Genomic DNA, 72,089 nt, shown 5'->3' with positions numbered 1-72,089 from the left:
TGTTTATGCTTATGTGTCTGTATCGGAACATGACATCCGGAGGTTTTATTATTAAATAAAAATACATTATCTTTGAGAAATGTTTTGATAAGTTATTATCATATCTTACTTTGGGAACAAATTCCGCAACCGTTTTCTTTAAACGATCACTCTGATTTATAAAACAAAGCATAAACAAATCGGTCTTTTCTGGCCGTGAAATTGGGGATGTCACAGTTGGTATCAGAGCATTAGTTTAAGCGAACTAGGAATTTGTAGGATTTCTAGACTTAAACTTAGAATTCTAAGAGATGATTGTGAGATGAGTGTCTACCATATTTTAAGACACGAGCACTAGTATATTTTAGGAATGATGCCTAAAATGCTTTTACGTGCTAAATGTTATATGTTTGCCATATATGCTATTATTTGTTCGGATCTATGGTCTGTTGCCGACCGGACCTGGAGACCTTATCTGTTTAGGATTCTAAGCGTTTGATACGATATTAGAACTAGCATGTAAACGTTTCAGAGTGATAAGGAGATTTATACGTCTATCGTAAATAAAGCTTTCTTATCTTAAATTCTCGCCCGGTACACCGAACGTCTGCTTGGGTGTACAAAACGTTATGGTGAAGACTTGTAGAGAATTGAGTAAATGGAGGAAATGAAAGGCTTATGATAGTGAATGAAACCTATCGGAAGATATCGTAAGAGTGGTGTCTTGCCTTTAGTTTATGTCTGATAAAATAACGGAACGTTTAGAGGAGTATGGTACGTCTGAAGTACACCTTTGATTGGCAGGATGATGGAACGATTGGTATAATTCTTCAAGTTGTCCCATAATCTGGAATTTCCATCACCAACCAAGTTGAAGTATAATTGATGAGTGAAGATGCGCATGGAAGAAGTCCTAGTAGAGTCTAGGAAATTTTTTTTGATTAATTGGACACATTAGTATGTGTTAAATTGTTTGGTGATTTTAGGACTTGGGGACTGCGAGACAATACTTGGGACGAGTATGAGTAGGTGTGAATAGTAGTAGAGATCTATACTACTGGAAGCACAGGACTCACACTTGGATCAGGAAAAGTCACAAGGTTACCAAGAAGCTAGTGATTGATTCTGTTTTTATTCAAGTATGTTGTTACCATTGTTTCGGTAATGACTAATGAGGTAATTGATATTCTGACCCTAGTGGTAATATCAAATTGAGTCCGACTACGATGAGTTTGTTAAATGGTTCAGAGGACCAAGTTCGATGTAGCATTTGACTAAAGTCAAAAGATTGAAATCAATGCGGTCATTGGTAACGCGCTCGGTGTTAAAGAAGTTAGTAGCTAGAAATGCTACATGCTAAAATGTGATTATAGCACATTAGAATATGAAGGAAGGTATATTCCATTCTGGAATTTGACTCTAAGAGACGTGAGTCTAAACGTTGCATCATACGATGGGAGGTCATTAGAACATGACCCATCGATCTGTTACAATAGATAAAGGAAAGTACTTATCCTAAGAAGAATAAGGAGTCCTCAATAAGGATTTCTTTTGTAACTCGTTGGTTACGATTGAAATTCTAACATAGTACAAAGGGCAGGTGCAAGATTGAGCATCGCCTGCGGTCAAGAAGTCCAATAGTTAGATACTCATTCGAAGAAACATAGAAGTTACGATTATTACCTAGGATGAAAAGATAACGTATGGAATCATCATACAAGTCCTATTTTCGTTGATGATTCTGGGACGTAATCATCCTAAGGGGGAGATAATTGTAACGCCCGTAGATCCGGGCTAGTCAATTTAGAGACGATAAGCATCAAAAATGACTTTTTGATGGAAGATTATTTAGAAGGATTAATCTTAACTAAATTGTAGTATATGTTACAAGGATTTCGTACATATAAAGAACGCCGAAATCTGACTTCGTATGAGGAAGTTATGATTTTTCGAAGTTTCGGCTTAGCAGTGTACAGCCCGAAGTTCGAATATGAGATCAAACGATATTTAGCCGAAACAATCTAAACGAGAATTGAAGATCTCGCCGATAGTAGTCCAACAACGGAAAGACAGACGAAAACGGACGTCAGACGAAGGAGTTATGAGTTTATAACGGAGTTTTCCTGTCCCGGCCTACTAAAAATAATATAATAAAAATAAAGTCAAATATAGCCGACAAAGTCTAAATGAAAGTTGTAGATCTTGTTTTTACCTACGCGTCGATATAAAGAACGTCGAAAACGGAGTTCGTATGCGAAAGTTATGGATTTCTGAAGTTCGGGGCGCGAAACCCCAAAACTGTCAGAGACCACGACGTGAAATCAGTGGTCACGACGTGGCATATCTTCTGACGCCTCCTGGATTCTGCCAGACCCAACTTGCGATAACGCATGCAGTGACGATCAAGCCCACGACGTGAAAGTACTGTTCACGACGTGGAAAATGAGAAATTTGCCCTATAAATAGAAATCAAGGGCCAGCCGATTGTGGTTGCTCCATCTCTTCTCTCCCACTCCCGATACACTCTCTAAGCCCTATTTTAACCCCCCGAAACCCCGATATCAACCCCGAGACCCGAAGCAAGTCCCGAAGCCCGAAGATCCCGAGGAGAAAAGAGTTTCCGAGCCGAAGCTCTGCCTGCGAGAAGCCCGGTGTGTGAAGATCTTCTAGTTTCACCGAAGAAATACTACTTCTACAAGCCGTAGTGCTGTCCGGTCATCTTCTGATCAAGTGAGTGTATAGTCACTTTCTTCTATCACATAATTATGAAGTATTTGATATAAAATACGTGTTATGTGTACATATTGTTGTTTATATGTGAGAATGCATATTCACTTTCTTCTAACTCATAGATATGATTTATTCTCTATGAGATACGTGCTAGGTGTTATTTATTGTTTGTCTATTTGAGATGGGCGTGGAAATTGATGTTTTATATAAGTGTTAAATGATTTAAACTGTGTAAGCATTTAAATCTACGAAAATGTTGGGTAGAACATGGGTAGATGGGATAGTTGGTGTGTGATGGAAGATGGTATGAGTAAACCTTGGTGACTATGCAGTTAGTGACTATTGTATAAACCTTGGTGACTATGGAGTTAGCGCCTACTGTTAAGTAAACCTTGGTGACTATGGAGTTAGCGCCTATTGTATAAACCTTGGTGACTATGGAGTTAGCGCCTACTGTTAAGTAAACCTTGGTGACTATGGAGTTAGCGCCTACTGTTAAGTAAACCTTGGTGACTATGGAGTTAGCGCCTATTGTATAAACCTTGGTGACTATGGGGTTAGCGCCTACTGTTAAGTAAACCTTGGTGACTATGGAGTTAGCGCCTATTGTATAAACCTTGGTGACTATGGAGTTAGTGCCTACTGTTAAGTGAACCTTGGTGACTATGGAGTTAGTGCCTGATAGCTATGGATTTAGTACCTGAGAGATAAATGTTGGTAACTATAGACTTAGTACCTGATAGATAAACTTTGGCAGCAATGGACTTCGTGCCAATTCCTTAGATAAATCCTTAGGAATGAATGGATGAAGGATAGTTGATTCTTAGGGTAAACCCTTAAGAAATAAAGGAGATATGGGGATGGGTGTTTGGGTTGATTGTTTGATGATTGAATATAATAAATGTATTATTGTGGGTTGAAAACCCTATATGCTCACCAGGCTCCCAAGCCTGACCCACTCAGTTTTCTTTGTATCACAGGTATCGATGCGAAGACCCATTTCACTGAGAGATTAAAAGAGATGTAAATCACTAGTGTAAATGAATGTATGATATGTTTATGCTTATGTGTCTGTATCGGAACATGACATCCGGAGGTTTTATTATTAAATACAAATACATTATCTTTGAGAAATGTTTTGATAAGTTATTATCATATCTTACTTTGGGAACAAATTCCGCAACCGTTTTCTTTAAACGATCACTCTGATTTATAAAACAAAGCATAAACGAATCGGTCTTTTCTGGCCGTGAAATTGGGGATGTCACATAGGGAACCTCCCTAGCATTAGAAGGAAGCCCGGGAGCGCCCCACAGCTCCGAAAAGAGGAGCCTGTGGCTCAGAAACTCTGCTTCGGCGGAGTCCGGTTTTGAGAAAAACCCGTTGTAAGTCAGCTACGTCTACCCTATTTTTAATATAGCTTTTATTTAAACATAGTAATGTTATTAGGACCTTATAATGAGTATTTGGGCTATTATTATGTGTTATATAAGTGTCGTTATAATATATTTTTAACCACTCGCGGTACGGGGAATCCGGTTTGAAGGTCCGCTTGGGTTGCTGGATTCAGAAGTGTTATATGTCAAAATGATTTTGCCCTCCGGTGTTTCATGTCTGGCCCTTGTCTGTACATAGTGGGTGAAGAGTATTGTTTAACGCTGGTGTAAAAGTAATAATAGTTAGACTATTAATTAGTCTCGTTGAACATTAGAATAAACTCTAGTGGTAATGATACCAGGTTTCGTCGAAGGAAAATTGTTTTGACTAAACGAAGCGCTGTCCGAGTACAGAGTCGCCACCTTAACAGGTGAGTGCATAGTTACTTTCATCTTACACATAGATATGAAGTATTTTATATAAATTACGTGCTACGTGTGCATATAATCTGAATACTTGCTGTCTATGCCGGATGAATGATTTTATACATGTTTTAAATGATGTAAACTGTATATATATTTTATATCTACTATATGTTGGGTAAAACATGTGTAGATGAAATATGAGTTGGATGATGAGATGAGGGATGATATAGACCATGAGATAAGGGTGAGAGGTGGACGATATGAGAAGCCTTTTTCCCAAACGATGGCCCCGTCATCCAGCAGAGTATGGATGACAACCACGGACTATTATAGACAGTCCAGTGGAACACTAGTAGGCTCGCAACCTGTAGGTGTTGTGAACGATGTGTTCACCCGGTGTACTCTAAACCATGGTGACCATGCAGACTTGGTGCCTAAACCTTTGTGATCATGCAGACTTGATGCCTAAACCTTGGCGATCATGCAAACTTGATGCCTAAACCCTGGCGATCATGCAGACTTGGTGCCTAAACCCTGGCGACTATGCAGACTTAGTGCCCGTTATGTAAACCATGGCAACGATGGACTTCGTACCGATTCCTTAGGATGATCCTTAGGAATGAATGAACGAGGAATAGCTGATTCTTAGGGGAGATCCTTAAGAGTAAAGAAGATAATGGGGATGGGTAATTGGGTTGATTGTTTGATTGTTTAAACATAATAATTATATTATTGTGGGTTGAAAACCCTATGTACTCACCAGGTTTCCCAACCTGACCCACTCAGTTTATTTATATAACAGGTGTTGATATGAAGTCACATTACACTGAGAGATTAAGGAGATATAAATCACTAGTGATAATGAATGTAAGTTCTGTTTATGCTTATGTTTCTGTATTGACGATGACATCCCAAATGTTTTAAAAGGAATAAAAATATTTTTCTTCGGAAATGCCTTGATAACGTATCTATCATGTTTTACTGGGAACAAATTCTGCAACATTTTTATTAAAAGAGGTACTCTGATTTTTATAAAGCATAAACAAAATCGGTCTTTTCTGGCCGAGAAAATGGGGATGTCACACCTACCCGTTCGGATAATGACCCTCCACCAATCAAGGAAGCGGTGGGTGAGAGTGGACACCCATTAAACGACCATTTTATAGGCCATAACCTTATACCCCCTTATAGATCGGCTTCGTGAATGAGGCCTACTAACGGTAAGACTAGCATTTAAGTTATACATATATAATAATTATTCTTATAATATTATAAAGTATAAGGTTGACTTTTAAACTTGTAAAATTCTAGGGTTTGAAATTTAAATAATTCAAATTAAACTTTTAATTAAAAATTTAAATTTCAAAACTTAAGGGAAAGTTTTGAAGTTTTCAAAACACATAGGATAAAATAGAAAATAATTTAAATTAAACATTTAATTTAATGATTATCTAAATTTGACCTATTCCTTTTATTCACAATATAATTCACCAAATAACTCAAATAATCAAATTTTATCATATAAGAAATTTATTATTCAATTAATTGGTAATTATCTTTTGTTTTGGTAAGGATAATCACATAATTATAATAAAAATCGGATTTTATTAGTCAAAAACATTTTTGGTAATTATCCTTCAGCAAAACAGCAAGAAATCCCGAGATATCCTCTTTCTGACAGCCTAACTCGCCGAGTTCCCAATGTGGACTCGTCGAGTTCACATTGGGACTTGACGAGTTCGTTAGTCAGAGGGCCAAAAAACGAATTTTAAAGCATGAATGAACATACAATGCATCAATACAATAGAAACCAATCAAGGCTCTGATACCACTGATGAGTTTTATACAAAAGAACATCTTATATGCTCATGTAAACCCTAAAGCTTGGATCTAGGTTTCTCTATTGTACATGCAATTCATCCAAGACTTATGAACCCTAGATCTAGCATACATATTTCGAAATTATCATATAAAAACAGATCTAGATGATTACCTCTTCAACAATGGCTTGAATCTTCTTGTCTTGGAGCTTAGAGTCACAAATGTCACTCCTCTAATGGCTTACTGTAACGCCCGTAGATCATGGCTAGAAATATTGAGATAATAGGGCTCGAAAACGACTTTTCGACAAAAGATTATTTAGAATAAATAATCTTAACCGAGTTGTAGAATATGTCTCAAGGGTTCCGTACATAAAAAGAATGCCGAAATCCGAGTTATAACGAAGAAGTTATGGCCCGTCGAAGTTTTTCGGCAAAACCGTGTAACGCCCGGGTTTCGGGGCTAAGCATTTTTAGACGATGTAATAGTCTATGTCAACTATTGTAACTCTTTTGAAATAATAAAAATGAAATATTTGAATACTATGTGAATTATGTGTATTTGTGTGCTTATTACTTATTTATAAATGAATAATAAATAAAAAATAAAAATAAACGTCAAAATTAATGTGTGAGATAAGCCCTATGTCTTTACATAAAGTTGTAGTGATCGAAACAAGGATTCCGGGGATATAAAGAACGCCGAAATCCGAGTTATAACGAATAAGTTATGACCCGTCGAAGTTTCGCGACGGAACCGGCACGACACCGGGAAGCGTAAATAGTGAATTTACGATAGAGCGACTTTTAGCCTTAGCGATCTAAACGAAAGTCGTAGAATATGTTAAACCAAGAGCGTCCATAAAAAGAACGCCCAAATATGACTTCGTATGAGAAAGTTATGATTTTTTGAAGTTTCGGCTTAGCAGTGTACAGCCCGAAGTTCAAATATTAGATCGATAGATTTTTGGCCAACACAACCTAAACGAGAATCGAAGATCTCGTTAATAGTAGCATAACGTTAAAAAGACAGACGAAAATGGACGTCGGATGAAGAAGTTATGAATTTTTAACGGACCAATCCTGTCCCGGCCTGTTAAAAATATAACTTTTAAAATAAATTCAAAATTAGCCAATGATGTCTAAACGAAAGTTGTAGAGTACGTTCCCGCCTACGCATGGATATAAAGAACGTCGAAAACGGAGCTTGTATGCAAAAGATACGAATTTTTGAAGTTGAGGGTGCAATTTGTGAAACCTGTTGCGATAAGTGATGACGTGGCTCGATCTCGGCCGTCCGATGAAGATCAGCCTCGCATCCGATGAACGACGCGTCAGCCTTCGCTACGCCCCGCGTCCGAGGTTGGGTACGCCCAGCGTACCTCGGCCTTATCCCTTCCGAGTCCGGGTGCGAGCCAGCTGTATGCGAGTTGGACCCTTATCCGAAGCTACGCGCAGCGTAGGTCCGAAGTCCAGCGCCTATAAATAGGCTGCGAATCCTTCCGAGTTTTTTCACACCAATTCTCTTTCTCTCTCTAATTTCTTTCTCTCTCTAGGGTTTCTAATCCTCCCTAAAGCCTAGGTGAAAACCCTAGCACCCGAAGGAAGCCCCGAGGCTCCCGGAGTCCCGAGAAAAAGGGTCTTTCGGTTCGGAAACGCTGCTCCGAGCAAAGCCCGGTTTTTTAAGAAAACCCGCTGTAAGTGAGCTACGCCTACGCAATTTTTAATATAGCTTCTAATTAATTATACTAACATTATTAGGACCTTAAAATAATTATTTGGGCTATTATTATGAGTTATATAGAGTGTTGTTTAACGCTTATATAATAATAATAATAGCTAGACTATTAATTAGTCGCAGTTAACGTTAGACTAAACCCGAGTGGTATTGATACTAGGTTTTGTCGAGGGAAACTTATTTTGAGATAACGAAGCGCTGTTCGAGTGCAGAGTCACCACCTTTCAGGTGAGTGCATAGTTACTTTCAGCTTACACATAGATATGAAGTATTTTATATAAATTACGTGATGTGTGTGCATATTATCTGTATACTTGCTATCTATGTTGGATGAACGATTTTATACATGTTTTAAATGATTTAAATTGTATATGTATTTTATATCTACAAAATGTGTTGGGTAAAACATGGGTAGATGTAATAGTTGATGTGTGACAAAATAAAATAATGAGAGGCCTCGTTATAGATGTTATTGATGATCCAGTCATCTAGCGGAGTATAGATGACGACCACGAATTATTCTAGACAGTCTAGTGGAACGCTAGCAGGCTCGCAGCCTGTAGGTGTTTATTTGAATTGTGTGTTTACCAGCAGTACTCCATCCCCCACATGGTTGCCTTATTTGACATGAATTGCTGAGGAATCCCCGAAGCATGTGTTGTCACCCCGATGAAAGTCCTTAGACTAGCTCCTTGTGTTACATGTTTTAGGGACGTAAAGTGAGGATAACGGGAACGGGTAATCGGGTTTGTTTGGTTTGATAAAGTTAATAAACTTATTTATTGTGGGTTGAAAACCCTATGTGCTCACCAGGCTCCCAAGTCTGACCCACTCAGTTTCTTGTATTACAGGTAGTGGCGCATGAGCATAGATGTTTGGATGAGAGATAAGAGATTATAAGCCTGTAAATACGAAATAATGTAGTAAGGCTTATGTTGTACTGTTTATGCTTTTGATCTGTATCGAACATGACATCCCGAGTCTTTTAATGAAATACATTTCTTTGGAAATGCTTTTGATAAATCTTTATCATATTTTGTTTTGGGACAAATTCTGCAACACTTTTATTTAAAATGTTACTCTGATTTTCAAACAAGCATAAACAAAATCGGTCTTTTCTGGCCGTGAAAATGGGGATGTCACAAACCGGCACGTCACCGGGAGACGTAAATAGTGAATTTACGATAGAGGACATTTTAGCCTTAGTGATCTAAACAAAAGTTGTAGTATACGTTAAACCAAGAACATACAAAAAAAAAGAACGCCCAAATCTGACTTTGTATGAGGAAGTTATGAATTTTCTAAGATTTGGCAAAACAGTGCACGGCCCGAAACTCGAATTTTAGTTCGAGCGGTTTTTGGCCTACGCAACCTAAATGAGAGTTGAAAATCTCATTAATAGGAACTCAACGATAAAAAGACAGACGAAAACGGAGTTCGTATGAAGGAGTTACGAATTCTTCACGGTCATTTAACAGTCTAATCTCCTCCTACTGTTAAATTTAAGATCGGTCGAGAATTAGCCGACGGAGTCAAAATGAAAGTTGTAGATCTTGTTTTTACCTACGCGTGGATATAAAGAACGTCGAAAACGGAGCTCGTATGCGAAAGTTACGGGGTTTAGAAGTCAGCAGGGTGTTGTGCGAAATCAGGTGACGTGGCTGAATATGGGTCAAGGCTTTCTCCCCAAGGCAAGCCACCAGGTGGTGACACCTGGCCATGGACTCGACGAGTAGGACCTCCTACTCGACGAGTAGAGCAGGATTCCAGCCTATAAATAGAGGTGTCGGGTTCCCTCATTCTTCACACTTTCCCAACTTCACTTTCTCTCTCTACTTTCTCTCTCTAATCCCCTAAAACCCCCCCTAAGCCTAGGTAAACCCCCTAGCACCCGAAGGAAGCCCCGAGAAAAGATCCTTTCGGCTCGGGAATGCTGCTCCAGCGAAGCCCGGTTTTCGAGAAAACCCGCTGTAAGTGAGCTACGCCTAACCTATCTGTAGTATAGCTTATGTTTCAATATAGTAATGTTATTAGGAACTTATAATGAGTATTTGGGCTATTATAATGAGTTATATAAGTGTCGTTATAATACCTTTTTAACCACTCGCGGTACGGGGAATCTGGTTTGGAGGGCCGCTTGGGTTGCTGGATTCAGAAGTGCTATATGCCAAAATGATCCTACCCTCCGGTGTTTCATGTCTGGCCCCTGTGTGTACATAGTGGGTGAAGAGTATTGTTTAAAGCTTATATAATAGTAATAATAGCAAGACTATTAATTAGTCTCGTCAAACATTAGACTAAACTCTAGTGGTAATGATACTAGGTTTTGTCCGAGGGAAATTGTTTTAAGATTAACGAAGCGCTGTCCGAGTACCGAGTGACCACCTTATCAGGTGAGTGCATAGTTACTTTCATCTTACACATCGATATGAAGTATTTAATATAAATTATGTGCTATGTGTGAATATTATCTGTATACTTGCTATCTATGTTGGATGAACAATTTTATACATGTTTTAAATGATTTAAACTTTATATATATTTTATATCTACATAATATGTTGGGTAAAACATGGGTAGATGAAATATGAGTTGGATGATGAGTTGAGAGGTGATATAGACCATGAGGTAAGGGTGAGAGGTGGACGATGTGAGAAGCCTTGTTCCCAAATGCTGGCCCCGTCATCTAGCAGAGTATGGATGACAACCACGGACTATTCTAGACAGTCCAGTGGAACACTAGCAGACTCGCAACCTGTAGGTGTTGTGAACGATGTGTTCACCGGTGTACTCTAAAAACCCATTGACATGTATTGCGAGTGGACTCTCGAAAACGATACTGTCAATAAACGAGATAAACCTCGGCGACTATGGAGTTAGCGCCTGTTAAGTAAACCCCGACGACTATGGAGTTAGCGCCTGTTGAGCAAACCTTGGTAACTATGGATTTAGTGCCCGTTGAGAAAACCCTGGCAACGATGGATTTCGTGCCGATTCCTTAGGATAATCCTTAGGAATAAATGAACGAGGAATAGCTGATTCTTAGGGTAGATCCTTAAGAGTAAAGAAGATAATGGGGATGGGTAATTGGGTTGATTGTTTGATGTTTAAACATAATAATTATATTATTATGGGTTGAAACCCCTATGTACTCACCAGATTTCCCAACCTGACCCACTCAGTTTATTTGTATCACAGGTGTCAATATGAAGCTACTTTACACTGAGGGATTTAAAAGAGATATAGATCACTAGTGTAAATGAATGTAAGTTCTGTTTATGCTTATGTTTCTGTATTGACGATGTCATCCCAAATGTTTTAAAATGGATAAAAATACATTTCTTCGGAAATTCTTTGATAACGTATTTATCATGTTTTTCTGGGAACAAATTCCACTACATTTTTATTAAAAGAGGTACTCTGATTTTTATAAAGCATAAACAAAATCGGTCTTTTCTGGCCGTGAAAATTGGGATGGCACACTTACAAACACCACAAGAAAGAGAATGATCTTGGAGAGAGGGGAGGAGGCACAATTTCGGCTATGAACTCTTCTAGGGTTTTCAGTGGTCGAAATCTGATGCCCTAGGGGTTCTATTTATACTTGAGCTGCTAGGGTTTCAGTCAAAACCCTAATGGACAACTTAGGCCTTAAGCAATCCAATGAACCTTCTGGAATAGGGCCCTTATGGCCGAAATTAAGATGGACACATCCTTAATTTCATCCATGCCTAGTCCATAAGGCTTCTCAGCCCAATATTCAACTATCACACAATTGACAGTTCTAGTCCCCTTTATTTAATTAATCTCTTTTAGCCTCGGAATTAATTCTTAGTTAATTCTTGTCTAATATTAATTAAACTATATGATATCTCCTTTAATATATTATTCATATAATATATTAATAAATCATAATAACCTCTCTTTCTCCTTGAATCATCCTATAAAGTTGCTTTGGTGAAGGCAACCCAAAAGGACCATGCACAACCGGGTCAAATACTTACCAAATATAGTTACAAGCTTAGACACTAATCCAACACTATTACCCCAGTGAGGACTTATGGTTAAGTTATGAGAATCCCGAACTTAACTAGTTTATATGATGATTAGTAGCTCGGGGAGTCGAGAGATCAGCAGTTCGGGGATCTACCAGCTAGCAGCCAGAGGATTATTCGTGAGATCCAGCTTTAGGAGGTTAGTTCCCTCCTGTGTGAACGGGTCGAAGGCACCAATGTTGGCCCGTATTTATGTTATGTGTTTCCAGATTACGATCCGATGTCGGGCGGTGCCCGAGGAATGTTGGTATGCTTGATGTCTTCGTGATTCTTACATGTGTTTGTATTTGTATGTTTCCAGATTACGGTCCGATGTCGGGCGATGCCCGAGGAATGTCTGTATGCTTTCCGGATTACAGTCTGATGTCGGGCGGGGCCCGAGGAATGTTTATATGTATGATTCCGGACTATGGCTCGATGTTGGGTGGTACCCGATGAATGTATGCATGTTTAGTTATACTTGTTGTCTCTGTGATACTTGTATGTGTCTGGTAGGGAAGTGAGTGTGGGCAGGGTCCCGTATCTCATCACTAGCTGAGTGTGGACGGGGTTCCATATCTCATTATTAGCAGAGTAGGGCGCGGGGTCCATGATAGGCGAGACCTTAGGACTGGAACATATAGTACTGTGTATGATTCTTTATGTGCTAGCATGATTATGTGATATTCTTTGTTTGTGTATAGCGGGCGGGGCCCAGTGACAAGCGGGGCCTGAGAGAAACAGATATGTATACCGAGCGGTGCTCGATGCCAGGCGGGGCCTGATGCCAGACATTGTCTGATGTCGGGCGGGGCCCAATGAAGGGGCGGGGGCCCAGTATATTTGATTATGTGTATGGTATGTGGTAGTATGGGGAACTCACTAAGCTTCGTGCTTACGATTTTTAGTTTTGGTTTCAGGTACTTCCAGGTGCAAAGAGAAGAGCTCGGGATGACTGCATTGCACACACCATGATGTTTAGCCTGGGATGTTTACTCTGATGTTTTGATTTGGAAACTCTGATAATAATGTTTTGAAATACTTTGACTCGTGTTTTGATGGAATGGTTGAATAATTATGGTTTTATTTAATAATTAAAAATGAAAATCTTGGACCGTATTTTTGGGAAGTTACAGATAAAGGAAGAGAAGATGCACAAGGGGGAGGAAAAGAGAGATAGAGAGAGAAGTTTTCTCTCTTTAATTTGTAACCTGGCTTCAATCTATTCACACCATTACACACTTACTCCCTACATGAAATGGTGTTCCAACAATGTGACAACCCGAAATTTCTATCTTGTAAAGTCAGACTTGTATTAGTTACCTTTTAGCCTTGCTAAGGGTTATTCCATGAGTTTTTAAGCCTTGTACACTTAGGATTTAATACTATGAAGTGTGAGTAATGAATATGTGAAATACAATTGAGCCAAGAACATTCATCAAGGGATGTTCACGGCCCAAACTAGGTTCACGGCCGTGAACCCATGTTTGGCCGTGAACCCCTCTCTACACATGAAAATTCCTTCACTTTTCTTCATTTCTCACATCTTTCAACCAAGAACACTCAAACTCTCTCAAGTATCATCAAGGGAAACCTTCCTTTCTCTTCAAAAACGTAAGTGATACTCTCCTATTTACTAGTTGATCTTCATATACAAGTGAAACCCTTTGATAACATCCTTGAATTCATCACTTTTCCTTCAAGATCTTCAAATCACCATCTTCTTCACCAAGAACACACACTTGTATTTGGGCCGTGAACACCTTAAAGACTTCCAATAAGTAAGTATCCTAATCATCTACTTGTTGTCCATTAGAAGCACTTGAATCCCCATGAAACAACACCTCTTTGGCATGATTCTTCAAGAGAGTTCACGGCCATGAACCCTTCATTGGGCCGTGAACCCTTCTTAAGATCATTATATGGCCGTGAACCCTTCATTGGGCTGTGAACCCTTCATAGGATCATAATGGTTGTGAACCCTTCATGTATTCTTGGCCGTGAACACTTCCTAGTGTGGCCGTGAACTCCATTCAATCAATCATATGTGATTGTGACACTTCATTTAAAGTGTTTCCTAGTTCCTAAGGTTGTTTACCTTAGCTTGTTAGTTGTTATATACACTAATTGGATACATATATGTGTCATTATATGCTTAATAGGATCCGTTTGTGCTCGAGACTTCACTTGGCATACTTAGCATCCTATATCGATCTTTCATTCGAATCACTCACTACAGGTGAGTTCATACCCCTACAACTACACTTTTAAATGCTTTTAAACGATTTTAGGGGGGAATACAAGTATAACACAATGAAATTGTGTTAATCATTTACATATGAAAACAACATTCACAAGGATTTCTTATACTCAAACTTGTTGAAAACTCTTTCAAAGCTTTTATAAATTTCTTTTATATCAAATCATATTCGTCTATCTATTTACGTATAAGTATGCTTTAATAAACTTAGGACTATTGCTAGATACCTTGACTCCTATTCCTTGTTTGGTTGTGGGCTCGGGGTAGGATCACTAGTCCGAATGTCGGTTAAATCATAGTTATACTTATTGAATAGATATGTGAATATTAAACCCATTTTAAGGATTATAGTTGCTTGGTAAGTAATTGAGTCTTTTCTATACATCAATAACAGTCAAACAACAGTACTAGTAAACTATAATAGGTATAGTTTAGTGGATTACTACTTACTATTTCTAGAACAATGAAACCTACAAGAGTCAGTTCAAACATACTATAACAAGAACAGAAGGAACATACTATAACTAGAACAAGAAGGAACATACTATAACAAGAACAGAAGGAACATACTATAACAAGAACAGAAGGAACATACTATAACTAGAACAGGAAGGAACATTCATACTAATACAAGAACAAGATAACATTAGTGTGAGCCACTACTTCATGTCATGGCAATATACTGTTGTGTCGCGTTTTGTAACCAGAGTCTCCTGGAGGGAGAGTGTGAGTTTGTGTATAGATCTATACGGGATTGACCATCCCACACCTTGCTGCTAGCTACAGTGGGACCTGCAGGTCTACGGGTGACAAATATCATACCATTTCGATGTCTTTGGAACGTCGTGTTTTATACTAGTCAATCAAGTATGGTTATAACCTCATCACATTTTACCTTAATTAAACAAGTTGGTTTTAAGGTAGTTAGTACTTCAGCAGTTACTTTATACAATACTACTGTACATCTTCATTTTCCCATTACATTCATATAGTGATCTTCTCACATAAAAGGTAATGTAAACTATTTTCTGGTAATGATAGTCATATACTTGGGAAAACACTCATTTTTACAAAAGAACAAACATACAAAACAGTCGGGTCTTGGTAGAAGACTACTTTCCATTTTAGTAGAAAATATAGGATTTTCTAGGAAGTATACAAAAATTTACATCAAACACTTACAATCATTTACATCAAAACACTTACAAACCTTTTCATCAAACTAATGCAAACATTTGACACTAAAATACTTATGAACTCACCAGCTTAAATGTTAATCTACTCTTTCAAAATAACTTGTATTCTCAGGTCAGCAGTAGACACGTACAATGGACCAGGTTTTGAGAAGACGGAGCATGTTCAAGACTCGTCTTTTATTTTGATATATATATTTTTGGTGTCTTACAAATACATTCAGAACACACTTGTATTAACAATATTATTAATGCAATGGATGATGTTGTTGCTTGTTTTACTATTGTGCATTGTTATGATACTGAACATGACGTCCTCCGCCCCCGAACATTTCCGCCGTTCTGGTTTGGGGGTGCGACAAATAGTGAATTGGTTGCCACATTATCTTACGGATGCCACTCATTTCGTATAGCCTTAGCTAAATGGAGGTGGGATTTTTCACTAATCTCGAGTCATTTTAGGTTATGGTGTGGTTTTATTAGAAACACGGATAAACCTGAATAGTGGTCGAGTCGAGTAAGAGCAATAGCCATCCTCGGTGAACACAATTTTAACATAAAATAACACATGGTTAAAAGGTTGCTTACAATAAAAAAGAAAATGTTTGATGTGTCATCTTTAGTACCATGTGGTCGATATGTTTATTCCGGGATAAGAAGATTATTAAAGGGGAAATTAATCCACAATGACTATTATAGTGATTAAGGGCGTGTTTGGCAAAAGTAGTTGTTACCTGGAAGCTAGTAGCTGTTAGTGGATAACTGGAAGTTGGAAGTTGTAACATTTATTTGTTATATGATTGTTTGGCAAAAGTAGCTAGAAACTTTCAAAATATGTAAAATTACATAAAAAGACGATTGTCTAAGAAAAATAAATATATAAATATATATTTTAAAGGCAATTTTTGAAATTGATTTTAAAAGCTCGATAGCGTTTTGTTAAGCACTACATGAAGTATCTTTTAGATTTTGAACGTTTTTTTTAAACTAAAAGTTAAACGCTCGTATTGTCAAACGAAGTTTTTTGTTTAAACTGGAGCGTTTTGTCAAAAGCTAAAAGTTAGAAGCTCTCAGACACTCTCAAACGCTTTGTGTTAAACACGCCCTAAGTCATTAAGATTGTATAAATCATTAGGAGGTAGCTAGTATTCTAAAATGAGATTAATCATGGACCCTAAATTATAAAATAATTTATTTAAAACAAATAAAATATTATCAATATCCTAACAAAATAAGTTAATAACCATAAAAAAAAAAATTATAATCTAGTGTTTAAAAATTGAAGTCACGAGTCATTATACTATAAGTATATAATAAGTTTAGCAAGTTCAAAACTAAAAACGGATGTTCAAATATTTAATTATTCGTCTTCTTCTCCTCTTATTTGCGTTCTTCTGTTATTGAACTTCATCAAACTAAAAACGCATGTAATTGATTATAAACATGATTGTTCAATTTGTTTGCATCCAATCTATTTTATTTGTTTGCATGTACCTAAAAAGTTAACGCTTCAAAGGATTTAAAATATATACAATAAATCAATATATAGTTATATTCTAAATATTGTTTATTTTGACAGTCCTCCTAATCGACCGAGTAACATTATTTGTTGCAGGAGAGGACTACCAAGATGTCTAGAACAATCATGATATTTGATGTCAAAACCAATTGCAGTTAATTTCCATATACCTATATTTATAGGTTTACAGTTTTGCAAAAAAATCATTATTTCTTTACTTTTTTTGTGAATGTTCGTGTCTCGTAAAACATAGAACAATTCATGTTTTTATTTTGGGTTTGTTCGCATATTATGCCTGAATATGATGACAGCAGTTTCTTCGATTATCTCAAATTAGATTTCGTGTAAGACAAAAACTTATTCAAAATTACGGATTTTGGAAAGCATTGAATACATAATCAGAAAAATATCCAAGTTCCTATTCATATTCATTACCCCTTTTTTTAACAAAGGACTCGATTTTTATTCTATATTCACTACTGCGTTTTCTTGGTTATTGGCTATATTTTGAAATTTTATATTCCTGATAAGATTTGATCAAAAATCTACTAATAACCTGATGTTTTATTATTATTTTTGGCTAACTTCTGGTTAATTGTTTATATTAGAACCGATTTGTTGTTCTAAAAAGATCTTATTGTAAATAATATATCTTTTTTTTATGTAAAGTAATAACATATTCTAGTTTTTGTTTATTTTATAATTAGATTTACCTCAAAACCTAGTAAAAGATAAAACAGTTGATTATAATAAAATTAAAGCATAAAAACAGTAGCACAGTTTCACATGTGGCTACATTGTATGAAACAGATACAATTTTGTCCTGTAATTACTAACTATTAAAATGTGCTCTTGTTATATATATATATATATATATATATATATATATATATATATATATATATATATATATATATATATATATATATATATTAAATTAAAAAATGAACTTAGGCTATCCGGTATCAAGCCAGGAAGGCTACGCATGTTGCCTACGTGGCAGCCCTAGCCATGCGTGAACACCGCCCCAATGGGGGTAGGTGTCTTGTGACGTGAAGCTGGCTACGGAGGAAGACGACGAATGCGATTGGTGGACCATTTTTTTGACCGTTTCTTTTTTTTTTCTTTTCTTTAAGCTAATATTGTCAAAAAAATATAAAAAAGAAAAATAAAAATGATGTTGAGTAGTAACCATTTCCAAGGATTAGTGGGTTAATAGTGGGTTTGTAGTGGAGGTGATGTGGTGCTGATGTGGCGTGACTTTTTGAGTAGGCTGGTGGTAACCATACCCCTTAGCCTTATGTTGTTATTTACTTGGATTTTAACTTTTCTATTGAATCGTTGCATGTCAATTTTGTATTAAAGTTGGCAATATTCTTGGAAAAATTCATTCGTACAAATTGCCACTTTTGATCCAAAATTGCTAAGTTAAGTCCAACATAGGAAAAAACTACCTTACTTTAAATTTTGGCCCACAACGCCAGATTGAATTACTTTAAATTTCTTCTTCCAAAAACCATTTTGTTTGTAAGATTATAGCATTGACTACATTATGGCTTATATTTTATATCTAATTTATGGCTTATATTTTACATCTAGTTTAACAAAAAATTATTCAAGATTTTGAATAATATGGTAGGAACAAATCATGCTTAAAATAAATATATTATAAACAAAACTGTATTTTGCTGGTTTTAGTTTCAAAAACAATATATATTGGTTTATCGTCTTGTTTGCTATCGTTTTGTTTGATTTGTATAAGCTAATGTGGTTTTTTCATAAGTTTTATAAATATACCTTTGTATTCTCATTTTCCAATATATCATTATATTATCATTTTTTATTTAGACTCGTCGTTCACAATCCAACCCAACCCAACTAAACACAAACTTTCACTCACATTAAAAACCTAACCTAAATCATTTTTTTATTGAACAATTATAAAAACCAAATATCCTTCCCTCTATGTTCTTGATACTAGGAAAAAATGCATTGTGGCTGATAGATTTTAGGAAGGTTCTTTTACAAGTCATTGTTGATCTTGTCTTCACGAATCAGATCTAACTTCAGAGCTCAACAACCTCCGGAATGACTTGTCTTCAGTACAGCTGGTCAACGGTGTTAATACTTTGGTGTCCTCCTTAGATAAAGATGGGTTATTCAAAGTATGTGACCTTAGAAGGAAAATTAATTGACATTCTGACGAAAATCAAAACATTCCCACAGTCAAATGGAGCAAGGAAGTACCAATCAAAGTCAACTGTTTCATATGGCTTGCAATTCAAAACAAGATAGCTTCGATGGTGGGACTTAGATCTAGAGGAACTGAGACTCAAACTATCACTTGTGACGCATGTATCAATGAGGAAGAAGATGTTGATCATTTTTTGGTAAAATGTTTGTTTGCCAAAGTGGTGAGAAATAAAATCTTCAACTGGTGCGGCATACAAAATCAATCGTTCAATAGCATTGATGAATTGCTTGGGTTTGCTACAAACTGGGGGAGAAGTTTGAAGATGAAAGACCTCAGACCATATGTTATGGTCTTTTTTGGAATCTATAGAAATATCGTAATGACCGGATGTTCAGAAAGATGTTCATTAAACCTACGTATGGTGTATAGCATATCAAAGCAACACTATTTATGTGGGTTAAATGCACGGGTAATGGCGGAACCTCTATGGAAAGAGTGGTCATCATCTCCTTTTTGTATCTGATACTTTTTGTACTTTGTGCTTTGTTGCTACCTTTAACCCCTCGATAGTTACTTAGTCGTGGGTGTTTATTATTAAAATTAATAATATTTGTTGTATAAAAAAACAATTATAATTTATTATTCTTTTTTTATATAATAAAAATTATTAAATTTATTTTAAAAAATCCAAAACAACTTAATTATTTATTTAAAATATAAAAATATACGTATAATATATATATATATATATATATATATATAGCTACGTTCAGGTGTTTAAACTAATTATTGTGTTATTGTATGCTTAAATGTGGACCAATCAAAATTATATAAATAATTAAATAAATAAATAAGGGTAATTTAGTAATTTGTTTAGTAACTTCCAAAAATAATCCATATAATTATGGTACTGACTTTTAACCTAAATAAATAAGCGTGTCTTCCTCAATCTCCCACCCGGCGCTAACCTAACCTAACTCATCATCTATCTATCGTCGTTCCTTGCTTCAAATCCATCTCCATTCATTTGCCTCCTTCCATCGTCGATGCTGCTCCATCTCAGGCGAGGCAAGCTTTCGCCGTCGCTGCTCCATCTGTGGCGGAGAACCTTCTACCGGCGCTCCTCCTCTCCATCGCCGATCCATCTGTGCTTCATCGATCATCGCCTGACCAGTCGACCACCGATAGTCATTAGCGGTTTGAGCCTTTGAGGCTTGACTCGAGCCATCCAAAAGCCAACCCATTTTACTTCAGCCCGCAGATAAGGAAGTTAAGCTGTCGTATTGTCAAACTGTGTACTGTATTGTATATTGACATTTTGACAAAATCGGAAAGAATAACGAGAGAGATGAGTGGGAGAGAAGTTCCTCGGAGGGAGAGTCCGTGGGGATTACCCGACGGAGACACCCGACAACCCAAGGCTCACAGATGCAACGATCGCATTGAAGATGTTGTCCAAGTTAGTTTCTAATTTTCCTCACTTCTCCTTTCTTTGATTTGCTTGCAAATCTGTCATTGATGTTGCCTCGATGGATTTGTGAATTTTCTCCTTACTTTTTAGGGTTTATTGATGTTCTTCAAGTGATTTGTGGACTGCGGTGTTTCTTTTTTGGTTCATTGAGAAAGTTGGGGTTTCGTTCTATTTGAAACTGTGGTTTCACTCTATGATTTTAGTATAAACGAACTTGTCGAATAAGAAATGTCTCAGATTCCTTTATTGCAGTTTGATAGATCTATAGGAACACTAGGTGCAATCTGTAATTATATATTAATCAATTCTTTGTAGTGTAAGAAATCTATACGAAAACTAGGTGCAATTTGTAATAATCAATTCATTGTAGTGTAAGAGATCTAAAGGAAACTAGGAGCAATTTTATAAACAGTGTTATCATTTCATTTGTAATCTGCGTAGCCTTTGAGTCATTCCATGACCTTCCAGAGCTTAATTATTACATTGTGTATACATATGAGAACTAAAGCTTTGATGCTACTTTAACTCCTATACTATTACTTTTCTAAATGACTATTTACATTGTCCCATTGATACGATCACTGATTGACGAACACTTCTTTCTCATGGGTTTTTCTATATATTTTGGTACCTGAATTACTTTAATTTGTTTGGCATGTAGGCTTGTTTTGAAGGTAACCCTTTTAAGACAGTTCCTGGCCCTTTTAAGCTTTTCTGGCGTTGCATGCAATCCAAACCCGGGTAGGGAGGGTGTTTGTATTCATTTTTTTTGATCGGCTGTTTTCTTTTCTCCTTTTTTGGCTAAATATATATGTTATATCTATTTGCAGCGAAGAGCCTACTGAACCATTTTACTATTTGCAATTAGCACCACAAACTAGAGAAGTCAAGCTCGAGTAATCGCAACAAGGTTGAATTCTGAAAAGGTATCAAGTATGTTTATGTAGATGATTCAATGGATGATATTGGTGAGATTCCAATTCTATTGGAATGGAATCACGAATTCCAATTCTGTTGGAATCACAGAAGTTGATGCTTGAAGAACGGACCACAAAATTAAAACGGACCACATTATTCTTTTAGAATGTATTAGTCGTTGTTAGATTTTGATGTTTTCTTTCCCGTTTTCAAAGTTTTTTTAGTTTTATTCTTTAACAATAAATGTAATTCTTAACAATTGTTACCCGTATTCTATAAGAAATAATGTATTTTTTGTTTTTATTCTTCAGTTGATTGTTCAAGAATTTGCTATTTTACAAGAAGTTTTAAATTCATGATCAAGAAATAGGTTCAAGAATATTTTTATTATTTATGGTTCAAGAATATTTTTATTATTTATGGTTCAATAATATTTTTATTTTTGAATATACTCATAAACATATATGTCAGAATGTCCGAATAAAAAGAATTATAATTTGTAAAATCGGATTTTTAAAATTAATAGAATCTATGATCCATTAAAAAATGCAATTTTCCTTTATTATATCTACATTAATTGACTAAATTACCCTTGTAATTAATTAAGATGATATTTTTCAATTATATTTAATTTAATAATATATATTAATCACTTTCTTAAAATAAGTAAATTTGATTTGCCCACATTTATGCATACAATAACATAATAATTACTTTGAATAGAAAAACCTAAGCCTATATATATATATATATATATATATATATATATATATATATATATATATATATATATATATATATATATATATAAAAGAGATTTTGTCAAAAATAACTAAATTGTTTTAAATCTACTATAATAAATGAAGATCAATTTTGCCACATGTCAATCTCTCATAAGTTTTGACACTTTTCATTTTGTGATATTCTTAAAATAAAATAATATCCACATGTCAATTTGTAGATTTTTTCAATTTTTAAAATTAAAGTCACATAATACTTATATTTATATATGTAAATTATTAAATATATTAAATGAGATAATAAATTACAGTTAATATGTTTTTCATTCCTTATTTTAAAAATATTTGTTGTTTACACTTTAATATATAATTTTTTTAATCAATCCATGTATTACACGGGTTTTACACCTAGTAAAATAATAAAATAGTAACCACTCTAAAAAATTTTGTGGAGAAGGGTACGTGAGCCTCATTTCTATTTTTCAATTATTTTAATAATAAAATGTTAACCGAACTTTGCATTTATCACCGAGGGCAGTAATCTTATGATGTGGCTCACCTATTTTTAGTAAACGCTATTAACTTATTAGACAAAATTTAATTTTCCAATGAGCATGTCAAAGAGAGTCTTTAACCTTACCTTGCATCTCTTGCTATTTCTTAAAAGCTAAAGATCATTGTAGAATTTATTTTCAGAATCTTAGATTTAAATTCATATTGCTAAAATACATTTATGGCTTTTATTAGAACATCTTAGTGGGTTTTTCCTTATATATTTATATCCTAATTATTTTATATTTATAATTTTTTCCTTATATAACTATACCCTAATTATTTCATATTTATAAGTTTTCCTTTTCCTTTCATTGTAAAAGAACCATTTACATAATAAATTTTGGTGATTTTTTTCAAATCTATTTAGTTTTCTCTAAATAAAAACATATGACAAATGTTATAAAGTTTTTTTATGTGTTTATATTCATCTAAAACTATATTTTGTTTCGGTATTATACTTTATTTTTCTTTTTAACGTATATGGATTAATGTAAAACACTAAAACTTATGATTATGTGTTATTTTAGTGTATTTGGATTCATCTACAATTTATTTTTCTAAATTAATGATTTATATATGTATGTATGTGTAGGAAAATAGAAAAAAAAAATTAAAATTATTAAAAATATAAAAACCGGTTCGCCCGGCGGTCGAACCGGTTGAACCGGTCACCGGTCACCATACCAGTTCAACTAAAAAACCGGTTTTTAAAACATTGTTGTAAATACGATTTTCTTTGATCAATAAAACTCTACCTATCTTTTGGTGTTAATCTTTCATGACACCTTGAACTCGGTGGATTGTGACATTATGTTATTCTATTATAATAAAAGGTTAATCTCATAAGACATAATTTGCTCTTTAGATCATTTATTTTTCAATTGTATGCCCAGTTAACAAACTCATGGACCAAATAGTAATTCGAAACATCATTATCAATTAAACATAAAAAAATAAAAATAAATAAATAAATAAAATCTTTACTCCATTGAAAATGGGATTGTTATGTTCATTAACTTCAGGCGATTATCATTGTCATTATTTTCAGCAATCTCCTTCAAACTAGTCCAAGATTTTCTTCTTTTTCTATTAGTAGATGCATTCTCTGATTTTTTTGCATTTTGATCATTTGCCACTTTCTTCTTATCCCCTGACCTGTTCCTCTTCTTCTTGGACTCCAACAATGTCAATGTTGGAGTTGCTGGATCAGAGTCGTTTTTTACTAAAATACCCATTTTACCTTTGTCAGGGTCGTTTATTGTAGACCCAAGGGGAGCCAGTATAGTGTTTGGTTTCGGATGTGATTTGGGCTTTGGTGGCTTTGTGTTTCTTGGAGTGCCTCTTTTCATATTTTTGTGCATACAAAAATGACAAGTGTAGACAATGTTGTTTTGAGGATAATGAGAAGCTTTCTTGCCTTTGTGTCGAGCTTTTTGCTTGTTTTTTTCAATTCGGATTGTACAATTGTAGCCAGGATGAAGTATAGTTTCACATCTACACAAGAATCAAATGGTTTTATCAGGTTCCATTAAGAACACAAGATATGACCAAATTGCCCTTCATAGTATTGTGTGTGTAGAGAGAAAAAGAGAGTACCTTTGACAAGTAAACAGGGATGGATCAACTGGTGTTGCCAAAGCCTCGGAAGAAGCAGCAAAATGGTGACTAAAAAAGGCACCCAATGAAGGTATAGATGCATCACGAGTGGCCCACATTGCAAGATTCTTTATATGTTGTAGTTTTAATGAAGATTTAGCATTTGTCTGTTTCTTCCCTGTTGAAGCTTCTCTGATTGTGACTGACATTTGAGGTCCAGAAATTGCAGTGGAGGATCCTTTCTTGCCCATGTCTCTATAGTTTTCTGTAACTATGGTGGACTGGATCCTAATGAGCACAATGAAATAGTTGGAAACTAGATTGTTACTTTTGAATCTTGAAAGCAGTAAGTGAACAAGGCATGAATTGTCTTGTTTACTATACGTATCTTTTCAATAAACCCTAACAGTTGAATTTAGAAACATTTAAGGGTGTTTGGCCAACACATATTAACATATCCATTAGCAATTTGGAGGTTTTTTAGCTTTTAGCATAACTATTTTAAAGCATTTTAGCATAGTAAGTAAGTCGCTAATGAAATTTCAACCATGTACAATTGCTAGCCTGTTATCAACTCAAAATCAGAAATCACACAGCTTATTAACACACAATCAGAAATCAGAAAATCAGAATGTATTACCGGAGATGAAATCAGGTCGTCGGAGATGATGAAGACAGTCTACGGCGGCAGGCGGCAGCGATTGTCGATGGAGGCAGGGCGAAGGCTTCAACGGTTGTCGATTTCACCGGAGTCTGAACGAGAGAGAGAGAGAGAGAGAGAGAGAGAGAGAGAGAGTTGTGAACTTGTGTCGGCGTCGTCTCTCAAAGTCTCAGTAGCGACTGTGCGGCCAAACCCAAAAAGTTTAGTAAACTACCAAAACTGGTCCTTGTAGTTTGTAAACCACTATAAATATGTCCAAAAAAAATTCAACTTTGCATTATTGGTCTAAAAGACCAAAACAAAAAACATATAAAAACATATTGTTGATTTGGTCCCTACATTTAATTGCCGTTTATTTATTCCGTTAAGACATGCTAAATTGAAAAGATTTCCCACCCTGGTATATTTTCTTTTAATTATTATTATCATAATTATGATAGAAATATGTGGGTCATGCATATATATTCTTTACTTCATCGTTTAATGTCTCATTCCTTACATCATTGTTTAAAATCACTCGTTACCCACCACAGACATTGCCTCCACCTACCGCTAGTCATCTTCTCCAACCTCAACCAAAAGCCTCTAGTTCTATCCATCGTCCTTATCTTCGGCCCCTACACAACACCCGCACTCTATCGTCCATCTTTTGACCCACCCCATCCCCAACCACAAGCAACATCCTCTATATCTTCGGTCCCCATACAAGGAAACAACCTAAGGTAAATAGCACAAAAGACATTATGTTTACATGAAAATTCTAATTTGACACTGTGTTATTTTTTGTCTCAAATTTGACACTGTGTTTTTTAATTTGTTACAATTCTGACCACTTGACCGTTCAACCCGGTTACTGTAACGCCCGTAGATCCGGACTAGTCAATTTAGAGACAATGAGCATAAAAAATGAGTTTTGATGGAATATTATTTATAAGGATTAATCTTAACCATTTTATAATATATGTTACAAGGGTTTCGTACATATAAAGAACGCCGAAATCTGAGTTATAACGAAGAAGTTATGGCCCGTCGAAGTTTTACGGCAAAACCGGCACGACACGGCGCGACGTAAATAGTGAATTTACGATACAAGACTTTTTGGCCTTAGTGATCTAAACAAAAGTCGTAGTATACGTTAAACCGAGAGTGTGCATAAAAAGAACGCCCAAATCTGACTTCGTATGAGGAAGTTATAATTTTCTAAGATTTGGCATAGCAGTGCACAGCCCGGAATTCGAGTTTTAGATCGAGCGGTTTTTGGCCAACGCACAGTGTAATCACCTCCTACTGTTAAATTTAAGATCGGTCGAGAATTAGCCGACGGAGTAAAAAGGAAAGTTGTAGATTTTATTTTTACCTACGCGTGGATATAAATAACGATAAAAACGAAGCTCGTATGCGAAAGTTATGGACGAAGCTTAGTCTCTACTTTTCGAGCGCGACGAATTCGATACAGTTTTATAAATCCGAGATAGAATGAGAATTAGCCAACGGGGTCTAAATGAAAGTTTTAGTACTCGTAAATACCAACGCATGGATATAAATAACGTCAGAAACGGAGCTCGTATGCGAAAGATATGGACGAAGCTTAGTCGCTACTCTTCGAGCGCGATAAATACGATACAGTTTTTGTAAATCTGAGATAGAAGGAGAATTAGCCGACGGGGTCTAAATGAAAGTTGTAGTACTCGTAAATACCAACGTGTGGATATAAAGAACGTAGAAAAGGGAGCTCGTACGCGGAAGATACAGACGAAACTTAGGGGCTACTTTACTATAAAATCCCTATAAATAAATGGTGAACTCTTCATATTCTCTTCACACCATAAACCTTTCTTTCTCTCTCTAACTTCTCTCTAGCCTCCCTAAACCCCTCTCAAGTCTAGGGAACCTCCCTAGCACGAGAAGGAAGCCACAGAGCGCCCGATGGCTCCGAGAAGAAAAGCTTTCGGCTCGGAAACGCTGCTCCAACGAAGCCCAGTTTTTAATAAAAATCCGTTGTAAGTGAGCTACGCCTATACTATATTTAATATAACTTTTATTTAAATATAGTAATGTTATTAAGATCTTATAAGAATTATTTGGGCTATTATTATGGGTTATATAAGTGTCGTTATAATATCTTTTTAACCACTCGCGGTACGGGGAATCTGGTTTGGAGGGCCGCTTGGGTTGCTGGATTCAGAAGTGCTATATGCCAAAATGATCCTGCCCTCCGGTGTTCCATGTCTGACCCCTGTCTGTACATAGTGGGTGAAGAGTATTGTTTAACGTTTATATAATAGTAATAATAGCTAGACTATTAATTAGTCTCGGTGAATATTAGACTAAACTCTAGTGGTAATGATACTAGGTTTTGTCAAAGGAAAATTGTTTTAAGAGTAACGAAGCGTTGTCCGAGTACCGAGTCACCACCTTATCAGGTGAGTGCATAGTTACTTTCATCTTACACATAGATATGAAGTATTTTATATAAATTACGTGCTATGTGTGCATATTATCTGTATACTTGCTATCTATGATGGATGAACGATTTTATACATGTTTTAAATGATTTAAACTGTATATGTATTTTATATCTACAAAATATGTTGGGTAAAACATGGGTAGATGAATTATGAGTTGGATGATGAGATGAGATTTGATATAGACCACTAGATAAGGGTGAGAGGTGAACAATGAGGGAAGCCTTTTACCCAAGCGTTGGACCCGTCATCTAGCAGAGTATGGATGACAACCATAAACTATTCTAGACAGTCCAGTGGACCACTAGCAGGCTCGCAACCTGTAGGTGTTGTGAACGATGTGTTCACCCGATGTACTCTAAACCCGGGCGACTATGCAGACTTAGTGCCCGAATCCTGGCGATCATGCAGACTTGGTGCCTAAACCCTGGCGATCATGCAGACTTAGTGCCTAAACCCTGGCGATCATGCAGACTTGGTGCCTAAACCCTGGCGACTATGCAGACTTAGTGCCCGTTGTGTAAACTATGGCAACGATGGACGTCGTGATGATTCCTTAGGATGATCCTTAGGAATGAATGAACGAGGAATAGCTGATTCTTAGGGTACATCCTTAAGAATAAGGAAGATAATGGGGATGGGTAATTGGGTTAATTGTTTGATGATTAAATATAATATAGTTATATTATTGTGGGTTGAAAACCTTATGTACTCACCAGGTTTCCCAACCTGGCCCACTCAAGCTTATTTGCATCACAGGTCTCGATACGAAGCTGCTTTACACTAAGAGATTAAAGAGATGTAGATCACTAGTGTAAATGATTGTAAGTTATGTTTATGCTTATGTTTCTGTATTGACGATGACATCACAAATGTTTTAAAATAAATAAAAATACATTTCTTCGGAAATTCTTTGATAAACAAATTCCGCAACATTTTTATTAAAAGAGTTACTCTGATTTTTATAAAGCATAAACAAAATCGGTCTTTTCTAGCCGTGAAAATGGGGATGTCACAGTTGGTATCAGAGCATTAGTTTAAGCGAACTAGGAATATGGATTTATTTCTAGACTTAAACTTAGAATGTTAAGCAATGATTTGTGAGGAGTGTGTCTTAGGTAATACACCTGAATAGACACAAGCACTAGCTTATTTGTGGAAAATGTCTAACATGCTTTTATGTGCTAAATGATTTATGATGCTAAATGTCTGAACGGATCTATGGTCTGTTGCCGACCGGATCTGGAAACTTTATGTGTTCAGGTTTCTAAACGTTTAATTACGGTATTAGAACTGGCATGTAACTTTTCGGAGTAATAAGGAGATTTACACGTCGAACGTAAATAAAATCTTTCCTATCTTAATTCTCGTCATTACACACCGAACATATATAGATCGAATGGATAGAACCCGAAGCGGAGTCGGGAACGCAAATGGAAACAGGAATCAACCTCTAGTGGTTGAGCAAATACCTGTTGTGGTAGCCGCTCCTGAGCCAATCACGATGGCCGGAGTACATGTAACGCCCGTAGATCCGGGCTAGTCAATTTAGAGACGATAAGCGGCAAAAATGACTTTTTGATGGAAGATTATTTAGAAGGAGTAATCTTAACTAAGTTGTAGTATATGTTACAAGGATTCTGTACATATAAAGAACGCCGAAATCCGAGTTATAACGAAGAAGTTATGACCTGTCGAAGTTTCGCGACAGAACCGGCACGACACAACGCGACGTAAATAGTGAATTTACGTTAGACCAATATTTAGCCTTAGTGGTCTAAATGGAAGTCGTAGAGTTCGTTAAACCGTGAGCGTGCATAAAAATAAGGTCCAAATCTGACTTCGTATGAGGAAGTTATGATTTTCCGAAGTTTCAGCTCAGTGGTATGCAGCCCGAAACTCGAATTTGAGATCGAGTGATTTTTGGTTGAAGCAATCTAAACGAGAATCGAAGATCTCGTTATTAGTAGTGCAACAATAAAAAGACAGACAAAAACGGACGTCGGATGAAGAAGTTATGAAATTCTAACGGAGTTTTCCTGTCCCGGCCTACTAAAAATAATATAATAAAAATAAAGTCAAAATTAGCCGACAAAGTCTAAATGAAAGTTGTAGAGCATAGTCTCACCTACGCGTGGATATAAAGAACGTCGAAAACGGAGCTCGTATGCGAAAGTTATGAATTTTTGAAGATCGTGGCACGCATACCAAAGCTTATCCGAAGAGAGCCTGGGGATGCGAGGTACGCCCAACGTACAAGGAGGTACGCCCCGCGTACATGTCGACACCGAAGTACGCCCTATGTACAAGATGGGTACGCGCAGCGTACTACTGCTTTCCTCGGTCCAGAAGAGGCCACGTTCCTCCACCGAGACTTCGCCACGTGGAAGCCTTATCCGGAGTACGCCCAACGTAGGGCCTCGGTACGCCCAGCATAGTCTGAGGTCTCGCTGCTATAAAAGGGCATGCGAGGCTGCCGATTTTTTTGCCAAATTTCTTCCTTTCTCTCTCTCTCGTTTTTGCATCGTTTTGCGTGCAAGAAATACCCCGAAGCCCCGATATCATTCCCGAGACCCGAAGCAAGTCCCGAAGCCCCGAGGATCCCGAGAAGTAAAGTTTTCGAGCCGAAACTCTGCCCGCGTGAAGCCCGGTTTTGGAGAAAACGTCCCGGTTTCATCGGAAAAGATTATTTTAAGAGACGAGGTGTTGTCCGAACATCGTCTTATCAAGTGAGTGCATAGTTACTTTCATCTTACACATAGATATGAAGTATTTTATATAAATTACGTGCTATGTGTGCATATTATCTGTATACTTGCTATCTATGCTGGATGAACGATTTTATACGAGTTTTATATGATTTAAACTGTATATGTATTTTATATCTACAAAATGTGTTGGGTAAAACATGGGTAGATGAAATAGTTGCTGTGTGACAAAAACAAAATGATGAGAGGTGATATAGACCATCAGATAAGGGTGAGAGGTAAACCCTGAGAGAATCCTTTTACCCATGTGTTGGCCCCGTTATTCAGCAGAGTATGGATGACAACCACGAACTATTCTAGACAGTCCAGTGGAACACTAGCAGGCTCGCAACCTGTAGGTGTATTTGAACTGTGTATTCACCAGCTGTACTCTAAAAACCCATTGACACGTATTGCGAGTGGATTCTCAGAAACTATACTGTCGATAAACGAGATAACCATGGCGACTATGAGACTTACTGCCTAAACCCTGGCGACTATGTGACGTAGTGCTTGTTGTATAAACCCTGGCGACTATGAGACTTAGTGCCTAAACCCTGGCGACTATGCGACTTAGTGCCTATCGAGTAAACCTTGGCAACGATGGATTTCGTGCCGATTCCTTAGGATGATCCTTAGGAATGAATGAACGAGGTATAGCTAATTCTTAGGGTAGATCCTTAAGAGTAAAGAAGATAATGGGGATGGGTAATTGGGTTGATTGTTTGATGTTTAAACATAATAATTATATTATTGTGGGTTGAAAACCCTATATGCTCACCAGGCTCCCAAGATTGACCCACTCAGTTTTCTTTGCATTACAGGTAATGACACAAGAGTATAAGTTGGTGGACTTGACGAGAGATTTTGGATTATAGATCAGTAGTTTCAAATAACTGATGTAAGGTCTATTTTATATTGTTTATGCTTTTGGTCTGTATCGGAACATGACATCCCGAGATTTTGTTATTTAATGAAAATACATTTCTTTAAACAAATGCTTTGATAAATTCTTATCACATTTTGTTTTGGGAACAAATTCCGCAACTGTTTTCTTTAAACGGTTACTCTGATTTTAAAACAAAGCATAAACAAATCGGTCTTTTCTGGCCGTGAAATTAGGGATGTCACAGTACAAGCAATGATCCAGATGATGTTGGATCGTCAAATGGAGGAAACAAGGCGTTTACTTCAATGGAACCAAGAAGAACTTACGGTACCTATTGAACAACCCAAAATGAATGACGGGCAGGCTGAGGAAGGGAACTACACCAGGACCATTGGTCAAGCTGATCCGCTGGTGATTAGGAGAAACAATCAAGATGGAGGAAATAACGGACGTGGGTGCAAGTACAAGGATTTCATGGCATCCAAACCCCCGAGTCTTTCTGGAAGCCCAACGCCGGTGGAAGTTATGGACTGGATCTCCGAGATGGAGACAATGTTTGAGAGTTGCGAGTGTAGCAACAGACGGAAGACCGCTCTCGCGATTCCTCTGTTAAAGTCTGGAGTACTGAGCTGGTGGAAGCTACTAGCTGACACGATGCCCAAGGGAGAAGCAAGCAAGATGTCTTGGGAAGATTTCCTGGTGCAACTGAAAATGCAGTACTGCTCTGAGCAGGATCTTCTGGAGATCAACGATGAGTTCCAAAATCTGAAGAATGGAAGGATGAGTGTCACTGAGTATGCTACAAGTTTTACGGAGAAGATGAAGCTTGTTCCCTACCTAGTTCCAACTGAACTCTCCAAGGTCAACAAGTTTGCCCATGGATTACCAGCAGACTTTGGTCCAATGGTCAAGCAAGCAACCACTTTGAAAACCGCTATCTGGGCAGCCAAGAATCTTGAGACACAGATTAGGGAAAAGGGTCTGGAGAGAGCTGAAGTTGACGAGAAAAGGATGTATGAAGGATCTTCAAAGTCCAACAAGGAAAGAAAATTCTCAAAGTCTGAAGGAGGAGGAGGAGGAGGTGAAGCCAAGTGGTCCGAGAAGTGTAAAAAGAAACACTTCGGGAAGTGTAGCGAGGAAGTGACTTGCTACAAATGTGGAAAGACATGGTACTACGCCAGCAAGTGCGCATCCAACAAGAGGGTGTGCTACGGATGTAATAAAGAAGGACATATTTCTAAAGACTGCCCAAAGAAAAACGAGGCAGCAAGGCCAGATACGCCACCAAGGCCAAGGGCATTCCACATGATCCTCAACGAAGCAGAAAACAACGCGAGGAATCGAGGATGAGGACTTCATATCCGAAGATCGAGTTATGAAGTAGCCATGCAGATAGTATCATATGATGTAGCCTATTAGAGGCATAGTCTAGGGTGAACTTGAACACCTATATAATCGTTTCAAGGAATAATAAAAAAACATTCGTTTTGCTATCTGATGTGTTAAGCTGTTGTGTGGTTTTCTTGTATGGTGACTTGGAAAACTGCGAGACAATACTTGGGACGAGTATGAGTAGGTGTGAATGGTAGTAGAGGCCTATACTACCGGAAGCACAGGACTCACACTTGGATCAGGGAAAGTCACAAGGTTACCAAGGAGCTAGTAATTGATTTCGTTTTATTCAAGTATGTCGTTACCATTGTTTCGGTAAAGATTAAGAAGATGATTGTTATTCCGACCCTAGTGGTCATACCAAATTGAGTCCGACTACGACGAGTATGTTACGTGGTTCCGAGAACCAAGTTCGATGTAGCACCTGACTTAAGCCGGAAGAATTAATCAAAGCGATCAATAGAGGTATCGCGACAATTGCTTGTAGCTAGAAATGCTACCTTTTAAGATGTGGTTAGAACATGAAGGAAGGTATAGCCTGTTATGGAATTTGACTCTAAGAGACCTGAGTCTGAGCGTTGCAACATACGATGATAGGTCATTAGAATATGACACATAGGCCCATTGTAGTAATAAAAGAACTTATATTAAGTTTGTTAAGAAGAAGAAGCAGTCTCCAGTAAGGATCGATATTGTGATTTGAAGGTCATAATTTGAAGTCTGACGTGAGATAGGGAGCTGATGCAAGATCAAGCACTGCCTGCAGTCAAGGAGTCCAAGATACTCGTTCGAAGCAACATAGAAGTTACGGTTATTACATAGGATGCAGAGATAAAGTATGGAGTCATTATACAAGCCCTATTTTGTTGATGATTCCGGGACGTAATCATCCTAAGGGGGGATAATTGTAACGACCGTAGATCCGGGCTAGTCAATTTAGAGACAATGAGCATCAAAAAATGAGTTTTGATGGAAGATTATTTAGAAGGATTAATCTTAACCATTTTATAGTATATGTTACAAGGGTTCCGTACATATAAAGAACGCCGAAATCTGAGTTATAACGAAGAAGTTATGACCCGTCGAAGTTTTACGGCAAAACCGGCACGACACGGCGCGACGTAAATAGTGAATTTACGATACAAGACTTTTTAGCCTTAGTTATCTAAACAAAAGTCGTAGTATACGTTAAACCGAGAGCGTTCATAAAAAGAACGCCCAAATCTGACTTCGTATGAGGAAGTTATAATTTTTCTAAGGTTTGGCATAGCAGTGCACAGCCCAGAATTCGAGTTTTAGATCGAGCGGTTTTTGGCCAACGCGACCTAAATGAGAATTTAAGATCTCATTAATAGGAACTTAGCGACAAAAAGACAGACGAAAACGGAGTCCGTATGTAAAAGTTATGAATTTTACGCGGACATTTAACAGTGTAATCACCTCCTACTGTTAAATTTAAGATCGGTCGAGAATTAGCCGACGGAGTAAAAAGGAAAGTTGTAGATTTTATTTTTACCTACGCGTGGATATAAATAACGATAAAAACGAAGCTCGTATGCGAAAGTTATGGACGAAGCTTAGTCTCTACTTTTCGAGCGCGACGAATTCGATACAGTTTTATAAATCCGAGATAGAATGAGAATTAGCCAACGGGGTCTAAATGAAAGTTTTAGTACTCGTAAATACCAACGCATGGATATAAATAACGTCAGAAACGGAGCTCGTATGCGAAAGATATGGACGAAGCTTAGTCGCTACTCTTCGAGCGCGATAAATACGATACAGTTTTTGTAAATTTGAGATAGAAGGAGAATTAGCCGACGGGGTCTAAATGAAAGTTGTAGTACTCGTAAATACCAACGTGTGGATATAAAGAACGTAGAAAAGGGAGCTCGTACGCGGAAGATACAGACGAAACTTAGGGGCTACTTTACTATAAAATCCCTATAAATAAATGGTGAACTCTTCATATTCTCTTCACACCATAAACCTTTCTTTCTCTCTCTAACTTCTCTCTAGCCTCCCTAAACCCCTCTCAAGTCTAGGGAACCTCCCTAGCACGAGAAGGAAGCCACAGAGCGCCCGACGGCTCCGAGAAGAAAAGCTTTCGGCTCGGAAACGCTGCTCCAACGAAGCCCAGTTTTTAATAAAAATCCGTTGTAAGTGAGCTACGCCTATACTATATTTAATATAACTTTTATTTAAATATAGTAATGTTATTAAGATTTTATAAGAATTAGTTGGGATGGGTAATTGGGTTAATTGTTTGATGATTAAATATAATATAGTTATATTATTGTGGGTTGAAAACCCTATGTACTCACCAGGTTTCCCAACCTGGCCCACTCAAGCTTATTTGCATCACAGGTGTTGATACGAAGCTGCTTTACACTGAGAGATTAAAGAGATGTAGATCACTAGTGTAAATGATTGTAAGTTCTGTTTATGCTTATGTTTCTGTATTGACGATGACATCCCAAATGTTTTAAAATTAATAAAAATACATTTCTTCGGAAATGCTTTGATAACGTATTTATCATGTTTTTTTTTTTGGAACAAATTCCGCAACATTTTTATTAAAAGAGTTACTCTGATTTTTATAAAGTATAAACAAAATCGGTCTTTTCTGGCCGTGAAAATGGGGATATCACAGTTACTTGCTGACGTGGCATGATGACGTGTCAGTTTTGATGACGTAAGATGCTGACATGACATGCTGACGTGTCAAAATTGAATTTTTTTTTCCACAAAAGACACTACGTTTTCATTTTTTTTTTGATTTTGACATTAAGTTTTTTTTTTTTTTTTTTTTTAATTTTGACACTATATTTTTTTGTTCCAAATCGAAAATCATTTTTTCCAATTTTTTGTGCTATTACAAAATCAAAAGAAGCTTCACATAAATGATGAGAGACGAAGCATTAGAACAGACAAGTTGAAGGATATGTACAAAAACTAAACATAACCAACACTTAATCCCTAAACTGAATATGATTGTTTTTGTTATTTCTCTGATAATTGTTACCTCTGATGTTGTTCTTGTTCCAATCATACACTTCTTATTCTTTCTTTTCTTGCTAAAAGACAACCTAGCAAGTTATAAGAGAGAGTGCAAGCGGTGATTGTGTATAAGATGTGACAACATCTGATTGCTCGTTTTATACTTCGAATGGTTGAATATTGCTTAAATCTTTGATGTTTTTATTTAAATCTTATTAACTATTTGTAAAATGAGGAATTGAAATTAATTTAAATCTTAGGTATTTGTAAATTGATTGGACTCGGTTATTTTGGATTGAACAGTTATAGAATATTTTTTACAATATAAAATTGCATTATATTGATGTGTTCGTACTTAATAACTAGATTATTTTCAATTAAATAATTTTTTATTATTTTTAGTATATTACTTTGTTCTTAAAGCAATTCCAACTGAATATACAAGTTATGATGAGTTTGGTGACACTTTAATTTTCTCCAAGTGATATTTGGATATTGGATTTATAAATTAACGAAACTAACCTTTTATATCGCATGATTGCATGAACCACAAGGGTAATTGTTATTTTAACAAGTTTTACGGTCCTAAAATCCTAGCATCGGAGCAAAAAAGCAACTTTGCAATTGAAAATTTTAAACTTGCCTCCATTGTTTATTTTCATATTCAACCATCTAGGTATAAAGATTGTCAGTTTACTTCCCAGAGTTTAAAAATGTTTGTTTTTGAAGGTGATTATTATTCAACAAATTGAACTCATTTTATAGCATTTTAATCTCAATACTTTATTATACTTTTATCTTTTTTACAAATAGATCTTACTTTATTATACCAGCAGCTGCATCTGGCGCTGTCCTGGCCTCCTCTGCTATAAGCTGGAAGGCACGTCCCTGAGCCCTCGGGGCTCTGCTCTACCCTGACCCCAGTAATCCTCAATGTAGCCGACGCTGGAGCCTGCACCGGTCTAGCAACCAGCTGTGGACAGTTGGTCTTCACGTGACCAACCTGATGGCAGTGATAGCAAATCCTCATGTCCTGAACCGGGGCCACCTGGCGACAATCCCTCGCATAGTGCCCCTCCTTTCCGCACTTGCGGCACGCACCCCCGGACCCACAAACTTCGGAATGACCCTTCCCACACTTCTCACAAGTGCGGTCGCTCTATCCTCCAACCCTGGAATCAACGTTCTTGGACCGCTTTGGCGCCGACTGCGATTGCACCGAGGTCTGCCTCTGTTCTCGCAACTGTAACTCAGTCTCTAACTCACGCCGCCTGGCAGCCTCCTGTAGCTCCAGCAATGTATCACACCGCTGGGTAGCAACGAACTGTCTAATGGCAGTCTTGAGCATGCTCAGATAACGTGTCATCTGAGTCTGCTCGGAAGCAAACTCCGGGCAAAACATCGCCCTCTCAGTGAACATACGGGTGATCTCCGTCACCGACTCTGCATCCTGTCTCAACTCCAAAAACTCCTGAGCTAGCCGCTCACGCTCGACCCGTGGAATGTAGCGGGAGCGGAACATCTCCCTAAATTGATCCCAAGAGACTGCAGCTCTCTGCTCATCCGAATAAGACCCTGTCATCAACCTCCACCAGTCCTTCGCCCCGGACCTCAACATGTTCAGGGCACACCTGACCTTCTGGTCAGTCGGGCAGGAACATGTGAAAAAGCATCCCTCGATGTCCGATAGCCACCTCATGGCTATGATAGGGTCCTGAATCCCATCGAAAGTCGGGGGCTTCATGTTATTGAAGTCCCGGTACTGAAAAGCCCGACTGGCTCCTACCCCTGCCGCTGTTACAGCTGCAGTAGCTGCCGCGACAGCCACCTCCGCGAGGGCTGCATAGCGCTCGTCAAAGTATTCGACCATGGCGGTCTTGATAGACCCAAACATCTCCGGCAACTGAGCTCGGAACATAGCAACAACCTCATCATGCAGGATCTCCCTTATCATGTCATCCATCTCGTCTGGCCTCATTTGGCCGATAGTCTCGGGCGCTGCCGGCGCCTCCTGTCCATCCTCTACTGATCCCGACCCGGATCCAGCGACGAATCGCCGTGTAACCACTATACTGAAAACATACCCAAAGGATATTAGATACTCCTCATAACAACCCGAGAACCATCTCCCAACTAAAAAACCCTAGGGGTTTTGACTTCCTTGCTACGCGTATGGGTCCTGTGCTTTCAGTAGTACGGGCCCATACTACCTTCCACACCTACCCATATTTATATCAAGTATCATCACAACGCCCTAACAATATACATAATCATAGCGAGCGCTCAATCCTCACTCCTAGAGGAATGCTAAATATCTCATAACTGACCTACCGGCCTCTCTCAACCCAACCATCCATGAAACTTCCACCAACCCTGCAGCACTAGTGTATGCTAGCCATACATAACGCTGGACCCTATAGACTTTCAAATATCCAATCCAACCCTAAACTCTAATCAATAAGAACAGAACATAAGGCTAAATCAAGCATTCTCAGGCTATAAGATCTTAATTATGTACGACCGTGATGCATACACTAAACAACTACAGTAATGATGTCAATTTCATATAAGAAAAACCCTAGGCTATCAGGCATCATACAATCAGACAATTATATCATGAAATTCCTGAAGATCCCTAGCCTAGTACTAGCATGCTGTTCTAACACATTGCAATATCAAATAACTGTATGGTATTTTGGGATCTACTTACTGGCTCCGGCTGATCGTACACTTCACATCCTCCTTTCTTATTTTGAAAACATTTTAAGAAATCATTTTGAAAATCTTTTCCTTGGTTTGAGACTGGATTCACTCGCATGTTCCTCCAATTCACTCAAACCAAGGCTCTGATACCAACTTGTAACACCCATAAAATTCAAGCCAAATTTAAAATTTTAAAACATTCAAAATACCAAAAGTTATTACAAAAAGGTTTTCCAAAATAGTTTAATACCAGAGTTCCCAGAAATCATAATCATAAACCGAGGAAGTGTACGGTCACGCCTTCGCCTTCCCGCGGTCAACCGCTGTACCTGAAACAATAATCGATAAATGTAAGCTCGAAGGCTTAGTGAGTTACCCCCAAAAATACCAACCTCATATAACCATAATCATATCATATCAACAAATACAGAACAACCATGCATATCGAGTCTACCGTGTGACTCGTCCGCCCGCACCGGGCCTTCAGTCCACCTGGTCCACTCTCTGAGTGTACAATATGAGTGGTTTGCCCGCACCGAGCCTTCAGTCTATCTGGCCCACTCTCCGAGCCTCGGCACGTCTGGACCGCCCTCTCAGGGCCTTCAGCCTATCCGGACCGCTCGCCGGGCCTTCGGCCTGACTATGTGCCCTCCCGGGTATGCAGTCTATCCGGTCCGCCCTGGGTATGTTGGCCTACAGCACGAAGCAGGACCCGCCTCAACCCAACCCCCAATTAAACAACCATGTGCACATATAACAAATAATCACATAACAGTCCATAGGCAAACAAACCGATCTAATAGATCATATAACATAGCAACATCCTATAACCAGGATACCGACCTAACCGATCACTAACATAGCATCATCCTATATACCAGGATACCGACCTACCAGGTCACTAACATAGCATCATCCTATATACCAGGATACCGACCTAAACCAGGTCACTAAACACAATACCGTCCTAACTACCAGGACGCAGATCTAACAGATCAATAAACATATCATGCAATATACCCGGATATAAATCCGATAAAGGGCCGACCTTGGTGCCGTAGACCCTGTTGATAAAGTGAGGATAACTCACCTCGCAAGTAGCTCGGAAGGTAGTGTCAAACTCCTCCAAATGTAGCTCCAACTCCAACACCTATATTCACCAATGTCCTTTGCTATAAATATCCAATTTATCAAAATACGCTCAGAAGTCAACTGGTCAACCCTTGGTCAAAGTCAAAGTCAAATGTCAAGGTCAACAGTCCATGTTGACCTTAACTCGTCGAGTACCCTTAGCTACTCGCCGAGTTCCTTGCATAACTTGCCAACACGCCGAGTCACTCGTGTGACTCGTCGAGTTCCTAGGGTCAGTGGTCGTAACTCCTTGGCCATCTCGCCGAGTTTTCCCTTTATAACTCGTCGCGTTCATACGTGTCCAAAGGTTAGGAAAACCCTCGCCGACTTGCCGAGTCACTCGACTGACTCGCCGAGCCCACGACAACCTTCATCGGACTCGCCGAGTCGTTCATACAACTCGCCGAGTCTACGATAATCTTCATTGGACTCATCGAGTCGTTCATACAACTCGCCGAGTCTCTTCAGTCCTTTATTCATACAGACGATTTTTAAGCCATGCTAAGGCTCCAAATTGTAGATCCAACTTCCCAATGCACGTTTATCACGTAAAGTTGCAAACTTTACGTGCATGCAAGACTCTAATGACTCATAATGCCAAAACTAAACTTGAAATGGAGTTTAACTCAAAAGGAAGGGTTCATGCTTGCTAAAGCTGGAGACTTTATGGCTCTAGAGTCCAAGATGAGCTCAGATCTGAAGTGGCAACTTTAGATCCTATCCCATACCCGAAAATGGTTATCACCCATGCTATAAAAACCCTAATCTTCAACATGAAGAGATCTAGGAAGAACAAGGTCAAGGTAACAACTTGTTACCTTCAAATGATGCTAAACTGAGGTAGACTTCAGATCCCTAAACGTTCTTGCCTCCAACTTCTTGATCTTCAAGCTTCTAGCAACAAAATCTTCTTTCCAAGCTTGAAATTCACACTAATATGGAGCACACACACGAATTAGGGTTTCTGGACTCTCAAGAGGCTGTAAAGGGAGGCTAAGGGGCAAATGATCCTTTAAATAGGGTGCAAAACCCCGAGATTTAGGGTTTCATCCTCCAGCTCCTACTCGTCGAGTCTCTTCTTGGACTCGGCGAGTAGATCACTTAAGTGTGCTGCCTAACCCGCTGCTACTCGACGAGTCAGACAACCAACTCGTCAAGTAGACCTTGAATTCATGAGAATTTATCACCATAAATTGATATTCGAGAATCGGGGCGATACAGTCACTCATGTGTAACATGCAAAAGCAATTAGTAATAATGGTAATATATATATATATATATATATATATATATATATATATATATATATATATATATATATATATATATATATATATATATATATTTGTTTTATATGCCTAATCAATTATTTTGTTCTAGAAAGATGTTTGTGGACTTATTTGAAAAAAAAATGATGATTTTATTAACAATGTCCTAAATCTATATTTTGTATTTCTTTCGTTATTTTAGTCTAGACAAATTATCTTGTAAAAAAAAAAATTAGATTATAGTTCAACAATATAAAATACAATAGCTTGCTTTTATATATGTCATTTATATATATATATATATATATATATATATATATATATATATATATATTGTTCACATGTATGAAACATATTGGAAGAAAATAATACGTGTCTTGTATATATGAGAAAAAGTATGAAAGATAAAATCACTTTTTTCTAATAAAACAAAAAAGTTATTTATTTTTTATTTTTATTTTTTTTAATGGCAAAACAAAAAAGTTATGGATTCTTAAATTTGCTAAATATATAGTTTTTTTTTCCGAACAACAAAAAATTTATTAAGAAAACGTTAGCAACGAATAAACAAAAACAAACGAAACAAAGTCAGAAAAACAAAGGATCAAAAAACTAAAATAAGCTTATAAAACGATCCACCCAACTAATTTCTCTACCCTTGAATATATTACTACTCTATAAAAAAGATTGAGTAACCAAAATATCTCAAAAGTCCTTAAATGAAAAGGAACCAAAAACAATCGAATTCTTGAATAACAGACCAACCATCACATTGTGAAAAATATAGTCTTAAAAGACATTTTAGTAGTATCATTTAACCGCAACGAGCCAAACCCTTTTTAATTGGGATACAACACGAGGACTTCCTAGTTGATAATTAATTGTGGGGAAGAAAAGAATTAAATGTTTTTGTATCTTAAATTTTTTCTTTTTAAGTTTGTTAATCAATAAGCATGAAGCAGGGGTTCATTTTCATATTTCAGAATTTATAGGGGATAGAATTGAGCATTTACCCAAACTTATAAAGGGGCAAAATGATGAATCTTGGGTCAAAGGAAACAAGATGCTTTTGGGTTTTGGCGGACATAACCACAAAGCATGGCGTCTCACTCTCACTCTTATTATTCATTTCACAGAAATATGAAAAACTGTGAATCTGTGATACGCACACATGTGCGTGTATAATACAATAAACTTATATAAAAAGAGAGAGGGGGAGAGAGAAGGGGTAAAATTAACAGTAAGCAATAGCAGCCCTCTCACTGCAACTCCTTTCTCTCTCTCTCCAATTCTCTTTTTGTGCTTTTCTGTTGCTTGAATAATTGCAAGCCATTGTTGTTTTCTCGTTGTTTTACCCACTACCCAGTTCTATTTTTGCATAATGTACTCGCGCTTCTGGGATCTTATCTAAGTTTCTGAAAATGGGTATGCTTCAAATTTCAAAGCTTGATAATTTGAAGAGTGACCGAAGTTATCGCCATTTAATTTGTTGGGTTTGAGATAACAATGTCTAATTTGCGAAGAAGATTGAGCTCAAGAGATTGAAAGATATGGTTTTTAGTTTGTTTAAGGGGTTTTTGTGTTTTGAATGCTTTGGAATCACGTCATTGAGATCCGTTCACTGGTGGGGCTCTACCTTTTCCCTCAACAATCATTTGTGCTTCGTCTGGGTTCAAATGCAAGAGTAAGTATAAAGATATCTACTTTTTTTTATCATATTTTTATCATCCATGCTTGTTTATTTTTACTGTTATTATTATCATTATTATGTCTACCACCTGTTTGATAATTTGTCTGAGAAAGAGTTGTTAATCTGGGTTTTGAATTTTGATGTGGGGTTTCTGTTTCTTGGAATTGAAATTAGGGTTCTTAATCTTTTTCTTTTTCTTTTTTTCTAATTGCTAAAGCCACATGCATTGCTTATCATATGTTGCTCTGCCAATGTAAGTTCTTTACGCTTTTGCTTTGAGTGTAGATAAATCAAAACATTAATTACTGCTTTGAAACTTGAGAAAGTACCAATTCATCCTTAATGTTAGCAAAATGTGTAAGTACTTTTCATGATTTTGCTCTTTTTTCTTCATCTTTTTTTTTTCACCACATGGAATTGTTATTTGAGTTCTGTTCTTTTTTTTACTTATCTTTCTTACAACTGCTTGTAGATAATGAATTAATGGTGATTTGAAGTTTTAAACATGAACATGGACATAGATTTCCTTAAAATTACAGTTTTCTAAATAATATTCTATTTGTTCTTCTTTTCTAGATCATAAATCAATAGATGGCTCAAGATTTAGAGCTGGATTTTGAGAAGTATTGTGTGGTAGATGGAAGTCCTAAAACTGTTCTTTTATCTCCCAATCATTCAAAAACCGAAAAGAAAAGAGTTAGAAAGAAAGTAATTATAACTCAAAACAAGGAATTTACAGAGATAAATTTACATCGGTACCGAAGTCAATCATGTCGTGATGCTCGGTCAACACGGTCAACGGGGGTCAATGCAACATTCAAGAGGGGTTCTGTATATCAAAGTTCAAAAGAAGTAAGTAAAATAAGTGAGAAAGAAACTGAAGGTAGAAAAAAGATTGAATTTTCAAGAAATTCCACTCCTTTACCCTTCGAATTATTCGGTTCCTTATGTGATTCAGAAGAAGATGATGCCTTGTTAGGCTCTCTTTCGAGGTCATTTTTGGAAAATTCTATAAATCCAATCAATAAACAAGAAGATCAACAACAACAACATCCTTTATGTACCCCTTTGAACAAATCTTTATCTTCAAGATTGGAATTACAATTACCCCATTCACCTTCTAAAAATCCCAAGAATCGTTTCAGTCCGTTAAAAAAGATGTTTGACCCATTTGTGAAGTCAAAATCCCAGAAAAGTCCTTTAGGATTTAGCACCAAAGAACATGATGAAGCCACATCAGCTGGATCAAAGAACACTACTTCACAAAAATCATTAATACATGATTTTTCATATGCTGATTGTGATTCTTGTGGCTTGATTGTATCATCTTCTTGTTTGAATGGGGTTTTGAAGGTGGAAAACAAGAATCAAATGCCTTATTTTGAGTTTTCATTAAAGAATTCAAACGATGTTTTGGTGGGAAAAACATCAAAAGTGGGAAATGGTTGTGATTGGGTATACACCTTTCACACTGCTCAAAATAGACGAAAAATCAATGAATTTAAAGATAATAAAAATCAAGATTTAACAAAAACAGTTGGCAAGATGCGGGTTTCGTGTTATTTATGTACAGAATTAGTTAACACAGGAGCTTTTGATAACTCCATGATCAACGAATTTGTATTGTATGATCTTGAGGGAATAACTTGCAAGTCAACAAATGAAAATTTTGTTGGTGATTTGCATTTGGATCTTGAAACAGCAGCCATTGTTGTACAATTTCCATCTGAGAATAGAGAAAGCTTGAAATGTGATATGAATAAGAATGAATTTGCAAAAGTGAGTGTTGTGATCCCTTCAGCCAATCATGGGTTGCCAAGTGGCGAAAGTCGTGGGCCCTCTCCGTTGCTTGACAGGTGGCGATTAGGTGGAGGGTGTGAGTGTGGAGGGTGGGATATGGGGTGCCCTCTTGTTGTTCTTAGCAACTTTAGTATTCAGAAAGAGGAAGCTTGTAAACAGCCAGTCAAACTTTTTATAAAGGTAATTTTTTTTTTTTCAAATTCATATTGTTGACTTTTATTACCGAATGATTTTAAATTGATTGAAGAGGATAAATCACATTGAAGGTCGAAAAAGATTGTTAATTTTAGAATCTTGAAAGGTGAAAGTTTGACTTCAAAAGTCAACCTTTGGACTGTATCTCTTTTCTTGAATCTTGATTGGTGAAAAAAGGGTGCTTTTAATTTTCTATATGGCTTTCTCACTTTCTCACTATGTTAAATGATCGTAAATGGAAGAATTTTGTGAATGAGTCACATTAAAGATTAAAAAAGATTGTTAATTTTGAATCTTGAAAACAGGAAGTTTGACCTCAAAAGTCAAGCTGTAGACTATCTCTTTTCTTGATTGAAAAAAGGGACTATTTTTAACTATCTTTTTTGGGATCATATTATGACACAGGGAAGTAAAGAGAACACACCAGCATTGACCATGAAGTTGACTGAAGAAGGGCAGTATGCAGTTGACTTTCATGAACAGTTGACCTCACTACAAGCATTTTCGATTTGTGTTGCTATCTTGCACACTACAGAAACATTGATTCTTGTTGATCATGATAAAAATCGAGAAATGTTGCAATGTGATTCTTTAAGAGTCTTTGTTGAAGATGAAGTCAAACATTTGATTGAGGCTGTGGTAGAGGAGGACAAAAGAAAACCAGTCAAAAACGAATTCCCACCTTCTTTTTTGGTCAACCCTCCGTTTTCTCCAATGTCACGTGCATGATTTTCAAAAGGGTGTCTTGGTTTCTCTAAAAAGATTAAAAATTTCCGCGATTTTTAATGATCTTGAGAAGTTAAGATAGAGAAAAGTCAAAGATGTTTATGTTAGTAAGTTGTAGTTGTAGTGGATTTTCTTTCTTTTTTGTGTAATTTATATGAGAGGTTAGAATTGGCAACTAGGATTTGAATAGCTTTAGAAGAAATTTTTGTATCTCTAGAGTAATAATATTCATCCATTCACTTTTGGATTTTTAGTGTTTGTAATATTTAGTAAAATCAGGTTATTTTCTTTGTATTATAGAAATTATCGATTTGGCAATCAGTTTCATGCAATGTTAATGTGTTTTCTATAGTTCCATTCGTAACATTGTGATCTTGATTGACTTTTGAGAGTTAGAAAACCATATTTTCAATTGGGACACTAAACTTTATTTAATCGAAGTTTTACCCCAAAGGCTAAATGTTTTAACTCTTCACTCCTCAATTAGAATTGTTTAGTAGAGGTGTAAACGAGCCGAGCCGAGCTCGAGCTCGATTCGAACCTTAAAATGAAGCTCGAACTCAGCTCGTGAACAATTTAGTGGGTTTGCGAGCCAAATCGAGCCTAAACGAGCCTATATATATATATATATATATATATATATATATATATATATATATATATGCTTGTTTAAGCTCGTTTAGGCTCGCGATACCATTAATTGAAGCTCGACTCGAGCTCGTTTAATAAACAAGCCTCATATTTAGGCTTGAGCTCGGCTTAGGCTCGTTTAATTCGATTTCAAGTCGATCTTTTAACGAGTCGATCCCGAGTAGCTCGGCTCACTTACACCCCTATTGTTTAGTAACAATCCCACTCTTCACTCCTCATTTACCTTAAATTTCATTTCGGGATAATTTATCCCCTTATTAGTTTCCTTAATACATGGTTTTATACTTTTATATGATGTGATATATTGAGTAATGACGTAAATAGATATTACTTTGATTCAGAAAGGCAACACAAACACCTTTTGTTCTTATTTAATTTTTATAAATATTTAATATATTTTCACAGTAATAACCTATTTGGGACAGAATGATAAAATACCATCAAATATTAAAATAGAATTATGATAAAGAAAATGTTATAGCGAATTTGTAAAAACTATAATTAAAATGATGTTTTAATTTTTTTTTTAATGACAGTATTATTGAAAATTATATAAATAAAAATAAATTTATAGTTCTAAATGATATTATATCATCCATACCTTTTTAAAGACGAAAAGTTTCTAGAATAAAATTAAGCCCAATATAATAGGGTAAATTACAAGAATGGTCCCTGTGGTTTGGGGTAATCTGCATAGTTAGTCCCTAAGAAGAATTTTTAACGCGGACAATCCCTATTGTTCGGTTTTGTCGTTAGTCCCTATTTGACCTAAAATGACTTTTTTACCCTTATTAATTTCTTTTTTAATTTGTTTATTTATAATTTATAATTCTAAAAACAAAAATACCCACTCACCACAACTTCACTGGTTCATTCCTATCCCATTGCTCTCTCTCTCTCTCTCTCTCTCTCTCTCTCTCGCTCTCTCTTAAATCAATGAAAACGTAGAAGTCCTAGACCAAGCTTCCGACAACCTCCACAGCCCCTCCGGTAGCCTCCACAGTCCTCTGCCACCTGAAAAAAAAAGGCAGGTAATAGACCAATACAACCAACTCGTCTTCTTCCCCCTATGCTAAAAGATCCAGTGACAATCAAAACAAAATCAAACCTGTTAGTAATGAAAACCAAACTCGAAGGAAATTGAAACCAAAATCGATGTTAATCAAAACTAGATTTGGTGATAATCAAAACAAAATCAAACGAACAAGATGAAAATCAAAATCAGAATCTGATTCATGAGGTTGCTGAAACGAGTTTCAAACAAGGTGTAAAAATCAAAGTAAGCTCCGATTCACATGGTTTCTAATACAAATGCCAATGGTTGGGGTGGCTCTAGTTCACTTCAGACACCGACGATTTCAATCGGGAGTTTCAACGGTGCCTTCACCCTATGAATCACCAGTTTCAATGGGAGGAGAAGGATGTTAGGGTTTTTGATATAAGGTGTCGACAGTAAGGGATAAATGGGTGGGGTGAGCGACGGGGTGGGGTTAAATAGAAGGACAACCCGTCAGACTCTCTGTTTTCTCCGGCTTCCTCCACCTTCTCCGACGATCTGGTTTCTGTAAGCTTGCTTTTCCTGATCTGATTTCTCCGACGATTTTCTTCCGGTTTGATTTCCACATTGCTTTAGATTTGTCAGTTTCTATTCCTGGTTTCTTCGACGTTTTTTTTTTGGTGGAGGTTTTACGACAGCCTTGCTGAAGAAGAAAGAAAGGTTGATGGTGGTTGGGTGGAGGATTACCGGAAGAAGATGATGAACGGCAGGAGGAGTGAAGGGGTGGGTTGGATTAAAGGAGGAGGTAATCTAATTATGTTTTTCAATAATGATAATAATAATATAAATAGTGAAAATAAGAAATAATTATTAAAATGAATTTTAAATATAAAAATAACAGTAAGGGCAAAACAATCTTTTTTAAGAGTGGTAGGGACCAAAAACGCAACAAAACCAAATAATAGGGACCGTCCGAGCTAAAAATTCTTCTTAGGGACCAACTACACAGATTACCCCAAACCACAGGAACCATTCATGTAATTTACCCAATATAATAAATCACCTTAGATTTGGCCCATTTAACCCATGTAGCTAGAGGTTTTTTAATTCAATTTTTACACTTATTTATAAGTTAAATTAACATATTCATAAATAATCGAAATTGTCACATATAATCTTTTACATTAAATAATTCTTAAATGTTCAAATGTATCGGTAACATTGGCTTGGACTATTACTATATGAAAAAAAACATGGTAAACCTCGTTTATTGGATAGTTCACATCAAACATATTTCATGATTACTAATCATGTATGAAGTAAATAGTAAAATGCCAGCAATATTTTGAATATACTAGATTTTGCACTCTATATTAATTAATATTATGTAATGTTTTTAGCAAAACTAAAAAGATCATACTCTGACGTGTTTCATATGTATTAATCAAAATTTACAAAATTGTTGGTGATTACCATATCAATTCCTAACATATATACACAATCAATCATCGATTCTCTTTAGCTGTATATATCTAAACAAAATCGGAAAGTATATAATTTATCACCTTGTTTACTTCTACAAGCAAATAAGACAAGGGTAAAGTTCGAAACAACTATTAGAAAAAGCATATTAAACATATATTATGTTGAAAAATAGTCACACAACTTCTGGCTGAAATCTCAAATCTATATATTTTAAAATATCTTGTATATGATATAATTATGTTTTGCATGATTAAAATTACTAGACTAAGATTAATATTGTGTTAGCATTAACATAATCTATATATTGTATTTTTCTGTAGAATATGGTCACAAGAGGATGGTTTATCTTGCATGAAGAAAGTGAAAGATATCTACTTTCATTAAACCGACATTTATTATAATAATTTATAAAAAAAAAACATGTTAGTGATAAAACCTTATTAGCTAAAAGAAAGAACTTTCTTGTAATCAAAATCAAGAAAATTATTTAATAACATTTAATGGAATTCCACTTCAGGAAACATATTCACTCCCCTTCGTGTTTACTTTCTGCTCTCTTTCCCTCGTTTCGTATTATATACTATATAGACCACTGGACAACACAAACCCTAGAAACCAAATGTTTTCAAGGAAATTGATGCAGAGAGCGAAAGATGAAATTCTGTTTCTTGAATAAAGATTGATCCTTTTTTCATCTTCTTTGTTATGAAGGTATGATGATATCTTGCATTGTTACTCATTTTTAAGAGGGGTTTGTAGGTTTTAATGCAATATGAATCTTGTATATTTTGTTTGTTATGATTTTACGCAATTTGGGCTTGATTGCTCATAGGGTTCATAATCAAAACAATTACATTGACATTTTGATAAATCTTTAGGGTTTGATGTTGGGTATTTGGGTCCTTCTCTTTTTGATTGATTGTTCTGTTTTATATGCCCACAGAGCTCCTTTTTTAGCAATAGTTTGACTTAAAACTGGTCAACTAGCCGAATCTTTATGGCATGAAAATGAAATATGAATTAGAGTGTTCTACTTCACAATGTTGAAAATTTTCAAACTTGTGTCTTGTTTCTTCAAATTCCATGTAAAAAGTCCGTAATTCAGTGTTAAATGATCTTAATTGTAACATATAAAAATTTATTTGAAGACAAACATTGATAACTAGATCAGCATATCAAATATCTGGGGTTGCAAACAAAGAATATTGTGTCATATTATGATTTTCTAGAATATTAGGGGTGGAGGTGAATTTTTGTTTTAATTTTTTTGTGAGAATTTTTTTTGTTTGTTAATGGTTCTTTGATTGAAGGTTGATTCAAGCTCTCATGGAGGTTCTTTAATGGTGTAAGAAACATCTGTTGCACGAAAATCTATTTAAAAAGTTAAATTTACACAAGTTGGATCAAGATTCGCATAAAAAGATCGATTTCTAAAGTACCCAGATCAAGAAAATGGATGAAAATCAGAAATTTGAACAAATTTGGGGATTTAGAAGGAACGTTGATTCCTCTAGCGATGATTCAAAATCAAATTCTGATGTGGGTCATACTCAAGAAAAACTTCTATTGGTTCCTAATTTGGTTTCTCCTGAAATCGATCGAGTGAGTGAAACTGTTCAAGTTGAAAAAAAGCCGAAAAGAATCCGTAACACACCAAAAAAGGAAAAGAAAAACAAAAGAGAAGTGAAGACAAAATCAAAGAAAGATTCTTGTGCATCTTCTAACATAAAGAAGAAAGACAATAGTAGTAGAAAGAACAAGAGTAAGTTTTTAAGCCAAATGACAGTTTCAGATGATTTTAGGATCTTTACGGAATCAATCTTGGATGATCTTAGAGTTGCAAGAGAGACCATGTTTGATAAAATGAGGAAAGAAATGAATCAAATCATGAAATCGAAATCATCTTCAAGATCAAGAAAGAAAAAGGAAAGTGGAAAGAACCAGAATCAAAACCAGAACCAGAACCAGAACCAGAAACCTCGGTCAAGAAAAAGGAAGACCACTCAAGAAAAACCGAAGAAGGGTATAGAATACCCTCAAGAACATGTTAACAATGAAGAAATAAAGGAACCCATTTTAAAAAATCCAATCTTGATAGATTCTTGTGGTAAAAAACCGATCTTTACCAACACCCCAGATCATATTGTTACTTCTTCTTATTTGACTTTACCAATGGTTTTACCAAACTCAAGATCAAATGACACAAGTTTGAAACTTGAAAGAGGCAACTATCATGGGCATCAAGGGGAAGAACGAATTCAATGCTTCGGGTATAGCAATAATGAATCTTTGTGTGTAGGAAATGGGTATCCGGTTGGATTAAACCATAATCAAAGATTTGATAATTTGAATAGTTTTGGGATCCCGAATCGAGTTTCTCAAGGGTTTTCACATGATGGGAATCTTTTAGGCTCAAAGATGATAAATGGAGGAATAAGATACACTGCTGGATTAGGTCATACAATACCAAATCATCTTGCTTCAAATGGCATTCGTAGTCTTTACCCGAACTAGTGTGGAAAAATGTGTTTATAAAGAGGGTTTTTGAGATTGAAAACCATGGTTTTTTTGGTTGTTTTGATGGTGAATGTAGAAAAAAGGATTTGGGGTTTGATAGTTTTGGTATGTTTTTGTAGTGTTAATGGTGTTTTTATGATCTTGAAAGGTGCTATGGTTGACATTGGACATATTTTGTCCTGTTTTTTTCATTAGAATAAATAAATGATAATGAAAAGGTAGTTGAAAAATTGACCATAGTAATAGAAGAAAATAGATAAATGATGATAAGTTTGTAAAAAGTTATGATTTAATTAATGCCCAAGTCATTTTTGGTGTAAAGTGTAGAAAAAAAAACATTTATAGATTGCTTAGAAATTATATATATATATATATATATATATATATATATATATATATATATATATATATATATATATATATATTAAATCCAAGGGACCTTATGAATAGTAATCTTTTTAGCTTTAGGTTTTTGCCACAAATGTTTGATGAATTTGACATTTTTAGTCCTCGAAGTAAAAACTTTTACATTTTTAAGTTTTGATTAAGTTTTTGTGCCTTTAGATTTTTGCCACAAATCTTTAGTGATTTTGACACTTTTCGTCCTTGCAGTCAAATCTTTTATATTTTGATGTATTTGCCACAAATTTTTAGTGACTTTGACATTTTTCAACCTTGCAGTCAAAACATTTACATTTTGACATAAAAAACACAAAAAACCTCCTTTAGACTTTTGCCATCATATTTTTCCAACTTTGGCAACTTTCACATTATAGCCACAACAATTTTCGTTTTTTTCCATCAATGTTCTTTCTTTTGGTTCTACATTTTTGACATCTAATTTTAGGGGTTGTCGGTTTTCTCCCTTATTTGTGGCGATTTACACTTTCGACACATCTTTTAAAGTTTGCCGATATTTAACTTCTATGACATAGTCCAAAAGCGGCGGAGCCGCGTGTCCTTTTCTAGTTTATATTATGTGTTTATTAAGTTTGATGATAAGTAGAGAAAAGAAATAACATCTTAATCTTAAAGGTTAATCATCAAAATACCAAAATAGAAGGGGCTTATCACAAAATGATCAATCATTTTTTTAGAATTATCATTTTGAAAAAAAAAAAAAAAAAACCCCACTACACATGATGGAAACAAAATCAAACATAATCAAAATTTGCATTGTATGACACCAATGTATGTTAATAATTTGACAACCGGAAACGCTCTACCTGTATTTATTTTCTAAATATAAATAGTTTTCTATAATGGTCATTGACTAAATATAGAAATAGAAGATGATAATCGTGCTTATTTTATTTAAAGTCCTGGATTTAAATAAACGTAATATAGATTGTTCATATTATCATTGGATAATTGAGCCATCAATTTGCATATCACTAAAAATTTCTTAACAAATATAGAAGAAGCTCTATTTATTGATATGCAGTAAATTAATTAACTTGTAAGTTTTTTTTATGTTTTACTTAGCCAATAAATTATTAACAAATTTCAGTAACATATATTCAAAATACCTCTATGTAAATATAGGATCCCATAAAAAACTTACTCAAACATAACCTAGACAATTTAACTAAATATAATTCTAGTATTGTTTGATTTTTCTTAAAGTTTAAAGTTGATCTCTAATTTTTTTTATTGCATCCAATATTTTTGGTGTTGTGTTGTCGAACGGGTTAATGACCTAGAAACAAGGTTCTAAATAACGTAAGGCGTGACTTGACTGCAATGTCAAGCCTCAAGCTTTTTTGAGCCTTGGCGAACCATGTCGTTTTTAAGTCGTGAGATAAGGCGGCAATTTTGTATATAATTAATATTTTTATATGTATTTTCAACTATTATTCTTTTTTTATACACATATATGAGTTAAGGCGACATTTTGGTAAAGTTTGGGGGCAGGTACAAGCCTTGGAGCCATGACGAGCTTTTTAGAACCATGCCTAGAAGAGTAATAAGGTTTTAACTTTGTCCATATTAGGTCCTTAAGGTTTTTATTTTTTTGAATATTACAACAACATGGTTGTTATAACCGTTTAAAAAGGGTAATAAAGTTTTAATTTTGTCCACATTAGGTCATTAATGTCTTTTTTTTTTGTACATATTACACCAACATAGTTGTTATAACCGTTTAAAGAGGGGGTAATAAGGTTTTAATTTTGTCCACATTAGGTTCCTATTTTTAATATTTTTATCATTTCATCTAACTCTTTTACTATTTATATTAGTATCTAGTTAGATAGCTTCATCATTTCATCTTCCCATTTTAGTCGCCTATTCACCACAAGCACGGTTTCAATTGAAAGGTTACATAACAAGTTTTTGTTATTTTTACCAAAAAAAAAACTAATAATCATTAAAATCTTAATGATTAAGGCTATGTTTGGCGCGTCACAACTAGCTGATAAGCTAGTTTATTTTACGATCTTTTTTAAGTTGTCATGTTTGACAAGCCAAAAAGTAGCTTATAAGCTAGCGTTTTACTTATCGGAGATACACCATTACTTTTCGGGGATACTCTTTTACTTTGATCCTGGCTCCGCCACTGACTTATAAGTTATCTGAAATTTATATAATGACATAATGACATATAAGGCGACGTTTTGGTAAAGTTTGGCGGCAGGTACAAGCCTTGGAGCCATGGCGCGCCATGACGGAGCCATGACAAGCTTTTTAGAACCATGCCTAGAAGAGTAATAAGGTTTTAACTTTGTCCATATTAGGTCCTTAAGGTTTTTATTTTTTTGAATATTACACCAACATGGTTGTTATAACCGTTTAAAAAGGGTAATAAAGTTTTAACTTTGTCCACATTAGGTCATTAATGTCTTTTTTTTTGTACATATTACACCAACATAGTTGTTATAACCGTTTAAAGAGGGGGTAATAAGGTTTTAATTTTGTCCACATTAGGTTCCTATTTTTAATATTTTTATCATTTCATCTAACTCTTTTACTATTTATATTAGTATCTAGTTAGATAGCTTCATCATTTCATCTTCCCATTTTAGTCGCCTATTCACCACAAGCACGGTTTCAATTGAAAGGTTACATAACAAGTTTTTGTTATTTTTACCAAAAAAAAAACTAATAATCATTAAAATCTTAATGATTAAGGCTATGTTTGGCGCGTCACAACTAGCTGATAAGCTAGTTTATTTTACGATCTTTTTTAAGTTGTCATGTTTGACAAGCCAAAAAGTAGCTTATAAGCTAGCGTTTTACTTATCGGAGATACCCCATTACTTTTCGGGGATACTCTTTTACTTTGATCCTGGCTCCGCCACTGACTTATAAGTTATCTGAAATTTATATAATGACATAAAAGGGCATTTAAAAAAATATGTTTTCTTAATTAATTAAGGAGTATATTTGGAAATTTAAAAATAAAAAAAAAACTTAAAAAAAACTAGTTTAAGTAGTTTTTTAAAACGCTAGCTTAAAAGTTATTTTTTGGCTTGCCAAACATGACAACTTAAAAAATATCAAAAAATAAACTAGCTTACCAGCTAGCTGTGGTGCGCTAAACATAACCTTAATCATTAAGACTTTGATTATTATTAGTTTTATTTTTATTTTATTTTGTTTTTTTATTTTTTGTAAAAATGACAAAAAAAAGACCTTAAGGACCTAATGTGGACAAAATTAAAACATTATTACACTTTTTAAACGGTTATAACAACCATTTTGGTGTAATATTCACAAAGAAAAACCTTAAGGACCTAATATGAACAAAGTTAAAACTTTATTACCTATATAGGTCATTAACTCCTGAACTGCACTTAAAAAGTTGTGAAGAGTTCTAAATGCTGGTTTCAAATGCATCGTATCATCTTCAACTTTGTCACCACCATTATTTTCAATAATAATAATCATTTTCACCAAGATAATCCAATAGGTTATCACATCTATTTTATTGCGATAGTTGTCATCACTAATCACGAGCTCAAGTTATACATATCGTTTTCACAAATGGGTTCATCTAAATTCCTTGAGACTTCATCCCCAAAATTATTATTATTATTATTATTATTATTATTTTTTAAAATGGTTTTTGCTATTTTTTAACAACAATTGCAAACTCTAAATATTATTGAAATGTATAAACGGTTATATATATTTAGGTCCTCCTCGGTAATACACTCGCTTCGGTATATTATACGTCTAAAATGGAATTAAGATGAATGATAAATTAATGACCAAGTTGAATTAGGATCCCCGGAGTTAAATTTATTTTTGTAACCGATTTCTTAATGGATTATTCAGTTACAATGTGGTTTCAATATCGAAATTAAACACAATTTCAGTTATAATTATTGTGTTCAATATTGATTCAATTTTGTAATTAAGTCATCGATTTTATAATCACCATAAAAATATAAATAGAATTTTATCGTAGACAATAAAAAAGAAATATAAATTAACTTATTCAAAAATTATTAGCCATTGGAATCCCCCCCTCCCCCCCCCCCCCCCCTCCCGCTTTTTTTTCTCTTACATTTCAGTGTATACCTAGAACTTACTAACGTGATATTTACTTTGGCGGTTCTTTAGTTGAGCACGAGAAAATAAAGAGACATTTTAATCATTTAAAATCGATATCCTAATCGAAGAGAAGGAACGAAAATAACTGATTGAACTACAATCCCAGGATAACGAGGTGTACAACCTCTATTGATGAGACAGGTATGTTATTTGAAATATTTTCCATGAATAGAATTCTCTCATTACCACCATTAAGGGTGCAAAGCTGTTTGATTTTATGGCTTCTTTTGTTTGAAATTTTTTTGGGTCCAAACAACCCAAACTTAAGGCCAGTCACAACAAACCAAAAACCGAATTACAATCAATTTGGTTCGATTTGAAAACCAAAAAAACCAAATTCTAAGACTAACTATAAGTTCCAATGTTTTAAACATAAAATTTATGTTTCAATTTCCATAGTAGTTAGTATTAAAAAAAATCAAAATATATAATCCATGAACAATAAAATATATAGAATCAAATACCAATTACACTTTTAAGAGAAAAAAATGACCAAAATGATATTTCGACTCATTACAATCAAATACCAATTACATTTACTATTTACTATTAAAGTATTGAATTATAAATTATTTAACAAATAAATAAACTAAATTCGGTAATTCGAGTTGGTTTGGTTTGAAACCAAACCAAAAACCAAATTAAATTTTGGTTTGGTCCGAAATCGGTTTCGATTTGGTTTTGGTTTTAGTTTTTTTGGTTCCAAACCAAATATTTCTCACCGCTGACCAGAGTGACTTACTTTGACATCTTTTTATTTTTTTGTCCAGTTTGTACTGTTGTTGTGGAAACTTTTGATCGTCTTTTTATTTTTTGTGAGCTTGATTCGAACATTTGGAGGAACATCTTCTCTTTGTGTGATTTGGATAAACCATAGTGGTTACTTTGATTGTTTGACAGATATCTTTGTCTGGATTGATGTTATGGCTGGTGGTTCTATGAAACGGGATATTATGGAGGTTATTATTGTTGTCGGCGTTTGGTCAATTTGGAAACAACAAAATGATTTGATTTTTGTTGAGGAGATTCCGCAAAGGTACAAAATTTTTGATAACATTGTTGATTTATCTTTTAATTGGTTTGTTTTTAGATACTCTAAAGTTTCTACTACATGGGTTTATTGGTTGTCAAACCTGTTTCTAGCTATTTCCTTTTAATTTTCTAGCTCTTTGCTAGCTTAATGTTCTAAAAAAACCTTCCCACCACTAACCACCATATATACAATACATAATATAGATAGGCTGATATATCTATGTTACCTTTTCAACACCGATGTATGAGTAATTAGGTCTAAGAATGGCCCTTGATTTTCTCAATTTTTTGCAATCTTGGTACCTAAACTTCTAATTTTGCTATTTTGGTGCTTATTTTGCCATTGCCTTTCAACTTAGGGTCGTTTTTCAAAATGTGTTAAACTACACTTGTTAAATTGTGCCTTGCATACGAGGTATTTTAGTCTTTTTCGTGTTGCACTTCTTCTTTCTTCAGTTATCGTTACTTTCAACTATCATTATCGTTGTATCATTGCTTTCGATATGTCTATTGTACTCTTTTGCATATAAATCTTATTCCCTTCGGTTATTAATTTTGTTCAACATATGTGCCACTTTCTCTAACCCTAACCTTGTATGGGAATCAAAATTCACAAACAATGGTGCTTCCAACGTGGATGATTAAATCGAACTATAGATACTATATCTTAAATAGTGAATGTGGAATAAAGAACTATATGAATTTCGCACACACAGTGGATGTGAATCAATCAAATATCAACAAATCACTAAATAAAGGAGTATACTAAATCATAATCTCTTTAAGCACAATATGAACTCCCAAGAACTTTATCTCATTAGAATATCTCTCCAAAATCTGGAGCTTACAAAATTACAAGAGAGCACATTGAAACAAAATAAGCTCAAATCTATTTATAGTGGTAAAGATAAATTAGTAAAAACCTAATATCACTCGTGGTCAAAATACAACCTCATCAGTCAAACATTGCATATTCCAACACGAAGTATGACCTTGTTGACCATGAAAACCTCTATTACATGTCTTTTACTTAATTATTCATTTTTTGAAGCCCAATCAATGATTCATATTTTGATATTTGTTTGCGTAATGAATTTTTTTTTTTTTTTGTTGTTTTCATGTCTTTAAGACTATTCAGTGTGGGCATGTTAACGCCTTTTATTGCCTTTATTGCCGATGTGTCTACACATCAACGCCGTTAACACGGGGGGACACCGCCCCGAAGTTGTTATGTAGTGTTTCGTGGTGATGGTAACGAGCTGCAACTGGGATTTTGGCATTAAATTCGAACACCTTTTTCAAACTTTAGACCGTTAACGATCATATAGATTAAAAAAATTAGTTTTTTATTTACCTCTCTCTCTCTCTCTCTCTCTATATATATATATATATATATATATATATATATATATATATATATATATATATATATATATTACACACACAGGCTATACCAAATTCATTCACCTCTTTCTTTTCTCTCTACATTTTATAAAATTTCAATACTTCACAATTTAAAAAAATGAATCTGTTCGACCCGTCTGACGATGATGTTGTTGAGGATGATATGTTTGTCTCTATGATGTACGAGTATTGCATGAATGTGCTATTACAACCAGATCCAACTCATCTATTAACTAGACGTGCGATGTTAAACATAAATCAAGAAGAAGGACACCGGCGTCAAGTTCACGATTATTTTGCGGATAACTGTGTCTACTAGCCATGCGATTTCAAAAGAAGAGTTCATTTGCGAAAAAATGTGTTTGTATGGATAGTCAAAGCTTTGAAAAGCAGGTATTGTTTCTTTCAAGTTTTGTAATTTATAAAATGTAGCTTTTACATAAATTAAATACATTTTTTTACCTTTTAAATATATATTTCGTTATGAAAATTTTCAAATGAGATATGATGCTAGAGGTAAGTGAGGATTCACATGACTGTAGAAATGTGTTGTGGAAATTAAGCTTATGGCTATGGGGGAGTCACCTGATTCTATTGGCGATTATATGAGAATGTCTGAGAGAACTGCAGGAGAAAGTTTGTATACATTGGCGAGAGGTGTTGTCGAAACCTTCGGTGATGTTTATTTGCGCAAACCTTCGTTGAATGATATGCAACAACTATATGTCGCACATGAAGACAAACATGGTTTTCTGGGTATGCTTGGAAGCATTGATTGCACACACTGGAACTAAAGAAATTGTCTCGTGGCGTGGAAAGGCCAGTATGAAAGTGGTCATCATGGAACACCTTTATCGGTATTAGAGGTTGTTGCATCCCAAGATTTATTGATTTGACATTCTTTTTCGGGGTTATGGGTTCCAACAATGACGTCAACGTTCTTGATCAACCACCAATATTCGACGATCTCTTATTAGGAAAGACACCGGATGCTCCTTTCATAGTGAATGAAAACAAATATAAGTTTGGGTTTTACCTTACGGATGAAATATATCTAGCATATTCCACATCCGTGAAGGCGTTTCGAAACTCAATAGAACCAAGAGACAAATTTTTCGAGAGAAGAGAAGAAGGAGCACGTAAGGATGTGGAACGTGCTTTTGGAGTTCTAAAGTCGAAATGATACATAGTTGAACATACGACACAACCATATCAGTTAGAAACTCTATGAGATATTATGTATACATGTATCATAATGCATAACATGGTGATTGAAGATAAATGACAAAATATTACAGAGTATTTGGCTACGGAACCCAGACATGTGCAATTTCAACTGGGGACAACGAAATATTTACATAGAGTTGTTGATATTCAAGATGCACGAAAACACAGACAACTTCGAGAACACCTGACTGGTTATATGTACGATGGTAATGAAGATGAACAATTTATTGGCAAAATGTAATTTTTTTTTGTTTTTAAATGTTATTTTTTTTTGTTGTAGTGTTTTTTTTGAATTTTAAATGTAACGCCCCGATTCTCAGGTATTGATTTTGTTATAAGATATTTTTTTGAATTCAAGGTCTAATCGGAGTCAGTTACCTTGACTCGTCGAGTAGCAGCGGGTTGGTCCACGTGTTTAAGTGACCTACTCGCCGAGTCCGAGGAGGGACTCGACGAGTAGGAGCTGGAGGATGAAACCCTAATTTCCGGGGTTTTTCACCCTATTTAAGGGATCATTTGGCCTCCTCAGCCTCCCCTCTACAGTCCCTTGTCATCTCAAACTCTAACTTTGTGTATGTGTGCTTTCTTGGTGTGATAAGCTTAAAGAAGGATTTTGGTGGGAAAACACTTGAGGGAACAAGTAAGCTGAAGCAAGGAATTCGTGGGGAATCAGAGAACTAATTCTATGAGTACTCTTTTGAAGGTATCCAGCTGTTCTATGGCTCATTTCTTCTTAGATCCCTTTTGGATGTTCTTATTAGGAAGCCTTTATTATGTTTGAGCTAAGATCTGAGGTTGCAACCTCAGATCTGAACTCTCTTGGGTCTCTAAGTCCATAAAGTTTCCAGATTTTGCAAGAATGAGACTCTCCTAAGGTGTAAAGCTCCATTAGAAGCTTAGATTGGTCATTTAGAGTCTCTAGGGCCTTGCATGCACGTAAAGTTTGCAACTTTACATGATAAACATGCCTTAGAAGCTTGGATCTGCAATATGGAGCCGCTGCATGGCTTAAAAAGTACCTGTATGGATGAAGGTCTGAAGAGACTCGGCGAGTTGCATAGTCAACTCGACGAGCCACATGAAGATGGTCCTGTACTCGACGAGTTGGATGAATAACTCGGCGAGTCCGATGAAGATTGCCTTGGACCCGACGAGTCATTCGAATGACTCGGCGAGTCGGTTAGGGTTTTCCCAACCTTTGGACACGCATGAACTCGACGAGTTATAGGGGAACTCGACGAGCCAACCAAGGATTTCACGACTTCTCGAGTTCAGGAAGGACTCGATGAGTCGGTGAACTACACTCGACGAGTCCGGTCAACATGGACTGTTGACTTTGACTGTGGACTTTGACTTTGACCTCTGGGGGTATTTTGGTAATTTAGAAATCTATGGAAAAGGGTATTTTGGTAAACTAAATATTGATAGCAAAGGACATTGGTGAATATAGGTGTTGGAGTAGGAGCTACTTGTGGTAGAGTTTGACACTACCTTCCGAGCTACTTGCGAGGTGAGTTTTCCTCACTGTACTCAAGTGTCTAAGGCACCAAGGTTGTGTTGGATTAGTGTCTAAGTCCATAACTATTTTGGTATGTACTTGACCCGATTATGAGCATGGTCCTTTTGGGTTGCCTTCACCATAGCAATATGTAGGATGAATTAAGGAGATAAATGTTTAATTATGATTTATTAATATATTATGAGAATAATATATTAAAGGAGAAATCATATTGTTTAATTAATATTAGTCAAGAATTAATTAAGAATTAATTTTGTGGCTAAAAGCGATTAAGTAAATTAAGGGGACTGATATTGCAATTATAAGATAGTTACAAAGTTGGGCTTAGGATCTATTAGATGGTAATGGACGAATTCTATATGGAGGTCCATAAAGAAATTGTCCAAGGGCCTTCTGGAATGGTCCATTGGACTGCTTAAGGCCTAAGCAGTCAGATTAGGGTTTCCTAGTTGAAAACCCTAATAGCCTACATGTATATAAAGGACCCCTTTGCCCCAAAAACGTGGTAAACTAATCCTTTAGGGTTTCCAGCCGTTTTTGGTGCCTCCTCTCTCCTCCCTCTTCATCCAAGTTGCTTAGTGGTGTTTGTCACTCCATTAGAGGTGCAACACTTGAGGCACTAAGCTTTCTGAAGCCAAGGATTGATTGTTATTGCTATATAACAATCAAAGGTAAGATCTAAACCCTAATTTCAGTTATAGTTTATTAGATCTAGGGTTTATGGCTTTGGATTATCAATTGCATGTTCATTAGACAAACTAGATCCAAAGCTATTAGGGTTTGCATGTACACCATAGGATTGATGTATTGCTCGAAACCCATCAGTGGTATCAGAGCCTAGGGCTGTTTGTTAGTGAATTTGATGCTTATTTGATCGAAAATTGGCTGAAATCGAAAATTTTGAGTTTTTTCGACTTGACTCGTCGTGTCAACAGGGTGCCTCGCCGAGTCCATAGTGAACTCGACGAGTCCAAGCTTGACTCGACGAGTCAACGAGTCAGATGGAGCAGATTTCGGGATTTTGACCTGTTTTTGCTGTGGATAATTACCTAAAACGTTTTTTATTAATAAAATCCGATTTTTATCAATATTTGGAGATTATCCTTGCCAAAATAGAAGATAATTGTCAAAATTTAGATAATCTTTTGTTTTATTAGATAAAGATTGATTATTTGTAATTTAGATTTGAATTATCTTGTGAAAAAGTTTCAATTTTTCCCCTTTAGGTTTTATAGTTTAAAATTGAACTTAAAAGTTTTGTTTTTGAAATTTAAATAGTTAAACCCTAATGTTTTGAAAAGTTTCAAAACTTGCCCTCAAGTTTTGGAATTTAAATTTTTGATTAAAAGTTTAATTTTGAAATATTTAAATTCTAATCCCAAATGTTTTGAAAAGTTTCAAAACTTGCCCTCAAGTTTTGGAATTTAAAAGTTGATTAAAAGTTTAATCTTGAAATGTTAAATTCTAAAAACCCTCGCATTTTGAAAAGTTCAAATTACACCCTTATTGTTTTATTAATTAATTAAAGTGTGTAATTAAAAGAGATTTAATAATTCCATAAAGTTTTGGTTTACATTTGATTAAATTAAAAGTATAATTTGTTAAATTGAACCACCTAGTATTTTAAAAGTGTAAAATCACCCTATACTATATATATGTAACATTAAAAGTCTAATATTATATATATGTATGAGTAAACAGTCAGTCTTACCGTTAGTAGGCCTCATTCACGAAGCTGGTCTATAAAGGGTGTTTAAGGAATTTGCCTATAAAATGACGATTGAATGGGTATCCACTCTTACCCACCGCACTCTTGACTAGTGGAGGGTCGTTAGCCGAACGGGTAGGATAGGACGAAACCTTCCATTATAAGTATAATGAAGTACAAAGTAACTAAATGCTTTTACAAATTCCCAAGTCATAGTTACTTTAGGCAAAATGTGAAATTGTATGCTAATCCATGGAATTACACTTCATACCCTTGTCAAACGTTAGTGGAGCTTTTGTGGTTAACCGACACACTAATTTGGGGTTGACATTGGTTGTGAAGGGTGGCTCGATGTTTTACATAGATCAATGGAGCGTGTGTGGTTAACCGGCACATTGATTAGGTGATAGTATCATTGAGTGCATCACGTAGATTCGTATGGTTATTCACACCTTATTTGTGATCCTCGGCATCCCAGTCACAAATAGAAGGGCATAATCGAGATTAAACATGTCATTGAAAAGTTCAATGAATCTCAAAAGATCTAGGAGTTTCAATTCATTTAAAACTTAAATTTTTTTTTCGTTTTTCATGGTGGAAATTGGTAAATCGTCATTTACCTACCTTCAAATATTCTGCAACTAGATTACGGCATCCCTCTTCTAGGTTGTAGAATATTGTGTTGGGTCCTAGCCTTGATGTTTCATTTGGGTGTCACATCAAGGACTCTTATCAACTAACTTGAATTTTCTCCCGTTTTATAGATGTCTAAATCTTACAATGGTCTTCCCAAGTCCCTTGGAACAAGCTTTCCAAATGAAGATGGCGTTCCACGATACGATCAAGGAAATGAGAGTCATGCTTCACTTCCTCCACCTCCTCCAATTATTCTCCCTAACCCACAAGTTCAAAGGCTTGAAAAGTTCAAGCTCACTCAAGCCCTATTGGCAAGTAAACACGAAGATGGGAAACCTGTGTGTGCACACGTCTTGGAGATGAAGTCACTCATTGACAAGTTAAGGATGTTGGGTGTCGAGATTTCAGGTGAGTTGGCTTTTGACTGGGTTCTTCAGTCGCTTCCTGAATCATATAGTGAGTTCGTTAGAGAGTACTATATGATGGATCATGACGTGACCCTCTTTGATTTGACCTATTTTCTTATAGCTGCTGAATCAGCAATGATTTGGCGTGCTGATCAAGCAAATCTGTCTGGTAAATCAAACTCCCAAACTTCAATGGACATTGAAAATGGTGACATTGGAAATCCAGAAAAAGTAAATTATGAGATAGTTCCTTGTGTCATTCCAAAAGAGTCCATTTGCTTCTATTGCCAAGAGAAGGGGCATTGGAGACAAAGCTGCCCTATTTACCTGAGAGATCTAAGGGATGGGAGAGTCAAGACGTATGGCTCTACTTCAGGTAAAATCCATTAACTAACTCTATAAGTTCCTATTTTTGATTCTTAATACATGATGTGATAAGATTACATTATGATGTTTTGCAGGATCGAAGAAAAGAAAGGAAACTTAAGGAAGAAGCGTGTTGAATCTGATCATGAAGAAATGGATTTCGATCGCATGGATTCGAGGATTAGATTTTTGAGCTGCTACTCTAGAGTTAGGATAGAATGATAAGAAATATGAAATAGCATAGTTTTTCAGTTGAATTGCATTGTAAGGACAAATTTTTCCGCAATAAAATAAATTTTGATTTTGTCTTATTTATTTATCCTTGCAATGGTGTGTATGAAAAATTGATGTTTAATTGTTTCTACTATTAACAATAATGGATTTGATTCTTGTTATTTATGGAAATGTCGAGAATTTGCCAAATAAGGGAAGATTCTCATCGCCCAAGTTTCAATTGGACAGAAACTTGGAATCATACAACTTGGTTGCGTGATGAATGAGAAACTTCATATTTGGAAATTAGACTAATTCTTTGACAAAGTGTCAAGAGAAGGACTAGGAGATCGAGTACATTAGGTTGTGCGTTGATCAAGTCCACCACAAGAGTGATAAAGATATTCGTCATGATTTACTAAAGTTTAGTAAATATGGTTATACTTATAAGATTAAGTATAATTCTGAGTTGATTAAAAGAGTTTCAATCAATAGCAGAACGAATAAGAAGAATCTGGAAGGCAGAAAGATAAAAGTTTCTCTATTCTAAGAAGAAGGGAGAGTAACTTTTATTGTGTTTTATGATAGGTCTTAATGATTAAGAACCATGTCTTAATTGATCCTCTAAGTGAGTCTTAGTGCAATAGCATGTCTAAGAAGAGGAATCGAGAATTGTAGAAATGGTTAAATCAAGAAGTCAATCATACTTCGTTCCAATATCAAGTCTTAAGAGTCATACTCCAAGATTGTGACTTGAGTGACAAGTCTTAAGTAGGTTTATAACACTCGTCAAATGTGGAATTTGGAAAAGTTTTCTTATTCTTGCACATTTGAAATTGGTAAGTTGTTATGTCTTGGATAAGACAAAGACCAACCAGGACCAATTGTGTGAAGTATTAAACTTGACAAAAGGCTACACTAACTCTTGAGTATTTGTTTGTCAAGAAATGTTTCTTGATAAGAGAATCATATATGTCAAGGAGTCAGTGGGAGTCTTAATGGTCTTGAAAAGGTTTCAAGAACAAATCAAGATTAAACCTAGTTAATCATCACTAGCGCACGACTTGAGGTTTATAACCTATCGTGTTGACATTATCTTGTTTCTGCGCCATTCCAGTTGAGTTAATTGTGCATGTGAGTTCTATGAGTTCTCATTTGAATGCATAAAGACAAAGCACCTTGATCAATGGAAAGTACATTGATATGTAGGGGTGAGTTGCTTAGAAGACATGGTGGGCATTCATGTTACCATGAGGAAAGAAATCAAGATTGAACAAGTTCAGTCCATATGGTTTTGGATTTGTCGCAAACCTTCGTTTTGACAAATTCACATGGATAGGAACACATACATCATAAAATCTAAGTGTCGTAAGTTTTCCCTCCTTCATGAAAATGATTGTAAGGAAATGCTTTCACTAAGAGAGATTTTAAGAAGATAGCAATTGTGAAAATTGTATTCTCAAATTCGATTATGATTACGGCATCCCTTTTCATAGTTCGAATTGTGAGATTTGGCAATTAGTCTGAACATCTGGGACTTAGTAACATAAATTCTGAATTGTTTAGACACACATGTGAGATATCTAAGGCAAAGGTGTATGAGTTTAAAAATCTTAGATAAAGGCTTATCAAAGCATTAGGTATTAGAAATATGAACTTAAGGAATTCAATAAGCATTGTTTTCTGGAAGTTCAATTGTTTTCTGAATACATGTCAAAGCTAGTGGGAGCATAAGTGTTATGCTGGTAAGAAAATAATCATCATGTTAGTGGGAGCATGATTATTATGGTAAGTATTGCAAGTTAGCAATATTAATTATAGAAAACAAAGATTCACTTTGCAAAGTTGCAAGGGTTGAAAAGTTGTTTTGCTATAATTAAGGGAGAGAATATTATACTTCGTTTCAAAAATCTAAAAGCTTAGATCGAGAAATGTTAATAAATTTAGTCAAGGATACATAGTGCATTCTCAATATTCGATTATGATTACGACATCCCTCTTCATAGTTCGAATAGTGGGAACATGGCACATAAAATATTATGGCAGAAGGCTGATAAAGTATCACGTCTTTATGTGAGACATTATGCATCGTGTCCAATACGCTTCGGGTATAGGATCGATTGCATATGCTATAATATTTGACCATTCTGAAAATTTCCAAATGCCTAGGGCATTAAGAGGGAAAAAGGACTAGAATCGGTTTTGACTAAAATAATTAAACAACTATCAAAGGACGATCTGAGGTTCACTGAGGATTTGTCGCTTGTGAGTAGTTGGAAGTATAGTACTGGATGGACTATATTGACATTATTATGAATAGATAAGATTCTATTAAGAATGAGTTGTCATATGGAAAATATGAAAATGTTTCCATTAATAGGAGTTGGATATTAAGAATCTATGTAGATTAGAAACTTTTATGCAAAAGGATGTTCAAAGGAATGTACTTTGAGTGAGAGACATCACATCTATAAAATTGTTTTGTAACAGTTTCTGATAGGGAACTTAGTAATTTCATTAGCCAAGTCATGGTGACTTTTGTGCTATTACTTTACGAAAGGATCGTTGCATAAAATGTTAGAATCTAACATATTCTAATAGTGGCAAGAACCTTGTATTCTTACACTAATGATAAGGATTAGGGATTGTGAAATGAGTTTCATTGGAAAAGTTTTTCAATTGATCTATTTTTACAAAGTATGGACCATAGGAAACCAAAGTGTGCATGCTTGGAGCATGGGACAATTGTGGTTATAATTCGAGTAATAAGTTGATTTTCTAAAACAGTAAGCAATAAATAATGAGTAATCAATATGGTGTTTAAATAGAAGTGTTTTATTTACGCTCAAAAGTTTTGGGGCCATATAGGATTAATATTATTATTGCGTTTCACTCTGCATGTTTTGACTTCCAGAATAACTGGGTTATTCAAACCTCCACAATCGGTCATACGTTGGAAGTAGGTATGAAGCAAGACTGTCATGAATCTGTCTGTAGATTGTCTAAAGTAGGTATGAAACAAGTTTGCTGCAGAGTTCATGAGTGCTTTGATAAGATTAAAGTATTGGATTAAACCCACGCTCACTTGAATCACTTCATGGATTTTTCATGGGTGATTAGTGAGACGATAATATTGTATATTCTTGAAACCAAGACGTGTGAGTTGTTACTTGCTGATCGGTTGCACATTGATGATAAGTAAACGCACCAGTAACTTGGTGTTATAAAACTTATTATTGTGTGTGATCCGATTAGTAGGTGCAAGCAAGCATTTGAGTCGAAGTTTATCCATTTCTTTTACCCAAAGTGGGATGAAAGCGATATCTGTGGGCCCCTCGATGATTTAGTGATGACACCTAAGCGCTTGGCCAAGCCGGGACTAAGTTGATGTGTTCAATTGTAGTCTGTTGTCAGTCGTCATAAATCAGATGTCGGGAAACAATACATAGACAGAGAGAATGATTTAAATCCATGTCTCATGTCTATACGATATCTTGTAGAATGGAGGAATATATGATCCCTTATCTAAATGACACGCGTATCTGATAAGATCAGAGTTGACAGCGGCTTTTGAAAGCTACGATTGCTGATCAGGTTCTGAAGTTATGCAAAATAGTTATTAGACTTATCCAAGTGGGAGACTGTTGGATTAGTGTCTAAGTCCATAACTATTTTGGTATGTACTTGACCTAATTATGAGCATGGTCCTTTTGGGTTGCCTTCACCATAGCAATATGTAGGATGAATTAAGGAGAAAAATGTTTAATTATGATTTATTAATATATTATGAGAATAATATATTAAAAGAGAAATCATATTGTTTAATTAATATTAGTCAAGAATTAATTAAGAATTAATTTTGTGGCTAAAAGAGATTAATTAAATTAAGGGGACTGATTTTGTAATTATAAGATAGTTACAAAGTTGGGCTTAGGATCTATTAGATGGCAATTGACGAATTCTATATGGAGGTCCATAAAGAAATCGTCCAAGGGCCTTCTGGAATGGTCCATTGGACTGCTTAAGGCCTAAGCAGTCAGATTAGGGTTTCCTAGTTGAAAACCCTAATAGCCTACATGTATATAAAGGACCCCTATGCCCCAAAAACGTGGTCAACTAATCCTTTAGGGTTTCCAGCCGTTTTTGGTGCCTCCTCTCTCCTCCCTCTTCATCCAAGTTGCTTAGTGGTGTTTGTGACTCCATTAGAGGTGCAACACTTGAGGCACTAAACTTTCTGAAGCCAAGGATTGATTGTTATTGCTATATAACAATCAAAGGTAAGATCTAAACCCTAATTTCAGTTATAGTTTATTAGATCTAGGGTTTATGGCTTTGGATTATCAATTGCATGTTCATTAGACAAACTAGATCCAAAGCTATTAGGGTTTGCATGTACACCATAGGATTGATGTATTGCTCGAAACCCATCAGGTCGGCCCTTTGGATTGTTATATGGTTATGATATGCTAGTATGATCTGTTGGATCGGTATCATAGAGGGTAGGATAATATTATATGATATGTGGTATGATCGGTTAGATTGGCATCCTGGTAGGTAGGATGGTGTTATGTGATTATTTATTATATGTGCACATGTTTGTTTGGCGGTTGAGGCTTATCTGCTTTATGCGAAAGCCAATAGACCTGGGCATTCCAACCTGTTGGTTGTGGGTCGTGAGTATTCCATCCCGAGGATGACTGGACTCATAGTATGTGGGCATTCCAACCTGTTGGTTGTGGGCCTGGGGTATTCCATCCCGAGGATGATTGGACCCATAGTATGTTGGCATTCCAACCGGATGGTTGAGGGCCTGGGGTATTCCAACCCAATGGTTGACTGGACCCATAATATGATGTTTATGATTATATGTGTATTGTTGCGGGTATGTGTATTTTGGGGGAACTCATTAAGCTCTCGGGCTTACAGTTTCAGTTTATTGTTTCAGGTACATCAGGGGATCGCGGCAATGCGAAGGCGTGATCATACAGCTCCTCATGTTTGTTTATGTTTCTGGGAAAACTCTGATATTATACATTTTGAAAACAAAGTTGTAATGATTTTTAATGGTTTGAAATGTTTTAAAAAGTTTTAAATTGGCTTGAATTTTTGGGTGTTACATTAAATGTTATGTTTAATTAAAAAAATTAGGTTTTATTTAAATAACATGTTTTATTAAACTAATTTTGTTTTTATAAATATAAAAAAATAAATCGAAAAAAATAAAAAAAGAAATTATGACATGAAAATTAATGGATGTTATAACATGTTGTCCATTTCCTCACTTGACGTTATAACGCCATGGGGTGATATTGCATGTGAGGTGACACTTTTTTTTTTGGTGTGGCAACATGCTTTAACATGTTATCCATACCCACTAGTCTAACAAGAAAACATATTGTTTTTTTCCAATTAGAAATTTAGAATCCACTATGGGAACGATAAGACAAGATTTTTAAGACTGCTTTTATTATGTCCTTTTAATGTTTTCAAAATAAGATTTAGAAAAATATATATGATGTTAATTTTGATAAAGAATATTATCATCAATATGTTGTTGATGATAGAAACTTGCATTTGATGTGGACACGAATGAGGAGATGTTAGAAGCTAGTGAATGTAATCCCAAGGTTAACATGAAGAAGATGAAATTTTATAGAGTAACTTGTGTCAATTGTCAAGTAGAATGACGCAATGCCAAATCTTGTAAGGTAGACACTTATTGAAATAAAAAATGAATGGATAAATCGAGTGATATGGAAGAAAAAGAAGTTCATACAAGTTATGGTGGGTTGATTTTAGTAAAAGATAAGGCCCCAAGTGGTATATGATGATATTTGTATGTGACGTTTATTTTGTGTTTGGGTAATGAATGATTGTGTTTTTTTCGGAATAAATGATGAAAGATATTGTGTAGTGTGATATTTTTTTTGAATCCTTTGTTTTGAACATGCAAGCTAGAGGAATGGTCTAGTACTTATGGTTATTGCAATGAACAAGGGCAACTTTATGTTAATAAAACACCAATGCAAATAGTATGTTTATATTTATCAATTATCAATGTGGATAGCATGCTTAACTATATGAAATGACAATTTTCTTAAGTAAATTGTTGTGCACAATTGTATATAATATTTTGTTTACTTTTTTCGATTCATGTAATAAATAATAAATGAGAATCAATTATTTCGGTGATGAGATTATTTGTTTCTCTTTTCGTGTAAAAAACATTTTAGAAGAATCTTTTAAAAAAATGAATAATATCATATATTGCCTTTAAAAACAAAAATGACCCCACATATAATTGATTCGAAAAAAAAGTAGGAAAAGAGAAAGTTGTTTGGAATGGGGCGTATTTGTCATTTGAAGGGTACCCAACACCAGAAAGGCATTTTCCTTTCATGAGCTGTCAACCACTCGAACCTTTCATCAATCATATACATATATGTTAGGGACCGCTGTAATCAAATGTTGGAGGTAATTTCAAATTTAAGACACTCCGGGTATAGATACGCATTCCGCGGAGGGACCTCTGCGGAGCTCCGCGGAACGATAAATAGTGAACTTTTTTTAGTTTTAAAACCCTTGTCCGTATAGGCACCTCCGCGGAGACATTAAGCCCTCTGCGGAGTGATTGGTTTGGTTATTTATTAAATCATCCGCAGAGGAGGTGGCGAGGGGCTCCACGGAGGCCTTAAACTCTCCGCGGAATGGGTGGTTGCAACACTATTAGCGACGGTTTTGTGATATAAACAATTTTTTTTCATTTTTTTGATCTATTTGCAATATTCAGTCGGTTTTAGTGTTGAAATTTGTTTTCAAAGAAAATATGAGTTTTGTTATTTTATGTACGGGGGGTTTTTGGCAGATGAGTAATGGAATTAACACCTACGTTAGACCGAAGTTTAACAACTTAGGTTTACTGCTTCCACCAAATTTTGACCGTCGAATATTGTTTGATTTGGTTAAAAGTAAGGCTAATGCGTTCAATAGTAATATATCATTGTCATTTCAACACCCAGTTCATGGGTATGTTATGAATATTGTAGACGAAACAAATGTTCATCAACTTAGAAATGTAATGTCCGAAACGAAGGAGATTGTGCATTTGTATTTGGAGGTGTTTGAGGGATGGGTCAAACAGACAGAAGCGGTTGACAAGATTGTACCATACAGAAATGTAATGTCTGATAATGTTGAAGAGTGTAATGTCTGATAATGTTGAAGAGTGTCCACAAGAAGAAATTGTGGCAGTGAATACGGTGGAAGAAGAAATTTTATATAAGTTAGGAAGACTGCGTGACAAAACTTTGTTAGAAGATGAAGAGTCAAATGAAGGCTGGTCAGAAGATGAGTTCACACACGGAAAGAAGCTTCATACATCTTTTACGGTATGCCTCCCATACCTGATTGTCCTGATCCTATTGTTGAACCTGGACCATTTCACAGTTTAGGTCCAAATGATGATATGTTCGTGTGTCAAACGTATGATAACAAACAACAACTAATATTTTCTTTGAGTCTTAAAGCAACCAGAGAAAAGTTTCAATTTAAGACCAAACATGCTAACAAAAACCGTTACGAGGTATATTGTGAAATTGAGAACTGTACTTGGCGTTTATATGCAAAACGCATTGATCCGACTGATGAATTTGAAATAAGGACTTTCAACAACGTGCACACATGTTCGTCATTACAGATACACCCAAATCATAAGCATGGAAATAAAAAAGTCATGGGTACTATATTGCATGAGATTATGGGAAAAACTCGTTCTAAGGTTTGGAGGCCTAATGAAATATCAAGGGATTTGAATGCTTTGCTGGAAATCAATGTAAGTTACAAACAAGCTTGACGTGCAAAACAATATGCTATGGAACTGTTTTTGGGATCCTCTGAATAATGTTTTTCCAAACTTCCTATTTATTTTCACAATTTGAAGAGGCATAATCCCGGTACAGTGGCCTATATACAAACAGATTCTGAAGATTGTTTCGAGTGTTGTTTTTATGCCATTGGGAGCACGGTAAATACAAATAACTTGTTGTTATTTAATATATACTTATTTGTAAAAAAATATAGAGTGTTTATGTGTTCCATTTTAATATATTGCAGATACGAGCGTTCAAACGTTTTTGTCGTAAAGTCATAATTATG

At 35.6% G+C, this 72,089-nt stretch overlaps 3 protein-coding genes across 3 annotated transcripts; 2 read left to right on the top strand and 1 right to left on the bottom strand.

Annotated features, from left to right (window-relative positions):
* Positions 1 to 23,798: 23,798 nt before the first annotated feature.
* LOC145119051 (RNase P Rpr2/Rpp21 subunit domain protein) lies at positions 23,799 to 25,396 on the bottom strand. Its single transcript, XM_079054691.1, has 3 exons — positions 25,190 to 25,396; positions 24,550 to 24,837; positions 23,799 to 24,447 (listed from the first exon to the last, which is right to left on the bottom strand). The coding sequence occupies exons 2-3, from the start codon at positions 24,798 to 24,800 to the stop codon at positions 23,934 to 23,936; spliced, it is 765 nt and encodes a 254-aa protein (XP_078910817.1). The 5' UTR covers positions 24,801 to 24,837; positions 25,190 to 25,396; the 3' UTR covers positions 23,799 to 23,933.
* Positions 25,397 to 41,903: 16,507 nt separating this feature from the next.
* Positions 41,904 to 45,528, top strand: LOC145120948 (uncharacterized). The gene is made up of 3 exons (XM_079056735.1): positions 41,904 to 42,489; positions 43,072 to 44,475; positions 44,896 to 45,528. Exons 2-3 carry the CDS (start codon positions 43,087 to 43,089, stop codon positions 45,217 to 45,219), a joined length of 1,713 nt encoding a protein of 570 aa, XP_078912861.1. The 5' UTR covers positions 41,904 to 42,489; positions 43,072 to 43,086; the 3' UTR covers positions 45,220 to 45,528.
* A 3,374-nt stretch (positions 45,529 to 48,902) lies between these two features.
* On the top strand, positions 48,903 to 51,007 carry LOC145118947 (stress response NST1-like protein). Its single transcript, XM_079054598.1, has 2 exons — positions 48,903 to 49,060; positions 49,660 to 51,007. The coding sequence occupies exon 2, from the start codon at positions 49,802 to 49,804 to the stop codon at positions 50,861 to 50,863; it is 1,062 nt and encodes a 353-aa protein (XP_078910724.1). The 5' UTR covers positions 48,903 to 49,060; positions 49,660 to 49,801; the 3' UTR covers positions 50,864 to 51,007.
* Positions 51,008 to 72,089: the final 21,082 nt, after the last annotated feature.

This window comes from Lactuca virosa, chromosome 6, assembly GCF_052849685.1.
Source record: "Lactuca virosa cultivar CGN04683 chromosome 6, Lactuca_virosa_CGN04683_v6, whole genome shotgun sequence".
Lineage (NCBI taxonomy): Eukaryota > Viridiplantae > Streptophyta > Magnoliopsida > Asterales > Asteraceae > Lactuca > Lactuca virosa.
Note: the sequence above shows the minus strand (reverse complement) of the source record. Positions and strands in the feature narration are given on the sequence as shown.

Excerpts from the sequence above, each read along its gene's own strand:
- LOC145120948 (XM_079056735.1), top strand. The coding sequence starts at position 43,087 with ATGGCTCAAGATTTAGAGCTGGATTTTGAGAAGTATTGTGTGGTAGAT. Across the intron at positions 44,476-44,895 it reads CAGTCAAACTTTTTATAAAG|GGAAGTAAAGAGAACACACC; the intron begins GTAATTTTTTTT and ends ATTATGACACAG.
- LOC145119051 (XM_079054691.1), bottom strand. The coding sequence starts at position 24,800 with ATGGGCAAGAAAGGATCCTCCACTGCAATTTCTGGACCTCAAATGTCA. Across the intron at positions 24,448-24,549 it reads TCCCTGTTTACTTGTCAAAG|ATGTGAAACTATACTTCATC; the intron begins GTACTCTCTTTT and ends ATTCTTGTGTAG.
- LOC145118947 (XM_079054598.1), top strand. The coding sequence starts at position 49,802 with ATGGATGAAAATCAGAAATTTGAACAAATTTGGGGATTTAGAAGGAAC.